The sequence below is a fragment of the Triticum dicoccoides genome, chromosome 7B (genome assembly GCF_002162155.2).
Source record: "Triticum dicoccoides isolate Atlit2015 ecotype Zavitan chromosome 7B, WEW_v2.0, whole genome shotgun sequence".
In the NCBI taxonomy this organism is placed as follows: domain Eukaryota; kingdom Viridiplantae; phylum Streptophyta; class Magnoliopsida; order Poales; family Poaceae; genus Triticum; species Triticum dicoccoides.
This window is the reverse complement of record NC_041393.1, coordinates 155,187,714-155,244,102: the sequence shown is the minus strand read 5'-3', so window position 1 is coordinate 155,244,102 and position 56,389 is coordinate 155,187,714. Positions and strand designations below refer to the sequence as shown.

Below are 56,389 nucleotides of genomic sequence, written 5' to 3'. Positions count from 1 at the left end.
CTAAGAATCTGAAATCCTACCGAGTGGAGAGCAAACCTCCCACTCGGGGGCTTAGCTGCAGCCCAGTGCTCGCCTAAGTGCCTGAAATCCTACCGAGTGGAGAGCAGACCTCTCACTCGGGGACTTAGTTGCAGCCCAGTGCTCGCCTAAGAATCTGAAATCCTCCCGAGTGAAGAGCAGACCTCTCACTCGGGAGCTTAGCTGCAACCCAGTGCTCCCCTAAGAATCTGAAATCCTACCGAGTGAAGAGCAGACCTCCCACTCGGGGGGCTTAGCTGCAGCCCAGTGCTCCCCTAAGTATCTAAAATCCTACCGAGTGGAGGGCAAACCTCTCACTCGGGTACTTAGCTACAGCCCAGTACTCGCCTAAGTGAATTAGGATGCAAGCCGATGGCAATAAGCGCTTTGCTTCAACCTGCAAAGGATGCCTCAAACCAAACGCAAGCATATTCAGTGACGAACCCAAGTTCGGATAATACCTAACGGAACCGAAAGTGCTCAGGCGCTCAGCCTGTTAAGGTTTATCGGTTACAAAACCCACTTGGCATACCGAGGCAAATTTAAAGTATCAAGCTCAGAAGTTTTTACCCCTCCTGTGGAGGGCTGGAAGGTGCCACAAACTCGTCCAGATCAATTCCATCTGCAATCCGAGTGGCAGCAGCGATGAAGGTCTCCATGAAAGATCTGAAATCGTGCTTCTTGGTGTTGGCCACCCTGAGAGCCACCAGCTTGTCCTCTCGTGCATCCTTGCAGTGAACGCAGACCAGAGATAGAGCAACATCCGCGCCGCTCCTGGCCGAGGACTTCTTCCACTCTTGCACTCGACTTGGGACCTCGTTCAGTCGAGTCATCAGAGACTCGAGGTCGTTCTGGAGTGTCTCTCTGGGCCAAAGTGTTGTGTCGATGCGGGAAGTTGCGACCTTCAGCCTTGCGAGATAATCGATGACGGCAGCAACACGAGATTCAAGTCGGAGCACATTCATGGCGACTTCATCTTTCACAGGAGAGTTGATGGGGTCCAGGTTTACTTCCAGTCGACCAGTCTCCTCTTCAAAGTTCTGACAAAATTCTGCAAGCACAACCACCGAGTCAAGACAAACAGTCAGAGGTTACAATTGAAATATTTGTTTGACACAAAGGATTACCTTCAAGCATGAGGAACAACTTCTTGGCGAGTCCACCCAGATAAGCCTCCAGATCATTCTTCTTTCTCTCCAACTCGCTGGCCTTGTCATTCAGGGTGGTCTTGTCGCTTTTTAGTCGAGTGACCTCCTGGTTGGCAGCATCAAGAGCAGCTTTCAGATTGGTGTTTTCTTCTTCAGGCTTAGTCACTGAAGCCAGCTTCTCATCCGCTAGCCTGGTCTTCTCTAAAGCAGTTTTTTTTGCATCTCAGCCAAGTCAAGCTCTTGTTTCTTCAGGGCGTCCCTCACTTTGCCTACAAAATTACAGTGAGATTAGATTCGGAAACAAGTGAGAGGCAAAGGCAGTCGTCAAAAGCCTCACCAAGCATACCTTTAGCTTCCTCCTTCGCCTTCGTCAAGTTCTCTTGGGCCAGTTTCAGATCGAGCTCGAGCTGAATGTGTTTGTTCTCCAACTCAGTATAACGAGCCGCAAGGTCACAGGATTTCTACGAAGAACCAATCGACAGATGTCAAAGACAATTCACTTCCGAGTGAGTAAGGAAAAATCATAGCGTTTCTAAGACTACGGCCGAATGCAAACATTCGACCATAGTCTCGGGGACTACACCCAGTGGGTGCACTCAGCGTGCCCCCACTAGTTTCATCAAGAGTCGACCAGTCGACCAACAAAAAAAAAGAGGCAATGTTCTTTAGACTATAGTCGACTGCCAGCAGTCGACCACAGTCTCGGGGACTACACCCAGTGGGTGCACTCAGCGTGCCCCCACTGGTCTATGAATATATTCGACCTTGTCGAGTAAAGAAAAACTCAAAAGCATAAAGACTATGGTCGACTGCCAGCAGTCCACCATAGCCTTGGGGACTACACCCAGTGGGTGCACTCAGCGTGCCCCCACTAATCCGGAATTTCAATCGACACACGCCCAGTGGGTGTAGGACAGACTCTAGGAATTTCAGAAAGAAGAACAGGCAGTGACCGACTGACCTGAACATTACTCTGGAGTGCCGAACTGGCGTCATAGGCTGCTTGGCTGGCTTCTCGAATTGCCTTCACTTGCTCCATCATGACCCTCGCTTGGCGTATCGCCTCTTTAGCAGCACTAGCTTGGTCTTCTGGAATGGGGTAGGTGGAGAAAAGCGAGGGTTCAGCAGCACTCAACGACGAAGGGTGAGCACTCGTCAATGGCACCGCGAAGGTTACGGTGGGTCGAGTGACGTTGTCTCCCTCCACGACCAACGTCTCGGGTGCAGGCACATCTCGAGTCGCCTTGCCAGCAGGCGTTTTCTTGCTCCTCCTTTGCCTCGGTGGTTCTTCGTCGTCGTCAGGAAGGTCAATAATGATGTTAGATGAAGCTGTAGAAAGAATCAAAATTAGAGACAATAAGTCAGTCGACTGAAAACGGCGTCACAAGAATCATACCTGGTTGCGAGGTAACAACATCCTCCATCTCGTGGTCTTCAGCCTTGGCCGAAGTTTCAGAAGTAGCAGCGCTGCAGTTCCAAAAGCCAGTCGATTGGCCCATGAGTCAACCAAGAACAAGTTCATGAAATAGGGAAAGCTCAAAACTACCATTACCCTGAGATAGTGGGGATCACCATCTTCATCTTCGGCAAGACCTTTGCGGGCTTCAATGGTACCACTCGAGATTGCTTCGGAGCCTTCTAAGTCGGCGCCAGAGAAGTGGTCCGAGGGCGCTTGGTCGACTGGGAAGCGGTCGCGACCCTCTTACCCCGCTCAGTCGCTGGATCATGGGCAAGCTTCGAGCGTCTTTCTGAGCGGGGAGGTGCAACTTCCTCCTCCTCCTCCTCTTCTTCCTCCTCACCAGAGTCGTCACCCTCGTCGTCGTCATCAGCATCCGAATCCCACTCCTCCGGGCTTTCTCCCCCGCTTCCTTCCCCCTCCTCAGTCGGCGTCTGCGCCCCATTGGGCATCGAGTACAATTCAGTGGTGGCCTGTCAGACAAGGAACAAAGCAAGATAAAGATCAACCGACCAATTCGCAACAAAGAAGAATGGATGAAACAAATTTACGCTCAGAGATAAGCGGCCATACCTTGTCCGGCGTATAGGTACAGTCGAGTGGCGGGATCCTCCTCGCCCCTCGAGGGTTGTCCTTGTTCCCTGTGATGGCGGCCACCCACCTCTCCAGCGTGGCGTCGTCGACTGCCTCTGGATGGACCCGAGTGGTGTCTTCAGTATCGCAGTACAGCCACATCGGGTGGCCTCGGTACTGGAGCGGTTGGATACGCCGCCTAAGGAAGACTTCCAGAAGATCCATGCCCGTCACTCCGTCCCGAACGAGTTGGACCACGCGCTCCACCAACATTTTTACCTTGGATTTCTCCTCAGGAAGCACCTTCAGAGAAGACGGTTTGTCCACTCGGACCATGGAGAACGGAGGGAGACCAGTCGACTGCCCCGGCATCGACTCGTCTTGGCAGTAGAACCAAGTCGACTGCCACCCTCTGACCGACTCAGGAAGGGTCATGGCCGGGAAAGTGCTCTTATTCCTCAACTGGATCCCAAGACCCCCGCACATCTGTATAACATTGGTCCTCTCATCACCCGGGCTTGCCTTTCTTACTGTCTGCGACTGACAGGTGAATATGTGCTTGAAGAGACCCCAGTGCAGTCGACAACCCAGGAAGTTCTCGCACATGGACACAAAGGCAGCAAGATAGGCGATGGAATTGGGATTGAAATGGTGGAGTTGTGCCCCAAAGAAATTCAGAAACCCACGGAAGAACACACTCGGCGGCAGAGAAAAACCACGATCTACGTGAGTGGCTAAGAGAACGCACTCACCCTCCTGCGGCTGCGGTTGACACTCGGACCCCGGGAGCCTCGCTGACCCGTGGGGGATCAGTCCCTCATCGGCCAGGTCGTCGAGGTCCTTCTCAGTGATGGTCGAGCGGATCCAATCCCCTTGGACCCAACCCTTCGGCAGGCGGGACCTCGATGAAGATCCGCCCCGACTGGATGGTCTCCCCTTCGCTTGCCCCGTCGCCGTCGCCTTCTTTGCACGCTCTAGAGCCGCCGTCTTCTTCTTCACCATTATCGCCAACGAAGCGCTCGAGAGGTGGATAAGGCGGAGGTAGGAGCAGGCGCCGTGGGTGGAGGCAGAGAGGGAAGAGAGGAGAATGGGGAGGCATTGTTCAAAAACTCACCCCCGACGCTTTATCTAAGGGCGCTTCCGAGTGGCTGACGAGTGGGTCCGAGCAGATCTGTCACATCCCGAAACAGTCACACACGTACGATACATGGCGAAAAAGGCGGCATAGAAATCGAGGCGTCCATGCCTTATCCCGCCCGATTGCTGCGGATCGCCCCACTTCACGCGCTTCCCAAATTTCAGATCCCGCAAAATCCGCTAACAGCAGATCAATTTGTCAGACGATATCCTTCCCGCGACCCGTCGCTCGGAAGTTCACCAAAGTTCAAAAGTTCACTCGACAAATGATAAGAATGGATCAAGGCGACTGAAGTAAAAGTCGACGCCAACGCTGAAAGAAGAATCGCCGATCCAAGATACGACATAATCAAAGTACAGTAAACAAGTCGGAGAAAATCGTCAACTCCTTCCTCACTCGAACCTCGATCCATTCGGGGGCTAATGACGAGGTTATGTACCTAGGGTAGGGTCATGGACCTATCTAGGATACCATGCCCAAGGACATCATCATACGAAGCTACCTTCCAGTCGACCAAGAGAAGTTCCACTCGACCAAGGGAGACTCCACTCGACTGGCTAGAAGACACTCGACCATGAAGATGCACTCGACCATCAGAAGTTCAGGATCTACTCTGCATCCAAACGGTCTGTAATTGAATAGTCTTAATGGTCATGATGACACTTTATGTGTGGCGTTACCAGTAACGCCCAGCCTTAATGTACTTTAACCCTCCTCTACGTGGGCTGGCTGGGGTCCTGGCGTCCTCTATATAAGCCACCCCCCTCCACTGGTAGAAGGGTTCGCACCCCTGTAACTCATATACACAGAGATCAGTCGATCGCCTCCGGGCTCCGAGACGTAGGGCTGTTACTTCCTCAGAGAAGGGCCTGAACTCGCTAAACACTCGTGTGTACAACTACTCCATAGCTAGGACCTTGCCTTCTCATACTTACCCCCCATTCTACTATCAGACTTAGAACCACGACAATTGGCGCCCACCGTGGGGCAGGTGTCTTAGCGACTTTTTTGGAGAAGTTGCAATTTGTCCGATCGCCTTCATCATGGTTTCCGGTGGAGCTCAGGTCGAGGGCCACGAGATCCGTCTCGGTGCGCTCACTTTCATCGCCGACGACTCCGCTTGGCTCTAGGAGGCACCACTCGACATCGACGCGCTCCCCGTCCGCGGGGCGACGCACTTTCGGGCGTGTGTCCGCGGCGTCTTGCTGCGACAACCGTCGACCCCGTACCGGTCGACTCCTGTGATGGGTGAGACACGCAGTGGCTCGCCAATCGGCCACCACCCAAGTCGCGGCGATCGAGCCCGACGAATCTCTCTACGGCATGTTCGACTGGCTCCGTAGAGACTGCATCCGAGTGCGATAGCAGTGATCCGGCGGCGGAAGTCCTGATGGTCAACGGGCCTCGTAGTCCTCCCGGTTTCCCCCGCGGCGACGGGGTGGACGACGAGGACGACCCTGCTCAAGCCCATGAAGAGTACCAACCCGAGCCGCTCACTTCCCAGCAGAGGGAAGAACTTCGCCGCCGGAACATGGATGCTCTGCATACTTGTAACGCCCTCGATGCGACTATATCTCCCACGTGTCGAGGCACGACTTAGAGGCATAATCGCATTGAAGGCATATGTCGCAAGTGAGGTAATCTTCACACAACCCATGTAATATAATAAGGAAAAGGATACATAGTTGGCTTACAATCGTCACTTCACACAATTACATGAATAAAGCATTACATCAACCAAATACAATCAGGGCCCGCCTACGGAACCAAAATAAAAGAAGAACTCCAAATGCGACAAAGGTCCCCGATCGACCCCAACTGGGCTCCACTACTGATCAACTAGAACGAAACAACACAAAGGGCAAGATCTTCATCGAGCTCCTCCTTGAGCTTGGTTGCGTCATTTGCACAGACGCATCAGCACCTGCAAGCTGGTTTTGGAAGTATCTGTGAGCCACAGGGACTCAGCAATCTCGCACCCGCGAGATCAAGACTATTTAAGCTTATGGGTAAGGTAAAGGTATGAGGTGGAGCTGCAGCAAGCGACTAGCATATATGGTGGCTAACATACGCAAATGAGAGCGAGAAGAGAAGGCAAAGCACGATCGATAAAGGTATGATCAAGAAGTGATCCTGGACTACCTACGTCAAGCATAACTCCAACAACCGTGTTCACTTTCCGGACTCCGCCGGAAAGAGACCATCACGGTTACACACGCGGTTGATGTATTTTAATTAAGGTCAACTTCAGGTTTTCTACAACCGGACGTTAACAAATTCCCATCTGCCCATAACCGCGGGCACGGCTTTCGAAAGATAATACCCTGCAGGGGTGTCCCAACTTAGCCCATGACAAGCTCTCACGGTCAACGAAGGAATAGACCTCCACCCGAGACACTCCGATCAGACTCGGTATCTCGGTACAACAAGACATTTCGACAGGGTAAAACTAAACCAGCAACACCGCCCGAATGTGCCAACAAATCCCGATAGGAGCTGCACATATCTCTTTCTCAGGGCACACTCAGATGAGACTAGCTACGAGTAAAACCAACCCTCAAGTTTCCCCGAGGTGGCCCCGCATGCAGCTCAGTTCGGACCAACACTCAGAGGAGCACTGGCCCGGGGGGGGGGGGGTTAGAATAAAGATGACCCTTGAGTCTGCAGAACCCAAGGGAAGGTGGTAGGTTGTTAGTGCAAATGGTAAAACCAATGTTGGGCATTGCTGGAGGAGCTTTACTTAAGGCGAACTGTCAAGGGGTTCCCATTATAGCCCAACCGTGTAAGGAACGCAAAATCCGGGAACATAACACCGATATGACGGAAACTAGGGCGGCGAGAGTGGAACAAAACACCAGGCATAAGGCCGAGCCTTCCACCCTTTACCAAGTATATAGATGCATTAATTAAATAAGATATATTGTGATATCCCAACAAGTAAACATGTTCCAACAAGGAACAACATCTCCATGTTCCAACAAGGAACAAACTTCAATCTTCACCTGCAACTAACAACGCTATAAGAGGGGCTGAGCAAAGCGGTAACATAGCCAATCAACGGTTTGCTAGGACATGGTGGGTTAGAGGTTTGACATGGCAATTTGGGAGGCTGACAAGCAAATGGTAGGCATCGTAGCATTGGCATAGCAAGAGCGAGCAAACTAGCATAGCAAAGATAGTGGTGATTTCGAGGGTATGATCATCTTGCCTGAAATCCCGCAAGGAAGAAGAACGAATCCAAGAAGAAGACAAACGGCCGTAGACGAACGAATCCTCACAACTCCGGAACGAAACCGAAGCTAACGAGAGAAGCAACCCGGAAAGAAACAAACAACATAGTAAACAAACATCACATAAACATGGCATGATGCGCAAACAAGTATGATGCATGTCCGGTTTAATGAGGCATGGCATGGCAAAGTGCACAAACAATCCTACAAATTAAATGGAGCTCAATATGCAACGGGTTGCATATTAACAAAACACCACATCAATTATTTAGTTTAATCTCGATTATGAACACAACAATGTTAAATGTTGTTAAACATGTCAAGGGGTGTAACAAAAGTAAACTAAATAGTTAGGCAAGTTTAAATGAGGCCGGATATAACAAACAAGAAATCCGGAAAATCCCCATATGCAAATTATGAATTTGCTATTGTTCTGCCCTAAAACATATTTTAAAGTTGTTAAACAGGAAAATAAAATGGACCATGTTAATCTAGGCATTTTCCACCCCATTTACATATAAAGAACATTTAAAACCGAGCTACGGTTATTTAGTTATGAATAAAATCATTTTAGCATGGCATTTATGCAAATTAATGTAAACAACATTTTAAACATTTTAAACATGGATGCAAAAGGCAAAATATGAAACTAGATGAAATTCTAAGCATTTTACATATATAATCTGTTTTAATCCGATGCATGGTTAATTAAATATTGATGCATGAACATTAAGGGGGTTTTCTGCAAAACTGGCAGTCTCTAGAAAAATAACTAAATTCGCAGAACTGAAAAAAAAGGTACACGGGCCGAATCTGGCTGGCCCGAATGTGCACAGGAGAGGGATCTGGAGGGGGCTGCTCACCCTGGGCCTTGGCCCGGTTCGGTGGAGGCAGCAAGCCGGCAGGGCAAGCGGGCCGGCTGGATCTGTGAAGGGAGGCTGGTGCTGGGCCTCGGTCAACTGACGAAGAGGAGGCAGCCCAAGGGCGCGGAGGCGCGGTCAACAGCGGGCGAGCGAAGCGGGCGAGCTGCTCTGCTCGTTCTGAAGAACAGAAACAGCAGCTCACCCATGGCGATGCAGAAGACGGCGGCGGCGGGACTGGGACGAGCACTCCGGTGAGGGCGCGGAGGCCGGCAGGCGCGGATCTGGGCGGCGGGAGCCCTTCTCCGATGATGGTGGCGCCGGCTGGTGCTCTTGTTCGAGGCAAGGACAGAGAGAGATGAATTCAGAGGGAGGAGGAAGAATGAGGGAAGGAGGCGGGGCATGGCGCTGGACCTGTGGCCGCCGGCGGCGATGCTTGCAGGGAGGTCCGGCGACCTGGGGAAACGGATTCGGGCGGCGAGGAGCTCCTGTGCAGCACGGGAGTCCGCCTCCTGGTGGCTTGCACGGGCTGCAGGAGGGAGGCGCGGGGTCGCGAGGCCAAGGCAGGGGAACGGCGAGGCGGAGGGCGCCGGGAACGGGGCAGATTTGGCGAGGGGAGGCGGATCAGAGGCAAACCGGCGGCGTCCGGATCCTCTTGGCAGCCTTGCCGTTCGTCCATGGAGGTCCCCTATCCAAAGGAAACGAGCAGAGGGATGAGCAGAGGGAAAGGAAAACAGAGAGGGAAAAGAAGGGGAAGGGAAACGGGGGAAAAGAGACGGCGGCGAGGGGCTCTGGCCTGGTGCAGTGCCACGCGGGAAGGAGGGCGCCGGATCCACCGGACCGGGTCGAGGCAAGGGGCGCCATGGATGTGGTCGGAGGCTACAAGGTGGAGGCCGAGAGGAATTTTTGGATTGGGGGCTCGGGCATCTGGAACGAGGAGGAGGGAGAGCGCTGGTTGGGTGGAGAAGGATCGGGAGGGGATCCCGAGAGGGTTTGGTCGGGTGGCGGCGGAGGGAACGGGAGGATGGGACAAGGCGCCTAGGATCTAGGGTTGGATATATATATAGGTAGGGGATGGTAGGGACTAATCCGGTCCGTCCGATTATAATCGGGCGGTCGTAAATAAATAGGTTAGATAGCCCGAATAATAAAACGAAGATATTTTGTAGATGTTTGGGGATGATCCGGACACAGCGGTAATGACTGTCCGAGTCGGGTCCGGGACAGCTTTCGGGCGCTTGCGTGAGGGGTTCGATGCACTGTGCAGAGAGGGTTTCAGACCGCGCGATCGCATCGGGCAACTCCGGAAGCGAAGAGGGGAAGGAGGATGGACTAGGTGGGCTGTGCAGACGGTCTCGAGCTGAGAGAAGAGAAGAGAGGGAGGCCCGGCGACTGTTTCCGGAGACCGAAAACGTCCGACGTTAGACCGGCTACTATTGCCGCTATATTTATCCGTTGGGACGTCAAACGGACTCCGAATGCGATGAAACTTGGCAGGCGGTCTACTGACAACAAAACGACACCGCATGCCAACTTTCAACCCATTCCGAGAACATTTTCCGGCCACTAATAAAATAATATTTCGGACGTGCCGCGGGCGCGTGCAAGTGTGGTTGGGCTCAAAACGGACAACGGAAGGAACGAGGAGACCGGGACGGATGCAAGTTTTGAAAACATGATGATGCAATGCACATGATGACATGATGAAATGCAACACGCGAGCCAATGACAAGACAACAACAACGAATAACTGAACGACACCTGGCACATCGGTCTCGGGGCGTTACAACACTCCACCACTATGAGAGGATCTCGTCCCGAGATCTAGGATGGCACCGGAGAGAAACGGAAGAGGAAGAGAAGAGGTAAACCTAAGTTGCTTCTTCGACCAATGAGTGAAACCAAAGAACCTTGAGAGGTTGAGCAATTTAAAAGAAAGAGCACAACTGAGAAGAACGAGATTGCAAACAATCCGTTAGAAAAAAAAGGAACAAGGAACATTACGAGAACTTGAAGGTTGCAAAGACATGAATCAAGAGTTTAATGGACAAGATAGAATTCGAAACCACTCCGGTTAAAACAAGATGAGAGGGGAAGAATTCGGGCAGTACTCCGGTTGAACATGGAAGGAATAGAACATGAACTTGAGAAGATGGGATGTTACTTGATCAAATCAACAACACACTGCCTCCGGAACTATTGAAAGAATGACACAATGGGTAAGAAGGATTTCAGACAGCTCTCCAGTTGAGGAAGGAGGGAAAACTTGATAAGATTAGAGAACTCGAATGAAAACACGACACTCCGGTTAAATGGATAAGCAAGAAAAGAACACGATCCTCACGAATCGAGATGGTGAGTGAAAAGAGCAACGTCACAATGCCTCCGAAAGAAATAATAGAAGATATATCATTGGAATAACAGAATGGAGAAGAAAATGCCAACTTCTGCCACAAATGAGTTTGGAAAGCATCCTTGCAAAGAAGAATTGAACGGAGTTGTTGGAAAATCAACAACGAAAAGCACAAGCTTGTAGTGGGCTTATGGAAAACATCTCAAAATTATGAGGTGACAACCGGCCACTAACGGAAACAATTGCTTGCTTGAGATCAACGAAGAGATGAAAACTTCTTCCACCAAGATGATAAAGAGATAACTTGGATCATTGGCAAGCACCACAAATAGCAACATTCCCAATGGAAGGCTTTTAGGTGAAATATGACACAAGATAACTCCAACAACGAGGTTGATGGATTTAAAAATAACTCATTCTTAACAACATGTGAATCATGGAACATGAACTCAAATTATCAAGAATGACATAATACCACCTCCAAAATATGGTAGAAATAATTGCACTCCGGATTACCATATGAAGAAAGCTTGAGCTCCTTAGGAAAGAATCTCGATGAAAACTTCGAGAAAGAAATAAATCCTTGATGAACCATCATGTAGAACCTCCATGAAGAACTCCGGTAAACAAAAGGAATGAAAAGAAAGAGAAATTGAAAACACAAGGTGAATCCTTGCAATGATTTAGATGGATCTCCGTGATAATTAGAGCTTGGAACTCCGGGAAAAAGAGAAGATGAAACAAATGAAACCGAGAATTTTAAGGCCTCCGGAATAAAGAATTAATCACTTGGATGAACAAGAATAAGAATTATGTTATGCTTATCCTTCACCAATTAAATTGACGACAATCAACGGATTTGGCATACTACTTATTCTCGTAGAAAGGATTAAAAGAGATATAGCGTAAACTTGAGAAGGTCTTCAACGAACCACCGGTAGGATTGGAACAACAAATGAATTGATATGATGAACAAGGAAGAGAGATCTTGAAAGAACCACCGTAAGAATTGAAAATGATCGAAGTAGGGGTGCATCACCGGTAAGAATTAGCAAATGAACGAAGGTGCTTGAGACAAACTAGATACCTGAGAACAAAGAGATCAAGAACTGATTAGAGGATATTCAATAGATGCACCGGCAAGATAGGAGAATGATAACTGACGGCTGAGAATGAATAAACCTGAATTGATGGACTCCGGATGACAAACTGAGAAGACTCTTGAATATCTCCTGATGGGTGAAAAAGATTCTCACAATCGAAAACAATTATGAGAGGATGGCAACAAGCTAGCACCATGAATCTTGAAGAGAATAGAGCAAGATTAAAGAGAAACTCTTCTTCGGTCTTCAAATGATGAGAATGACAACGAGAAACACCACCAAGAATTATTGAGGCACACCGGAAGAATCAAAAGCGAAGAGGTTAAGCCAACTATGAAAAGAATTTGAAAGATCTTGGAGAAAAGCATTTGACTAATGATAACTCATTCTTACATCAAACTTGGAGAAGAATTTAGGATAGCTCTGGGAAAATAGAAGAGTCAGGTAAGATCCTGGGAAAAGACCTGTGGGTTAGGGCCCACTCAAAAGAACACCGTTGAAAAGATTTAAAAGAGATGTTGCACCGGTTGAATTAAATGACTTGAAGGAGATACCAATCTCGAAAGAGCTTGAACGAATGCAGAGTGGAAACACGAATCTTCGAGATATCTTGAGCACTCCGGAACAATTTAATAGCGAGAGATGGATGATTAAGAGGTGCACCGGCATAAGAAAAGCAATGGAAAAAAAAGAAAAGGAGTATGCTTAATACCAAAGCTTGAATTAAATCCACCGGAGAAGAAAAGAACGAGGAATGACGAACTTGAAGCTCCATTAGAATCTTCATGAGAATCACCGGATAAGAACATTGACGGAAAGAATGGAGAAACTTCCCATCAATAAAATGGATACTTGAAGAAGAAATCTTAGTCCTTGAAGAAAACAAAAGGGAGGGAGGGTGGGAAAAACAAAGGCAACTTGGAGACGGATGAAACAAACACGTTGAGAAGAAGGGATAAATGATCTTGCAAATGTTGACGTGAATGGATCCACTTGAGGAGAGACACACCGGTTAAAAAAAAGGATTGACAAGACAGACTCGATGATCAAGAAGGATTAGTATTCACATAGGAATATGAGAACACCATTTGGAAAAGGTATGGAATCAACATTTGACTTCGAAGCAACTCGAATACCACAACTCAAAACAAAACAAAGGATTGACTTGCAAAATAAGCCAGAACAAACATATGATAGAGATTTCGTCCGAAGTTTTCGTGGTGGGGCCTACACGGGCTCGATCGTACAGCACCATCATGTACAAGGCAGTGCACATGACATACGAAGTGTCCCCGAGTCGGCATAGCCAAGGACTCTTTAAGACACAACGAGACCACTGTAAAACCAACCGTGAATAGGCGGACCACTAGACGTCGAACCCCAATTTCATATCATACATCCATCGGAAAGATATCCTAAGAGCTACTTGAATTCCCACCTATGAAACTCCCGAAATTTTCCGGTTATGCAATCAGGTGTTGGGGATACAGGGGAAGCATAATATCTCACCCAAAACTAACAAATCCTACATCCAGCTGTATCCATCCTCCAACACATAACCAAGAAACCTTCGGAAATCATCTACCTCAACCTTCGAAAAGCATCCGTTATACAAGTCATGGCAATACTCCCGTACTCACCTCAGTACTGGGTTATCGGGGTTATCTCACCAACGAACTGCATAAAAGAGATTTTCGATGTCGGCGTACTAAACTCAGGTATTCCAGAACTGCAACGATAAAATTATGACGACAACACCTCAGAGCTCAACTCCCCGGGACACTTCCACTAAACCCCTGACAGGAGGCACCAAGACAATGTTCTCATCATAAAACCATCGGAACGATTCCAAGATACCCGCGTGATCCTAAATTTTTTTTAGTGAAATATGAGAAGAGAAGAGTCAAAACTCTACGTCAGGATGCCTTACCAGAGAGATGAAGAGACTGGGGAGTAAAAAGAATTCCTAACTCTCCGATATATATAATCCTAAATGACTCAAAACATTTTTTCTAGACACAACTCGGCCGCTAAAAACGATCAAGCAGTGGGGCTCCTAAGGTCGGGGAAGGCTCTGATTACCAACTTGTAACGCCCTCGATGCGACTATATCTCCCACGTGTCGAGGCACGACTTAGAGGCATAATCGCATTGAAGGCATATGTCGCAAGTGAGGTAATCTTCACACAACCCATGTAATATAATAAGGAAAAGGATACATAGTTGGCTTACAATCGTCACTTCACACAATTACATGAATAAAGCATTACATCAACCAAATACAATCAGGGCCCGACTACGGAACCAAAATAAAAGAAGAACCCCAAATGCGACAAAGGTCCCCGATCGACCCCAACTGGGCTCCACTACTGATCAACTAGAACGAAACAACACAAAGGGCAAGATCTTCATCGAGCTCCTCCTTGAGCTTGGTTGCGTCATTTGCACAGACTCATCAGCACCTGCAAGCTGGTTTTGGAAGTATCTGTGAGCCACAGGGACTCAGCAATCTCGCACCCGCGAGATCAAGACTATTTAAGCTTATGGGTAAGGTAAAGGTATGAGGTGGAGCTGCAGCAAGCGACTAGCATATATGGTGGCTAACATACGCAAATGAGAGCGAGAAGAGAAGGCAAAGCATGGTCGATAAAGGTATGATCAAGAAGTGATCCTGGACTACCTACGTCAAGCATAACTCCAACAACCATGTTCACTTTCCGGACTCCGCCGGAAAGAGACCATCACGGTTACACACGCGGTTGATGTATTTTAATTAAGGTCAACTTCGGGTTTTCTACAACCGGACGTTAACAAATTCCCATCTGCCCATAACCGCGGGCACGGCTTTCGAAAGATAATACCCTGCAGGGGTGTCCCAACTTAGCCCATGACAAGCTCTCACGGTCAACGAAGGAATAGACCTCCACCCGAGACACTCCGATCAGACTCGGTATCTCGGTACAACAAGACATTTCGACAGGGTAAAACTAAACCAGCAACACCGCCCGAATGTGCCGACAAATCCCGATAGGAGCTGCACATATCTCTTTCTCAGGGCACACTCAGATGAGACTAGCTACGAGTAAAACCAACCCTCAAGTTTCCCCGAGGTGGCCCCGCAGGCAGCTCAGTTCGGACCAACACTCAGAGGAGCACTGGCCCGGGAGGGGGGGGGTTAGAATAAAGATGACCCTTGAGTCTGCAGAACCCAAGGGAAGGTGGTAGGTTGTTAGTGCAAATGGTAAAACCAATGTTGGGCATTGCTGGAGGAGCTTTACTTAAGGCGAACTGTCAAGGGGTTCCCATTATAGCTCAACCGTGTAAGGAACGCAAAATCCGGGAACATAACACCGATATGACGGAAACTAGGGCGGCGAGAGTGGAACAAAACACCAGGCATAAGGCCGAGTCTTCCACCCTTTACCAAGTATATAGATGCATTAATTAAATAAGATATATTGTGATATCCCAACAAGTAAACATGTTCCAACAAGGAACAACATCTCCATGTTCCAACAAGGAACAAACTTCAATCTTCACCTGCAACTAACAACGCTATAAGAGGGGCTGAGCAAAGCGGTAACATAGCCAATCAACGGTTTGCTAGGACATGGTGGGTTAGAGGTTTGACATGGCAATTTGGGAGGCTGACAAGCAAATGGTAGGCATCGTAGCATTGGCATAGCAAGAGCGAGCAAACTAGCATAGCAAAGATAGTGGTGATTTCGAGGGTATGATCATCTTGCCTGAAATCCCGCAAGGAAGAAGAACGAATCCAAGAAGAAGACAAACGGCCGTAGACGAACGAATCCTCACAACTCCGGAACGAAACCGAAGCTAACAAGAGAAGAAACCCGGAAAGAAACAAACAACATAGTAAACAAACATCACATAAACAAACATCACATAAACATAAACATGGCATCAATTATTTAGTTTAATCTCGGTTATGAACACAACAATGTTAAATGTTGTTAAACATGTCAAGGGGTGTAACAAAAGTAAACTAAATAGTTAGGCAAGTTTAAATGAGGCCGGATATAACAAACAAGAAATCCGGAAAATCCCCATATGCAAATTATGAATTTGCTACTGTTCTGCCCTAAAACATATTTTAAAGTTGTTAAACAGGAAAATAATATGGACCATGTTAATCTAGGCATTTTTCCACCCCATTTACATATAAAGAACATTTAAAACCGAGCTACGGTTAATTAGTTATGAATAAAATCATTTTAGCATGGCATTTATGCAAATTAATGTAAACAACATTTTAAACATTTTAAATATGGATGCAAAAGGCAAAATATGAAACTAGATGAAATTCTAAGCATTTTACATATATAATCTGTTTTAATCCGATGCATGGTTAATTAAATATTGATGCATGAACATTAAGGGGGTTTTCTGCAAAACTGGCAGTCTCTAGAAAAATAACTAAATTCGCAGAACTGGAAAAAAAAGGTACACGGGCCGAATCTGGCTGGCCCGAATGTGCACAGGAGAGGGATCTGGAGGGGGCTGCTCACCCTGGGCCTTGGCCCGGTTCGGTGGAGGCAGCAAGCCGGCAGGGCAAGCGGGCCGGCTGGATCTGTGAAGGGAGGTTGGTGCTGGGCCTCGGTCAACTGACGAAGAGGAGGCGGCCCAAGGGCGCGGAGGCGCGGTCAACAGCGGGCGAGCGAAGCGGGCGAGCTGCTCTGCTCGTTCTGAAGAACAGAAACAGCAGCTCACCCATGGCGATGCAGAAGACGGCGGCGGCGGGATTGGGACGAGCACTCCGGTGAGGGCGTGGAGGCCGGCAGGCGCGGATCTGGGCGGCGGGAGCCCTTCTCCGATGATGGTGGCGCCGGCTGGTGCTCTTGTTCGAGGCAAGGACAGAGAGAGATGAATTCAGAGGGAGGAGGAAGAATGAGGGAAGGAGGCGGGGCATGGCACTGGACCTGTGGCCGCCGGCGGCGATGCTTGTAGGGAGGTCCGGCGACCTGGGGAAACGGATTCGGGCGGCGAGGAGCTCCTGTGCAGCACGGGAGTCCGCCTCCTGGTGGCTTGCACGGGCTGCAGGAGGGAGGCGCGGGGTCGCGAGGCCAAGGCAGGGGAACGGCGAGGCGGAGGGCGCCGGGAACAGGGCAGATTTGGCGAGGGGAGGCGGATCAGAGGCAAACCGGCGGCGTCCGGATCCTCTTGGCAGCCTTGCCGTTCGTCCATGGAGGTCCCCTGTCCAAAGGAAACGAGCAGAGGGATGAGCAGAGGGAGAGGAAAACAGAGAGGGAAAAGAAGGGGAAGGGAAACGGGGGAAAAGAGACGGCGGCGAGGGGCTCTGGCCTGGTGCAGTGCCACGCGGGAAGGAGGGCGCCGGATCCACCGGACCGGGTCGAGGCAAGGGGCGCCATGGATGTGGTCGGAGGCTACAAGGTGGAGGCCGAGAGGAATTTTTGGATTGGGGGCTCGGGCATCTGGAACGAGGAGGAGGGAGAGCGCTGGTTGGGTGGAGAAGGATCGGGAGGGGATCCCGAGAGGGTTTGGTCGGGTGGCGGCGGAGGGAACGGGAGGATGGGACAAGGCGCCTAGGATCTAGGGTTGGATATATATATAGGTAGGGGATGGTAGGGACTAATCCGGTCCGTCCGATTATAATCGGGCGGTTGTAAATAAATAGGTTAGATAGCCCGAATAATAAAACGAAGATATTTTGTAGATGTTTGGGGATGATCCGGACACAGCGGTAACGACTGTCCGAGTCGGGTCCGGGACAGCTTTCGGGCGCTCGCATGAGGGGTTCGATGCACTGTGCAGAGAGGGTTTCGGACCGCGCGATCGCATCGGGCAACTCCGGAAGCGAAGAGGGGAAGGAGGATGGACTAGGTGGGCTGTGCAGACGGTCTCGAGCTGAGAGAAGAGAAGAGAGGGAGGCCCGGCGACTGTTTCCGGAGACCGAAAACGTCCGACGTTAGACCGGCTACTATTGCCGCTATATTTATCCGTTGGGACGTCAAACGGACTCCGAATGCGATGAAACTTGGCAGGCGGTCTACTGACAACAAAACGACACCGCATGCCAACTTTCAACCCATTCCGAGAACATTTTCCGGCCACTAATAAAATAATATTTCGGACGTGCCGCGGGCGCGTGCAAGTGTGGTTGGGCTCAAAACGGACAACGGAAGGAACGAGGAGACCGGGACGGATGCAAGTTTTGAAAACATGATGATGCAATGCACATGATGACATGATGAAATGCAACACGCGAGCCAATGACAAGACAACAACAACGAATAACTGAACGACACCTGGCACATCGGTCTCGGGGCATTACAATACTCTCATTGCAGGAGAAACACCCGAGGCTCGCGCCCTGGAAGAGGCGCGTTTAGCCAACCTGGCTGAGCGCACTCGACTGGAGAACCTTCAGCGAGCACTCGACGAGCGTGCGCGTCAGCGAGCGACTAACTCCAATCGACTTCAGCTCTTTCCGCAACCAACTCAGGTATATCGAACCCCAATTCAGAATTTGGCAGCTGCAACCCGCATAGCGGAGTCGATTCAGCCCTCTCAGTCAGAGGCTGGAAGAGGCCTGATGCAGATCAGAGATTTGCTCCGGGCGGCAGGAGATCAGAATTCAGCCATGTCACAGTCACGTAACAGGATTCACAGTCGATCTGTCGCTGCGAAAATGGTTCAGTCGGCTCACAGTCCAAAGTCTTCTCCGAGGCGCATGGGACGTGAAGGCCGGCGGGACCACTATGATGACCGATTTGATCGCGATGACCGGCGTCGAGTGCCCACTCCTCCTCCGAGAAGTGGGTCTAACGCCCATCGACAGCAAGATGACAGACCCCAGCTTAGTGTCGGGCGGAGAGCTCCAATCGACCCCAGAGAGCCAGGCTTTGACACGAGATCCGTCATCGTGCAAGGTTTGGTCGACCGAAACAGAGCTCATAGAGGTGGTCATGATAGAGATATGCCCACAAGCAGCTGAGTCCACGTTTCAGGTCCAGAATGTTTTAGCAGAGCGATCAGAACCGCAGTGATACCCCCCAACTTCAGGTTGGCAACTGGGGCGAATAAGTTCACCGGAGAGTCTAAGCCTGAAACTTGGCTCGAAGACTACCGAGTGGCTGTTCAGATTGGTGGCGGTAATGATGAAGTGGCCATGAAACATTTGCCATTTATGCTAGGAGGTTCAGCCAGGGCATGGTTGAATCAGTTAGCTCCCAGCAGCATTTACACCTGGGAAGATCTTTCTCGAGTGTTCGTTAGGACGTTTGAGGGAACTTGCAAGCGACCTGCTGGACTGACTGAGCTACAAGTTTGTGTACAAAAGTCGAGTGAAACACTGAGGGATTACATCCAGAGGTGGATCACTTTGCATCACACTATAGAGAATGTGTCGGACCATCAAGCGGTCTGCGCCTTCAAAGAGGGCGTCAAGAACAGAGAGTTGAGCCTAAAGTTTGGTCGACCCGGAGACATGACCCTGAGTCGGATGATGGAAATAGCCACCAAGTACGCCAATGGCGAAGAAGAGGACCGACTCCGGAGCGGCAAGTACAAGCCGAGTCAGTCGGATAAAGGAAACTCCAGTCGGAAGCAAAAGCGGAAGGCCGAGCCAGCAGCTCCTGGAGAGGCTCTGGCCGTAACACAGGGCAAATTTAAAGGGAAACCCAAAGGATCTTGGAACCCCAAGAAAATAAAAGATAAGGAGGGTAATGATGTGATGGACCTGCCGTTTCATATTCACACAAAGAAAGACGAAGAGGGTAACTTCATCTACCCAAAGCATACCACTCGCCAGTGCCGGCTCTTAATCCAACAGTTCCAAGGGAAACAGCCGAAGGACAAAGAGAAGGAGTCGGACAAGGCTGAGGACAAGCAGGACAGTGATGGAGAGTACCCTCATGTCAACTCCACTCTGATGATTTTTGCTGATGTAGAGAGCAAAAGTCGACTGAAAGTGGTCAACCGTGAAGTCAACATGGTCGCATCGGCAACACCAAACTATCTGAGATGGTCGCAAACTCCCATTACTTTTGACCAGTCGGACCATCCTACTCATATTGCCACCCCTGGGAGGCAAGCACTGGTGGTCGACCCGGTCGTCGAAGGCACTCGACTGACGAAGGTATTGATGGACGGCGGCAGCGGGTTGAACATTCTGTATGCTGAGACGCTCAAGGGAATGGGCATTACGATGTCCAGGCTCAGTTCCAGCAACATGAGTTTTCACGGAGTCATCCCAGGAAAGAAGGCTGAGTCACTCGGCCAAATAGCTCTGGATGTGGTGTTCGGCGACTCGAAGCATTTTCGCAAAGAGAAGCTGACATTTGAAGTCGTGGATTTCCAGAGCGCCTACCACGCTATCTTGGGCAGACCAGCCTACGCCCGCTTCATGGCTCGACCATGTTATGTGTACCTCAAGTTAAAGATGCCTGGCCCCAAAGGCGTGATCACCGTCACTGGTAACCGGAAGAAAGCAGAAGAGTGTTTCCAGAAAGGCTCAAAGATTGCGGATGACCAGATAACAGTGATAGAGCTAGAAGAGTACAAGAAGAATGCAGATCCGAGTGATTTACTGCGGGCCAAGAAACCCGCCACAGGATCAACATTTCAGTCGTCCGGTGAGACGAAGCCAGTTCACATCCACCCGACCGACCCCAATGCAGCTCTGACCCATATTTCCACTACACTCGACTCTAAATAGGAAGAAGCGCTCATCCAGTTCCTCCGTGAGAACTGGGACATCTTCGCATGGAAGCCAGCTGACATGCCAGGTGTTCCCAGGGGACTGGCTGAGCATCGCCTTAGAGTCGATTCGAAGGCAAAACCTGTTAAAGAACATCTTCGACGGTCCGCCGTTCAGAAGAAAAAGGCCATTGGCGAAGAGGTGGCTCGACTCCTTGCAGCGGAGTTCATCCGAGAAATATACCACTCCGAGTGGCTCGCCAATGTCGTTATGGTTCCCAAAAAGGGCAATTCCCTTCGTAAGTGCATTGATTTCAAACATATCAATTGGGCCTGCCCGAAAGATCATTTTCCTCTCCCTCGCATCGACCAAATTGTCGACTCGATCGCGGGGTGCGAGAGATTGTCTTTTCTAGACGCTTATTCCGGGTATCATCAGATCCGTCTGTATGGGCCCGACGAAATCAAGACAGCTTTCATCACCCTATTCGGGTGCTTCTACTATATCACCATGCCATTCGGCCTCAAGAATGCCGGAGCCATGTTCATGAGAATGATTCAAAAGTGTTTACTCACTCAAATCAGTCGGAATGTGGAAGCATACATGGATGATATCGTGGTCAAGTCACGAAAGGGTTCCGACCTGTTGACTGACTTAGCTAAAACATTTGCCAATCTCAGGAGGTATGATATCAAGCTCAGTCCTTCAAAGTGCACATTCGGAGTACCTGGCGGGAAGTTACTCGGTTTTCTCGTTTCCGAACGAGGAATCGATGCTAACCCAGAAAAAGTTGGCACCATACTCTGAATGAAACGCCCTGTGCGTGTGCACGATGTCCAGAAGCTTACTGGATGCTTGGCCGCGTTAAGTCGATTCATCTCTCGCCTCGGTGAAAAGGCATTGCCCCTTTACCGACTGATGAAGAAGGCAGACAAGTTCGAGTGGACTCCAGAAGCTGATGCAGCGTTTGCCGAGTTAAAAACTCTGCTCTCCACCCAGCCGGTGCTTGCTGCTCCAATCAGAAAAGAGCCTCTGTTGCTTTATATTGCAGCCACAGGACAAGTCGTCAGTACAGTACTTACGGTCGAGCGGGAAGAAGAAGGGAAAGCCTTCAAAGTTCAGCGCCCAGTGTATTATCTCTCTAAAGTTTTGACCCCATCGAAGCAAAGATATCCTCATTATCAGAAGCTCGTATATGGGATCTACATGACCATGAAGAAGGTTGCTCATTATTTCTCTGATCATGACATTACAGTCGTCAGCAACGCACCATTGTCAGAGATTCTGCACAACAGAGATGCAACTGGTCGAGTGGCTAAATGGGCGATTGAACTCCTTCCCCTTGATATCAAATTTGAGGCAAAGAAAGCCATTAAGTCCCAGGCTATAGCAGATTTCCTTGCCAAGTGGATTGAACAGCAGCAGCCGACTCAAGTTCACTCGGAGCATTGGACCATGTTCTTTGATGGCTCTAAGATGTTAAATGGTTCTGGTGCTGGGGTAGTTTTGGTTTCTCCCTGAGGAGATAAGCTCAGATATGTGCTCCAGATCCACTTTGATTCCTCCAACAATGAAGCAGAATATGAAGCACTGTTGTATGGGTTGCGCATGGCCATTTCACTCGGCGTCCGTCGCCTTATGGTTTACGGCGACTCAGATTTGGTGGTCAATCAGGTGATGAAGGAATGGGACGTGAGAAGCCCAGCCATGACTGGATACTGCAATGCGGTGAGGAAGCTTGAAAAGAAATTCGAAGGGTTAGAACTCCATCACGTTCCCCGACTGAAAAATCAAGCGGCCGATGACTTGGCGAAGATAGGTTCCAAGAGGGAAGCCATTCCGAGTGGCGTGTTTCTGGAACATGTCTACACACCATCGGTTCAAGAGGATCCTTTCACTGAAGAAGCCCCGCAGCCTAAAAGCGCCACAGATCCGACTGAAGTCGAGGTCCCAGCGGTGGTTGACTTGATCATGGAAGTTTTGGTCATCACTCCCGATTGGACAGTGCCGTACATCGCCTATATTTTGAGGAAGGAACCCCCGAGAATGAAGAAGAAGCTCAAGAGATCGTCCGCCGGTCCAAAGCCTTCACCGTCATGAGAGGTCAATTATACAGAGAAAGTGTGGCTGGAGTCAGCCAGAAATGTATAACACCAGAGGAAGGTCGAATGATTCTCAACGACATCCACTCGGGGACCTGTGGCCATCATGCGTCTTCTCGGACCATCGTGGCCAAAGCATACCGAGCTGGTTTTTATTGGCCCAGAGCGAATGAAATGGCGAAAGAGATAGTCGACAAGTGTGAGGGATGTCAATTTTACTCCAATATGTCACACAAGCCCGCGTCAGCTTTGAAGACTATACCACTCGTTTGGCCCTTTGCTGTATGGGGTTTGGATATGGTTGGCCCGTTGAGAACAGGAAGAAGCGGTTTCACACATGTGCTGGTAGCAGTCGACAAGTTTACCAAGTGGATTGAGGCCAAACCCATCAAGAACCTCGATGCTGGTACCGCTGTCAGCTTCATCCGAGAACTGATATTCAGATATGGAGTCCCACACAGCATCATCACTGATAACGGGTCAAACTTCGATTCAGAAGAATTCAGAGCTTTCTGCACGTCTCAAGGCACGCGAGTCGACTATGCTTCAGTCGCCCATCCGAGGACGAATGGACAGGCAGAACGAGCCAACGGTTTGATTCTCAAAGGGTTGAAGCCCCGTTTGATGCGTGATCTCAAGCATGCGGCTGGTGCATGGGTTGACGAACTTCCCTCGGTGCTTTGGGGGTTAAGGACCACACCTAACCGGTCGACTGGAAGAACTCCATTCTTCTTGGTCTACGGAGCTAAAGCAGTCTTGCCGAGTGATCTTCTCCACAACGCTCCCCGAGTCGAGCTCTACACCGAAGCTGAAGCAGAACAAGCGCGGCAGGACGCAGTCGACCTTTTAGAGGAAGAAAGAGAGATGTCTCTGATCAGGTCGACCATTTATCAACAAGACTTGCGTCGCTTCCACGCCAAAAACGTGAAGAGTTGAGCCTTCCAGGAAGGAGATTTAGTTCTCCGAGTGGACCAGCAAAAACCACACAAGCTTGCTCCTTCTTGGGAAGGTCCCTTCATTGTCACCAAGGTTCTCCACAATGGAGCATACCGTCTTTACAATGTCGAACATCAGATTGACGAGCCCCGAGCTTGGAACGCGGAGCTTCTCCGCCCCTTTTACACTTAAGTATTCACTCGGATGAGTTGTAATAAAAGTACTCCTGTAGTTTATTTATCAAAGACAAGAGCTTTATAGTTTTCCCAGTGATTGTTATTACTTTTGTCCATAGAAAACAATCCCCCAGTGGGTGGCTTAGCTGCGAATCCGATTCGCCTAAGTCTGTAAAAACAAATCCTAACCGAGTGACGAGTCAGTCTCCCACACGAAGGCTTAGCCGCGAAATACGTTTCGCCTAAGATAAATAAAATCCTACCGAGTGGTAAGCCAGCCTTGCACTCGGAGGCTTAGCTGCAGTACAAGTACTCGCCTAAGATAAATAAAATCCTACCGAGTGGTAAGCCAGCCTTCCATTCGGAGGCTTAGCTGCAGTCCGAGCACTCGCCTAAGATAAATAAAATCCTACTGAGTGGTAAGCCAGCCTTCCACTCAGGGGCTTAGCTGCAGTCCAAGAACTCGCCTAAGTACAACATGCGTTCTGCAAGGAGGACGAGGAGCAGGTCGACTGCTACCCTCTCCTTCCGAGCTACGCCACCAATTCAAAAATCCTACCGAGTGGAGAGTAGACCTCCCAGTCGGGGGCTTAGCTGCAGCCCAGTGCTTGCCTAAGTGTCTGAAATCCTACCGAGTGGAGAGCAGACCTCCCACTCGGGGGCTTAGCTGCAACCCAGTGCTTGCCTAAGTGTCTGAAATCCTACCGAGTGGAGAGCAGACCTCCCACTCGGGGGCTTAGCTGCAGCCCAGTGCTCGCCTAAGTGCCTGAAATCCTACCGAGTGGAGAGCAGACCTCCCACTCGGGGGCTTAGTTGCAGCCCAATGTTCGCCTAAGTGTCTGAAATCCTACCGAGTGGAGAGCAGACCTCCCACTCGGGGGCTTAGCTGCAGCCCAGTGCTCGCCTAAGTGCCTGAAATCCTACCGAGTGGAGAGCAGACCTCTCACTCGGGGACTTAGTTGCAGCCCAGTGCTCGCCTAAGAATCTGAAATCCTCCCGAGTGAAGAGCAGACCTCTCACTCGGGAGCTTAGCTGCAACCCAGTGCTCCCCTAAGAATCTGAAATCCTACCGAGTGAAGAGCAGACCTCCCACTCGGGGGGCTTAGCTGCAGCCCAGTGCTCCCCTAAGTATCTAAAATCCTACCGAGTGGAGGGCAAACCTCTCACTCGGGTACTTAGCTACAGCCCAGTACTCGCCTAAGTGAATTAGGATGCAAGCCGATGGCAATAAGCGCTTTGCTTCAACCTGCAAAGGATGCCTCAAACCAAACGCAAGCATATTCAGTGACGAACCCAAGTTCGGATAATACCTAACGGAACCGAAAGTGCTCAGGCGCTCAGCCTGTTAAGGTTTATCGGTTACAAAACCCACTCGGCATACCGAGGCAAATTTAAAGTATCAAGCTCAGAAGTTTTTACCCCTCCTGTGGAGGGCTAGAAGGTGCCACAAACTCGTCCAGATCAATTCCATCTGCAATCCGAGTGGCAGCAGCGATGAAGGTCTCCATGAAAGATCTGAAATCGTGCTTCTTGGTGTTGGCCACCCTGAGAGCCACCAGCTTGTCCTCTCGTGCATCCTTGCAGTGAACGCGGACCAGAGATAGAGCAACATCCGCGCCGCTCCTGGCCGAGGACTTCTTCCACTCTTGCACTCGACTTGGGACCTCGTTCAGTCGAGTCATCAGAGACTCGAGGTCGTTCTGGAGTGTCTCTCTGGGCCAAAGTGTTGTGTCGATGCGGGAAGTTGCGACCTTCAGCCTTGCGAGATAATCGATGACGACAGCAACACGAGATTCAAGTCATAGCACATTCATGGCGACTTCATCTTTCACAGGAGAGTTGATGGGGTCCAGGTTTACTTCCAGTCGACCAGTCTCCTCTTCAAAGTTCTGACAAAATTCTGCAAGCACAACCACCGAGTCAAGACAAACAGTCAGAGGTTACAATTGAAATATTTGTTTGACACAAAGGATTACCTTCAAGCATGAGGAACAACTTCTTGGCGAGTCCACCCAGATAAGCCTCCAGATCATTCTTCTTTCTCTCCAACTCGCTGGCCTTGTCATTCAGGGTGGTCTTGTCGCTTTTTAGTCGAGTGACCTCCTGGTTGGCAGCATCAAGAGCAGCTTTTAGATTGGTGTTTTCTTCTTCAAGCTTAGTCACTGAAGCCAGCTTCTCATCCGCTAGCCTGGTCTTCTCTAAAGCAGTTTTTTTTGCATCTCAGCCAAGTCAAGCTCTTGTTTCTTCAGGGCGTCCCTCACTTTGCCTACAAAATTACAGTGAGATTAGATTCGGAAACAAGTGAGAGGCAAAGGCAGTCGTCAAAAGCCTCACCAAGCATACCTTTAGCTTCCTCCTTCGCCTTCGTCAAGTTCTCTTGGGCCAGTTTCAGATCGAGCTCGAGCTGAATGTGTTTGTTCTCCAACTCAGTATAACGAGCCGCAAGGTCACAGGATTTCTACGAAGAACCAATCGACAGATGTCAAAGACAATTCACTTCCGAGTGAGTAAGGAAAAATCATAGCGTTTCTAAGACTACGGCCGAATGCAAACATTCGACCATAGTCTCGGGGACTACACCCAGTGGGTGCACTCAGCGTGCCCCCACTAGTTTCATCAAGAGTCGACCAGTCGACCAACAAAAAAAAAGAGGCAATGTTCTTTAGACTATAGTCGACTGCCAGCAGTCGACCACAGTCTCGGGGACTACACCCAGTGGGTGCACTCAGCGTGCCCCCACTGGTCTATGAATATATTCGACCTTGTCGAGTAAAGAAAAACTCAAAAGCATAAAGACTATGGTCGACTGCCAGCAGTCCACCATAGCCTTGGGGACTACACCCAGTGGGTGCACTCAGCGTGCCCCCACTAATCCGGAATTTCAATCGACACACGCCCAGTGGGTGTAGGACAGACTCTAGGAATTTCAAAAAGAAGAACAGGCAGTGACTGACTGACCTGAACATTACTCTGGAGTGCCGAACTGGCGTCATAGGCTGCTTGGCTGGCTTCTCGAATTGCCTTCACTTGCTCCATCATGACCCCCGCTTGGCGTATCGCCTCTTTAGCAGCACTAGCTTGGTCTTCTGGAATGGGGTAGGTGGAGAAAAGCGAGGGTTGAGCAGCACTCGACGATGAAGGGCGAGCACTCGTCAACGGCACCGCGAAGGTTACGGTGGGTCGAGTGATGTTGTCTCCCTCCACGATCAACGTCTCGGGTGCAGGCACATCTCGAGTCGCCTTGCCAGCAGGCATTTTCTTGCTCCTCCTTTGCCTCGGTGGTTCTTCGTCGTCGTCAGGAAGGTCAATAACAATGTTAGATGAAGCTGCAGAAAGAATCAAAATTAGAGACAATAAGTCAGTCGACTGAAAACGGCGTCACAAGAATCATACCTGGTTGCGAGGTAACAGCATCCTCCATCTCGTGGTCTTCAGCCTTGGCCGAAGTTTCAGAAGTAGCAGTGCTGCAGTTCCAAAAGCCAGTCGATTGGCCCATGAGTCGACCAAGAACAAGTTCATGAAACAGGGAAAGCTCAAAACTACCATTACCCTGAGATAGTGGGGATCACCATCTTCATCTTCGGCAAGACCTTTGCGGGCTTCGATGGTACCACTCGAGATTTCTTCGGAGCCTTCTCAGTCGGCGCCAGAGAAGTGGTCCGAGGGTGCTTGGTCGACTGGGAAGCGGTCGCGGCCCTCTTACCCCGCTCAGTCGCTGGATCATGGGCAAGCTTCGAGCGTCTTTCCGAGCGGGGAGGTGCAACTTCCTCCTCCTCCTCCTCTTCTTCCTCCTCACCAGAGTCGTCAACCTCGTCGTCGCCGTCAGCATCCGAATCCCACTCCTCCGGGCTTTCTCCCCCGCTTCCTTCCCCCTCCTCAGTCGGCATCTGCGCACCATTGGGCATCGAGTACAATTCAGTGGTGGCCTGTCAGACAAGCAACAAAGCAAGACAAAGATCAACCGACCAATTCGCAACAAAGAAGAATGGATGAAACAAATTTACGCTCGGAGATAAGCGGCCATACCTTGTCCGGCGTATAGGTACAGTCGAGTGGCGGGATCCTCCTCGCCCCTCGAGGGTTGTCCTTGTTCCCTGTGATGGCGGCCACCCACCTCTCCAGCGTGGCGTCGTCGACTGCCTCTGGATGGACCCGAGTGGTGTCTTCAGTATCGCAGTACAGCCACATCGGGTGGCCTCGGTACTGGAGCGGTTGGATACGCCGCCTAAGGAAGACTTCCAGAAGATCCATGCCCGTCACTCCGTCCCGAACGAGTTGGACCACGCGCTCCACCAACATTTTTACCTCGGCTTTCTCCTCAGGAAGCACCTTCAGAGAAGACGGTTTGTCCACTCGGACCATGGAGAACGGAGGGAGACCAATCGACTGCCCCTGCATCGACTCGTCTTGGCAGTAGAACCAAGTCGACTGCCACCCTCTGACCGACTCAGGAAGGGTCATGGCCGGGAAAGTGCTCTTATTCCTCAACTGGATCCCAAGACCCCCGCACATCTGTATAACCTTGGTCCTCTCATCACCCGGGCTTGCCTTTCTTACTGTCTGCGACCGACAGGTGAATATGTGCTTGAAGAGACCCCAGTGCAGTCGACAACCCAGGAAGTTCTCGCACATGGACACAAAGGCAGCAAGATAGGCGATGGAATTGGGATTGAAATGGTGGAGTTGCGCCCCAAAGAAATTCAGAAACCACGGAAGAACACACTCGGCGGCAGAGAAAAACCACGATCTACGTGAGTGGCTAAGAGAACGCACTCACCCTCCTGCGGCTGCAGTTGACACTCGGACCCCGGGAGCCTCGCTGACCCGTGGGGGATCAGTCCCTCATCGGCCAGGTCGTCGAGGTCCTTCTCAGTGATGGTCGAGCGGATCCAATCCCCTTGGACCCAACCCTTCGGCAGGCGGGACCTCGACGAAGATCCGCCCCGACTGGATGGTCTCCCCTTCGCTTGCCCCGTCGCCGTCGCCTTCTTTGCACGCTCTAGAGCCGCCGTCTTCTTCTTCACCATTATCGCCGGCGAAGCGCTCGAGAGGTGGATAAGGCGGAGGTAGGAGCAGGCGCCGTGGGCGGAGGCAGAGAGGGAAGAGAGGAGAATGGGGAGGCACTGTTCAAAAACTCACCCCCAACGCTTTATATAAGGGCGCTTCCGAGTGGCTGACGAGTGGGTCCGAGCAGATCTGTCACATCCCGAAACAGTCACACACGTACGATACATGGCGAAAAAGGCGGCGCAGAAATCGAGGCGTCCATGCCTTATCCCGCCCGATTGCTGCGGATCGCCCCACTTCGCGCGCTTCCCAAATTTCAGATCCCGCAAAATCTGCTAACAGCAGATCAATTTGTCAGACGATATCCTTCCCGCGATCCGTCGCTCGGAAGTTCACCAAAGTTCAAAAGTTCACTCGATAAATGATAAGAATGGATCAAGGCGACTGAAGTAAAAGTCGACGCCAACGCTGAAGGAAGAATCGCCGATCCAAGATACGACATAATCAAAGTACAATAAACAAGTCGGAGAAAATCGTCAACTCCTTCCTCACTCGAACCTCGATCCATTTGGGTGCTAATGACGAGGTTATGTACCTAGGGTAGGGTCATGGACCTATCTAGGATACCATGCCCAAGGACATCATCATACGAAGCTACCTTCCTGTCGACCAAGAGAAGTTCCACTCGACCAAGGGAGACTCCACTCGACTGGCTAGAAGACACTCGACCATGAAGATGCACTCGACCATCAGAAGTTCAGGATCTACTCTGCATCCAAACGGTGTGTAATTGAATAGTCTTAATGGTCATGATGACACTTTATGTGTGGCGTTACCAGTAACGCCCAGCCTTAATGTACTTTAACCCTCCTCTACGTGGGCTGGCTGGGGTCCTGGCGTCCTCTATATAAGCCACCCCCCTCCACTGGTAGAAGGGTTCGCACCCCTGTAACTCATATACACAGAGATCAGTCGACCGCCTCCGGGCTCCGAGACGTAGGGCTGTTACTTCCTCAGAGAAGGGCCTGAACTCGCTAAACACTCGTGTGTACAACTACTCCATAGCTAGGACCTTGCCTTCTCATACTTACCCCTCATTCTACTGTCAGACTTAGAACCACGACAGCCGCCTCTGCTGATCTCCTCTTCCCTCTTGGCCGCTGCTACTCTTGCAGCCGTCGTTTCCACTCATCCCCAAACCTCATCCCTCCTGATCCCTTCCCTCTTATGACCGAGGGTGAATCATTGATGTGCTGCCAGCTTGAGCGAGATGCCGCCGATGCGCAAGGAAGATGCGAAGGGGCAACACTACACTCGCAACCCTATTGAGGCGGCGGCGGATGCCCCTTGATGAAGACGTCCTTGAAGGTAATGGGCAGGCGACGACAACGGCGCGGTCAAGACCTGTTCTGTCCTGATTCCAGTTTGATGTCCTGGCTATCGATGCATTTGACAGCTGGCCGCAGGGAGAAGGTCAAGGCTAAGGTATATCGCGAAACTCTGCCCTACACACCTAATTCCATTTCACTTCATGATGATGCCGCTAACGCCCATTCTGAATTTAACCACAACCAGGCACTAGGATTATCCCTTCAGTTCTATCAATTTTTGCAGTCGTTGTCTTCGCGTTGTGTTCGTTGGCCGGTGACCAGTATGGTAAGCTTCCACGTTTCCCTTCCCCTTTCATTTCATATGTATGATTTTTTGATACAAGGTACTGTGGTTGAACTCCTACTTCACAGTACTAATTTACACGTCAGTCATGTAACTATTTGTATATACTGTGCGGATTCAGTTTCGCATATGGGGATTCTAATGTGGATATTTGATCTTCAGTTCAAGTAATTGAGTTCCTGGTTGTATTGCCATCTCTACACATATCCAATTTCTAAGCAGCAGAGGTACACGGTCCAGTCAACCAGAAGTCATAGATTTTCTGCCTGTCTGCATTAGTCTGTACTGTACTCATGTGCCTGTTTTCTTCCTGCCCCCTGTCTCCTCTGTGGCTTTCTGAATCCTGCTGGCATGTATATGCTTATTTGGCCTTCTGGAAGATGTCTCTTGATTCATGTAAGTATTTTTTGATCAGGCTTACCTGTTAATTTTTCAGATGGCTCTTGATTCATTTTAGATTTCACACATGCTCTAGCTACTCATTAGTCCAAGCTAATTGGTATTTCATATACTGATCCATGTTGAATGCGGCGTATAGATGAAACCAAACAAGAGGCTCAAAACTATATTCAATTTGTTACAACATTTTTTATGTCTAATATTTTCGCCAGCTTATGCAACTTTAGTTTTATGTTTCATAATTTTGAAAAATATTGCAGAAACTTGAGATGGTTGGTGTGGATTATGAGCACACACGCACACCTTGCCGCTGGTTGGTGTGGATTCGTGAGGCAGGTGTGAGAAAGGTCGACAAAGTGGTGGCTGGGAGGACCACGGTGAGCACCCCCTGCCCCCTCCCACAAATTTTTTTATGTGCCACAAATTTCTCATGGATGGCTGCGTGATTGTTAATTATGCTTAATTTTGGGTTCACACGAATAATGCTCACGGAGAAAATTTGTTCCTTCAGTTGTTCACATGGCTAAAGAAAATAAATGTGAATGTATTATTTTATTAATGTACGTACAAGATATATTCGTTTGTCTGAAGAAAATAACACGTGAAGACTTTTTTTATTAATGTATAGCATACGTCGACTTTATTGATTTGTGCCTATCAAGTGTTAAGATTTTATCCATTTTTCTTTTATGAAAGGAAGCTATTTTCTGTACTGTAGCAATATATTCCAAGGTTCCTTTATTATTGTAATTGTACAGAATATGTCGACTTTGCTGATTTGTGCCTATCAAATGTTACAATTTTATTTATTTTTCTTTTAGGAAAGGACGTTATTTTCTATACTGTTTACTCATACAGAAAGAATCTTAAATTCAATATCCCATGTAGAATGTATGACCATGCCAACTATGCCTATGCTTTGCATTGAAGGAATCAATATGGACAAATAATGTTGACAAGTGGAAGTGACAAGATTTACAGTTTTGAATATTCTTAGTAGTTGTATACGTAGTTGTATATTTTGCAAAAAATACATGTAGTTTGTATACTTTCATTCGTCATGATAATTGTGTGTGTGTGTGTGTGTGTGTGTGTGTGTGTGTGTCATCATATGCTTTTTCCATGCCAAGTTATGCTATTGCTATATGTCTTACCACTCGGCTTGCTTGTATACACAATTATTAATGGCATTAGGCTTAATTTAAATGTAGTTTGTGCATGCCAGTCCAATTTTTATGTATTTGAAGTATGAGTTTATAACTTGGTCTTCATGAGAAATATGATGTGATTGCAGCGGGGGAGCTGAAGTACTCTGAGGCAACCTTTCACGGGAGGAGTTGATCTGGAGGTAGATGCTAGCCATGGAGGTCATCATAACACTTACTACATAAGTTACTTTTCTTTGACTTGATTTAGCGAATTCCAAAAGTTTGTGCTAATTTCACATCATGATATATTCTTGACATCGCCCAATCCTTAAACAATACAAATACCTTTTAGATTATTACCCACATTGTTTTAGAAGATTACCCTCACCGACGTTGTGATGTTAATACGGCTACATGTAGGTGATGATTTTAGATATGAACTGGTCTCCTTGTACTTCAACAGTAAGTTTTATTCTATTGCATTCTATTTTTGCTTCTGCAAGTTTTTCGGAGCTGCTGATATATGTCAGTGCATGATATGATAATGCATTTTTTAGTAAGCATGCTTGTGTGTAACTATTTTGTGAAATATAAATTAACTCTATGGCATACTTGTGATTGTGTGGTCAAATTAAATGGTCAACTAAAATATTTCTAAGTGTGCTGCATTGAGCAATTTGTTTGGCATACGTGGACCATTTGGATAATGCAAAGCTTACCTTTATACACATGTAATATATATTTGCACAAAGAAACTATCATAGTATTGAACTTTAGCCTCAATAATCACGGAGGATTATAATTCAAGCTCTTTTTTTGCGAATGAATTCAGGCTTTATATCTGAAGAAATACTCTTCTTAAAGCTTTGGAAGCAATGGTTGTTCAATTGGTATATGTACTCCCTCCGTTTCTTTTTACTCCGCATATAAGATTTGGTCAAAGTCAAACTCCACAAAGTTTGACCAAATTTACATAAAAAATTATGAACATCTACAGTACTAAAACTATATAGTATGAAAATATGTTTCATGGTGCATCTGAATATATTGATTTTATATTGTGAATGTTTATATTTTTTAATATAAAGTTAGTCAAACTCTATAATGCTTGACTTTGACCAAACCTTATATGCGGACTAAAAAGAAACGGAGGGAGTATTGTTTTGTCGCTCAATATATTTGTATGGTGTAGAGGACCGAAACTACTAAATTTTGATGAATTTATCAGTTTATACAACCACCAATCGATAAACTACAGTAAAATAAGGAAATGTGTGCCTTATGCTCAGAAGGTCAAACAACCAACCAAGTACAGTCAACAAGAGAAACCAAGATTGCACAAGGTGACCTATGTGCTTATGATTTTAGTGCTTAGAGAGGTCGTTCACCGCTGATAGTGTGTCACCTTCAGAGTTCTCTGTGTTTTCGCTAAAACTTGTAGCATATAAGAACACACCTATGGTCAGGCTTTGGTGATTTATCTTCATTGTATATATTTAAATAATTTCCTTGTATGCTACCGGAAAAATAGATGTGCATGGCAACGTACGTGTGTTCGGGCGTCAACATATTAATAGAGAACAATTTTTTTTGGGGCAAGATGTGATTTATGGGGAAAATACCACCTATTTATTTGTTTGAGAATCAGTTACTAACTTAATAATTGATTGATGATGATAATAATAATAATATCTTTCTACATATATGGTATGGGGCCTAATAATGTTAAAATTTTGTATCACACGCAAAATTGCTGTGTCACTGCCTGGTTGGACTCCATTAACATATTCCTACAAAAAAATACTAATTAAGTTACGTGTTATATCATAATTCATATACTAACTTTGCTAGAGTAAAATACTTGTAATATAATTCCTTCTATCACTAACATTGTAGTGCCAAAGTAGATGGGCGCAGCAACGCGCGCCTTCAATAATCTAGTCATATCATCATAACTCATGCATTACTATGGTTTTTTGCGGGTGCATTACTATGTTTGTTATGAACTTAATACCTAGAGAGGCAAGCATAGAAGCTCTCTCGAAGTGGAGTAATAGTAGTAGATGCAGGAGGAGTCGGTCTACTTGTCACAGACGTGATGCCTATGTACATGATCATTGTCATGAATAACATCATAACTATGCGTTTTTCTATCAATTCCCCAACAGTAATTTATCAACCCACCGTATGCTATTGTTTCGAGAGAGAAGCCTCTAGTGAAAGTTATGGCCTCCGGCTCTACTTTAATCATATTACTAAAACAAAAATACCTTGCTGCAATTTTACTCTTTTATTTTGTTTTGCAATTTATCTATCTACATATACAAGATTTGATCCTTGCAAGTAACGAGTTCAAAGGGATTGACAACCCTCTTATCACTAGGATTTTCGTGGTTCTCCTTTTGGTTCGATAAACCTTGGTTCTCACCGAGGGAAATACTTATCAGCTGCTATATTGCTTCACCCTTCCTCTTCGGGGAAAATCCCAACACAGCTCACAAGTAGCAACGAGCTATCGAGAGACTTTCTGGATACCCCGTGCGCATGAGCCCCTGGACCCCATGCGCATGGGCGTGTACCATGCCCATGGGGGTACTTTAGCCCGTGCGCACGGGCCTGCCCGCGAGCTGGACGGGGAATGCCCGTTTTGCCCTCCACTTCGTCCCTCTCGTGCAACCACCTATATATTTCGTACCTAGGTCATTTGTTAGGGTTAGCAAAGTATATTTGAGATCTAGGGAGCTTTGCTCCTATCAACCCCTCTCCCATGAAGATTAAGACCTCCTAGGAGAAGATCGACAGTGGATATCAAGACCCCTTCTAGGGAAGATCCATCTCGGATTCAAGACCTCATCTCCTTCATAGGATTTGGAATGAACTTTACCATGTATCCTTGTTCCCTTTGTTGTTCATGTACCTTTGTGGATCTTGTGTGGACGTGAGTCTGGTGGATGTGTGATTGGACTTGTTCTTAAGTGTTCCTCTTATGATTTCTCCCCGTTCTTCCCCATGTTCTTTGTTTTCTTTGTGGACTCCTCTCCAATTCGTGAAAGATCACCAATTAGGGTTCCACCCTACAACAAAACATCATGACATTTCAAACACACCCATGCAACACAAAATGTGTGTGCAACAAATCTCGCCTGGCTGCAACAAAATAGCCGAGAAGGATCATCATATGTATTCAGCATGTAACCCAATACTTGTAGCCCCATGGGAAACACAAATGAGCTTGCAAGATGTTGAAGAAACATATGGGCCATCAAAAGGCCAATCATCAACCGGGTAATCTTGGAAATCCCGAGAAAATCACTCCGATATTGCCACTAATGACTAATGAATGAGAGAGAATCTGTAAATTTGCACATAAGAAAATAAATAAATTAGAGACATTGGTATTACCCTTTTAAGAAGAAAGAAAGCAAAAGCATAAAAGAATAATGAAAAAAATTTGCACATAATTTAAAAATAAATTTGTGTTCATTACAATATGCAAGAATAAGCATATAATAGTGAAAATTTCATTTTTTTAAAGAAGGGTTGATTTAGCATTGGTATTACTCTATAAAAGAGATAAAATAAAATATAAAAGAACAATAAACAATAAATAAAGTTTTCTAAGGAAGATTGAATTAGTGGCATCGGTATTACTCATTAAGAAAAAAATGCACACAACTTTGCACTTAAATTAGTGGCTTCAGCCTGTTAAGGAATCGTCTGAGTTAAAACAACGATTAGTCAAAAATATTCAGCCCGAAAAAGGTGCACGAATCTTGGAGCAGCAATGAATGGACACAAAAATCGACTGACTCAAATTCAAAAATTAGGCAACTTACATATAGCTAAAGTGCAAAAAAAAAAAAACCCTCGAATGGAGCCAAATTAAATCAGTCAAAGGAAAATTAACAATACTATAATAAATTGATGGTACATACTACACACATAGTTCACAAATATTGAAGGAATAAACATTATTTGGTGTATTATTACAACTTGGTTGCTCAACAGATAAAACTTGTGGGATGTTTTAACAGTATTGTCTGTGAATAATTTCTAGGACAGTTCACCGATGGTCTGGTCTTGTAGATAGCATGCTGAGGATGCCTGCAGGTGCAGGCTGGACCTAGTATGCACGATGATCCCAAACACCTCGCCCATGTCCAGCGTCTCCGGGCCTGCCCCACCGGGAATCGCCCAGTCAAAGTGATACAGCAGGTTGGCCAACACGAGCTCGAGCATGGTGGTCGCGAACAGGGCTCCAGGGCACTGCCTACGGCCAGCTCCAAACGGGATGTACTCCATGTGCGGCCCTTGCGAGCTGTACTCCACGCTCATGCCCTCGAACCTCTCCGGCCTGAACTCCGCGGCGTCCGCTCCCCAGTGCGCCGTGTCCCTCCCCACTGCGAAGGCGTTTATCATGACGGCGGTGCCCTTGGGTATGTCGTAGCCCATGACCCGGCAATTCTCCTGGCTCGCCCGGTGGATCAGCGGCGCGGAGGGGTGCAGCCTCAGCGTTTCCTTGATGACCATCCGAAGATAGTGCAGGCCGACGAGGTCGGCGCTCGTGATGTTGGAGCTGCGGCGATGCCCGAGCATCTGTCGGACTTCAAGTTTCGCCCTTGCCATTGCCTGCGGGTTGCGGACGAGCTCTGCCATGGCCCATTCTAGCGTGGCAGCCGTGGTGTCCGTAGCAGCTGAAAATATATCCTGAAACAATATATTCTGTGAGCACCAATCAACGCTATCTAGAGAAGGTTGCAAATTAGTGAAGCAGAATCGCTTACAAAGATGACGGCGCTGATGATCTCGGACGTGAGAGGGAAACTGAGGGTGTCTTCCTTGCCCAGCCTGAGGAGCACGTCCAGCAGGTCCTCGTTGTCTCTAGCGGTAGCAGCATTCGGTACTTTGGTCTCCTTTCGATCTTGGATGATGTCTCCTAGGATGCTCTGCATCCGGGAGTGGAGCCTCCTCATGGCGCGGCCGGAGCTGCTCAGCCACCGCACCAGCCGGGACGACGGGAAAAGGTCCACCAAGCTGAACCCTCCCCCGAGAATCGCCATTACGTCGAGCTCCCGGAGGTACGCCTCCTGCTGCCGAGACTTGCCGCCGAACACCGCCCTCGCGATGACGCTGTTGGTCAGCCTGGCCAGCCCCTTGCCGACATCGATGACGGCGGAGCCGGAGGACGGCGAGGCAGAGGACGGCGAGGCAGAGGACGCGGCGACGACCGACTCCACGAGGTGCGCGATCTCGGCCTGCATGATGGACTGGATGCGCCGCACCTGCATCGCGCTGAGCAGCTCGACGACGCAGATCTTTCGCATCTGGCGCCAGTGCTCGCCGTAGGGCGCGAAGATGATGCCCTCGCTGGCGCTGCCGACGACGTCCAGCGTGGGGCCGCTGGTACGGGTCGCGAAGGTGAGGTCGTTGGTCTTGAGCACGAGCATCGCCGCCTCGGGGGTGGACACGATGACGTTGGGCACCTCGCCGAGCCTCAGCAGCATGAGCGGGCTGTGCCGGCGCGACAGGCGGAACAGCGCGCGGTGCGGCGGCAGCTTCGTGGCGACCAGGTGGTGGAGGCTGCCGATGACGGGGAGGTTCCATGGACCCGGAGGAAGCCTGGCTCCTGTGCCCTTACCGCCCAGAACCTGCCTCAGAATAAACGTCAGGAGAATCGTGGCTAAGGCCATCAAGCAGAGTTGGTCCATGTCCATGGCGACAATGGCCGTGGGCCAAATCAGGTGCTCTCTCCAACTACGTGCTGAACTAGTATATTTATAGTGCGCTCTAGACTGTAGATGGAGCTGCTGCACTGCAGACAAGTCATGCATGCATGCATGCATGCAAGAAAACAGATATAGCAAGCACACATGGCTTCCTTCCTGCCATCTTCGGACGTCCAGATCATGTAGAAATAACCACAAACGTACTGGGGCTAAACAATCCAACATGTGCATGCATTTTCGTCCTACCATCAGACTTGTAACCGTCTGAATAGTCTCTACTATCTAGTCAAAAAATAGCGACTGGTGAGCGAAATCAGCTGGTCTCCAATCCAACTACGTGTTGGAGACTGGTATACTGTGGTTATGGTGTATGCAAACAAGTCATGCAAGAAAACGAAACTAGCACGTACTACATCTCTTTTCCACCTTCGTAAGTCTAGATCATCAAGAAAAAATGACGACAATCGTGTGGGAGGTGGGAGCTAAATAATCCAACATGTTACATGCGCATGCATTTTCGTCCTACCAACACAGACTAGTTTTTTTTTTTGGAGGGGTACCAACACAGACTAGTAACCGTCCGAATAGTCTTTACTCTCTACCGCGTCCAATGTCTATAGCGACTGGTGGGCCAAATCAGCTGGTCTTCGGTCGAACAGAGTTGCTGCACTGAAGAATCTCTTTTTTTTTTGCGGGGGTTGAACAGAGTTGCTGCACTGAAGAATCTCTCTCTCAAAAAAAGTTGCTACTGAAGACAAATCCTTTCATTGTGCGGGGGCTGAACACAAATCTTCCTAGCCGTGGCCTCGTGGGCTGGATGTGTGGTCGTGGTACAGATGTTTCCTTCTTTTCTTTTCTTTTTTGACTGAAAGACGAGCCTCCCCTTCAATTTCTATTAAAGAAACCATTTGTTTCTCAAAAAAAAATTGGTTCAAGCCATGATACAAACTACTAACATATATAATAAAAAGGGTTTGGATCACAAGCAAGCAGAGCCAAAAGATAAGCAAACCTACAGCAAGGAATGCCAACACCAAGCATAAGCACACCACAGTTGCACCCAGACTCCAGACTAAGTATAAACTTTGGGTTACATAAGAACAATAATACTAACAACCAACATAGCTAAAAAGAACAGTAATACTAACAACTAACAGAGCAGCAAACCTGAAATCCTAACCAACGATCCACAAAACGCCACGTTTCCATCCCTGCAACGCACGATACAATTTACTTGCTACTTGGTTGAGAAGCCATCCTCTGTCTCAACCCTTTAAGGGTGTGTTTAGTTGAGGAACCAAGTGAAACGGAATGGAATGGTTCCATTCCATGGTAATGGGTCCATTTCATTCCTGTGTTTGGTACCAACAAAAATGCGAAACGGGTTGGTTCCGTTCTTGCGTTTGGTTGGATAGATGGAATGAAAAAGGGAACCCCATAAAATCTGAAATTTTGGCAGCATTTCATTTATATTTTGAAGACAAAACAACATAACAATATATCCATACATGCATACATGCCAAGTTCACTGCCATACATGAGTTCACAATACCAAATCATCCAACAACAAGTGCCTTCACTGCTCGTTCGCTGCTAGCAGGAAAACCAGACGTACCATCCCTTCACTGCTAGCAGCAGAACCAGACACAACAGCCGCACCGGTCGTTCCTTGCGCTCCGGCCGTCCCGCTGCAACTCGGCTCGCCGCTGCAAGTGGCCACCCCTGCTAGTTCGCCGCCGCGCCGCCAGTTGCCGCCCCGCTGAAGGTGGCCGCCCCTGCCAGTCCCCTGCCCCGCTGCAAGTCCCCACCCTCTGCTAGGTCGCCGCGGAGATCCTGATGCGCGCCATGACGGAGGAGAGACGACGGGGACGAGAGGGATTCGGTGCCGGAGAGGGGTAAAGGGGGCAGATCGAGATGTGGGGGCGACGCGGGAGGGTTGGCGGCGCTCAGAGAGGGAGTCGCGAGAGGATAGGGCTAGGTGCGTGCGAGGGGCTCGTCCCTTGTCGTCCGCCCGAATTGGAGGTATCCCTCGGTTCCGCATATAGTGCGAATATTCCGTTTTCTGGGATTGGTGGGTTCCGGTCCGTTCGACTAACTAAACATGGGAATGGGCTATAGGAACCGGACGGACCCATGACGTTCCACCTGATGACAGCAACTGAACACACCCTAAGGGTCTAAAAGCAAGACCCAATCCTGACATTAACATGAACCCCCACATGACCCATATTAACACTAGATAACCTGTTGCGCCCTTAGCGTGCAGCCAAGAAGCAAAGCAATTCATGAACATCACGGTTTATGAACCATCCGCAAAGGGCATGTGGTGGGTGGAAAAAGAGGATATCATATAAAAGAAAGTTGTTTCAGGTTACTAGAGTGCACGAGCTAGGTCACTGAGGGAGTCCTGGACTAAGGGGTCCTCGGGCGTCCGGGCTATGTGATATGGGCCGGACTAATGGGCCGTGAAGATATGACATTAATGACCTTTCCCTGTGTCCGGATGGGACTCTCCTTTGCGTGGATGGCAAGCTTGGCGTTCGGATCATGCACCTTCCTTTCTTTGTAAATCGACTCTGTACAAGCCTAGATCCCTCCAGTGTCTATATAAACCGAAGGGGTTAGCCCGTAGGGAAAGAACGATCATACAGGCTAGACATCTAGGGTTTAGCCATTACGATCTTGAGGTAGATCAATTCTTGTAACCCCTATACTCATCAAAGCCAATCAAGCAGGAAGTAGGGTATTACCTCCATTAAGAAGGCCCGAACCTGGGTAAACATCGTGTCCCCTGCCTCCTTGTTACCTTCGATCCTTAGACGCACAGTTCGGGACCCCCTACCCGAGATCTACCGGTTTTGACATCAACATTGGTGCTTTCATTGAGAGTTCCACTGTGCCGTCGCTAGAAGGCTCGATGGCTCCATCGATCATCTACAACAACACCGCCTTGAGGGACACCTTTCTCCCCGGCCAAATCTCTGTATTCGGTGGCTTTGCACTGCGCGCCAACTCGATTGGCCATCTAGATCTAGCAGATCGACAACTATGCCCCTGGTCATCAGATCAGCTTTGGGAATCTGAACTATGTTGCTGATATATGAGGAGACTTGATCTTCCAAGGGTTCGCGGCCCCAATCACCGCTCCAGCCTTAGATCCAGAGCACACCACCAGGTCTGAAGACGGGAGTTTAAAGCCCGCCGGACTCTCTCCGGCTATAGAGCCTAGCACCGGAGAACCGGAGGTGATCGCATCATCGACAGGTCTAGAATCACCTCAGGCTCCCCCTATCCTCATGGAGCTGGACTCCCCTCCGGGCACTAACTCCGAACTCTTGAGATCTGCATCACACGAGCTTGGCTAGGGAACTTCTGTCCCGCCCCACTCCACGGACTCTCGCTCCCCTGCCCAAACCTCACCCTTAAACGAGGCCCTAGACTTAATGCGATCTCTTGCCATAGAAGAAGGACCGCTCCCAAACTACGCCCAACCCAAGCTAGGGGATGAGAGCGGGGAATTTTACGTCCTACCCACCACCCACTTCATAGCCACTGTCGAGGATTTAACCGACATGCTCGACTACGCCTCCGAAGACATCGACAGTATGGACGACGATGCGAAGAGGAGCAAAGCCAGAACCCGCCGTTTACTGGATGTTGGATAGCCACTTCCACATATGACATGTACATGGTGGACACGCCCAAAGAGAACGATGGCGATGGTGGGAAGGGTCCCGTTGAGGACAAACCTTCCGAGGCACCACCAAAGCGTCGGCGTCAGCGACGCCGCTCGAAATCGCGTCATGAAAAAGACAGCAATATCGGCACCAGAGACAATAACACTCAGGATAACGCCAAAGACCAAGAAGCCCCTATCGAGCCAACATCCAAACAGGATGATTGGGAGGATGGGCAAGTTAACCCTGACGATCCCGTCCGCAATGAAGACTTGGAGGATAGTAACTATCTACCGATCTCAGAGGATGAGAGCCTCGGCGATGAAGAATTCATCGTGCCAGAGGAACCCCTCGAACAAGAGCGCTTTAAGCGCCGGCTAATAGCCACTGCAAGAAGCCTGAAAAATAAGCAGCAACAGCTTCAAGCCGATCAAGATCTGCACAGATGGACTAATGTCCTGGCAGCCGAGGAATACGACCTCGAACGCCCAACTAAGAGTTACCCAAAGTGCAAGCTGCTACCTCAATTCGACGATGAGGCCCCAGAGCCTATAACGCCAACGCGTAACGCTACCGATGGACCTGACCGACCACCACGTGGGCAGGACAGAGCGGCAACTCAAGCAGAACACCAACCTGCACCACCTCGCCCTAGAGGCAGAGAGACAGCAGCTGCAGGATACACGTATGACCTGTGACAGGACCTGGACAATAGATCCGTTCATACCAGATCAATATATGGATCAAAGGGGCATGCACCAGTGCGAGAAGACGGCTATCAAGCTTGGCGCGACAAGCACAACCTCACTCGGGCCGAAAACCACATATAGACTTCATCCGAACTGCGTTGTGACGTCGCCCGATATAGAGGCGCCGCACACCCCCTATGCTTCACCGATGAAGTGATGGAGCACCGGTTCCCGGAAGGGTTTAAACCCGTGAACATTGAATCATATGATGGCACAACTGATCCCGCGGTATGGCTTGAAGATTTTCTTCTCCACATCCACATGGCTCGCGGTGATGACTTACATGCCATCAAGTACCTCCCCCTAAAACTTAAGGGACCAGCACGGCACTGGCTGAATAGCCTCCCAGAAAAATCTATTGGTAGATGGGAATACTTGGAGGACGCCTTCAGAGACAACTTTCAAGGTACCTATGTTCGACCTCCAGACGCTGATGACCTTAGTCACATAGTTCAACAGCCCCACGAATCATCCTGGAAGCTCTGGACCAGGTTCTTAGTCAAAAAGAACCAGATCGTGGATTGTCCGGACGCCGAGGCCCTCTTGGCCTTCAAACACAGCGTCTGAGATGAATGGCTAGCCAGACACCTCGGCCAAGAGAAACCGAAGTCCATGGCATCCCTTACCGCACTGATGACCCGCTTTTACATGGGAGAAGATAGCTGGCTAGCTCGTAGAAGCAATAGCACCAGAGACCCAGGCACCTCTGAAGCCAGGGACGGCAATGGCAAGCCACGACATGACAAGCATAAGCATCAAAACAATAACGAAGACACGACAGTCAACGCGGGATTCAAGGGCTCCAAATCCGGTCAACGGAAGAAGCCATTCAAAGGAAACAAAGATGGTCCATCCAGCTTGGATAGAATACTTGATCGGCCTTGCCAGATTCATGGCACCCCCGATAAACCTTCCAATCACTCCAATAGAAATTGTTGGGTCTTTAAAAGTCCGGCAAGATCAACACCGAACACAAGGGGAAAAGGCCACCTAGCGAGGACGACGAAGAAGAGCCTCACCCACTGAACACAGGGGGACAAAACAAATCCCCCCCTGAGGTCAAAACGGTGAATATGATTTATGTCACCCACATCCCCAAGCAGGAGCGCAAGCGCGCATTAAGGGACATGTACGCCGTAGAGCCGGTCGCCCCAAAATTCAACCCATGGTCGGCTTGTCCTATCACCTTCGATCGAAAGGACCACCCGACCAATATCCTTCATGGAGGTTCGGTAGCTTTGGTCCTTGACCCAATCATTGACGGATTCCACCTCACGCGAGTCCTCATGGACGGCGGCAGTAGCCTTAACCTGCTTTACCAGGACACTGTGCACAAAATGGGCATTGATCTGTCACGAATCGAGCCCAGTAAAACTACCTTTAAAGGAGTAATACCCGATGTAGAAGCCCGTTGCTCGAGCTCAATAACACTGGTGGTCGTCTTCGGCTCGCCCGACAACTTTCGCAGTGAGGACTTGATCTTCGACATCGTCCCCTTCCAAAGTGGATATCACGCACTACTCGAACGGACCACTTTTGCTCGATTCAACGCGGTCCCGCACTATGCTTATTTAAAGCTCAAGATGCCCGGTCCACGCGGCATCATAATAGTAAATGGAAGCACGGAACACTCCCTCCGCACGGAGGAGCACACTGTGGCTATCGTGACTAAAGTACAGAGCGGCTCCCTCAAGCCGCACACCTCATCGTCCATTAAGCCGTCGGACTTTGTTAAAAGAGTCCAGTCAGTCCTGCAGGACGATGGCTTGGTACTTCCAGAGCTGGACTAGCAGTTTCGCCTTCGTCGATCGCCGCACACACCCACGGAATTCATACCACGCATGCATCATTATGCACTCAAAATACCCTGGGCATCAACGAAGGCACAATACGGACATGTCTACAGTACGGTTCGACCCTGTATAACCTTCCACCTTTTTTCTTCGATTACTTTTTCTCTCTTACCACAGGCGCATTGGAACCTATATACCCTACAGACTTACAAGGACTCTCTTCGAGCCCGGTTTCGTGTGGATAACCAAAGACCATTCCTTTCAAGGAACCCCTCCCCACAAGGCGAAAGTGGCGCAGATGTGTGGCAGGATATCCAAAGGACTCTTCGAACCATACCATATTTAAAACGGACTTGTAATGAGCTTTTCTCCGTGTTACTAGACCCCTCGCATGTAAAATGACTTTGGTGCTTATGGTACCTGATACGTCTCCAACGTATCAATAATTTTTGATTGTTCCATGCTATTATATTACCCCTTTTGGATGTTTATGGGCTTTATTTTACACATTTATATCATTTTTGGGACTAACCTACTAACCGGAGGCCCAACCTGTATTGCTGTTTTTTTGCCTATTTTAGTATTTCGAAGAAAAGGAATATCAAACGGAGTCTGTCGTGGAATTGTCATGGCAGATGTCCTAATGTAAGGACTTAATCACGAGGATAACGCATCTATGTGGTAGCTTGAAGGGGTTGAGCGGAATCGAGAGACACAACACACAAGACGAGGATTTAGACAGCTTCGGGCCCCGGGAAACATCATCAGGTAATAGTCCTACATGCTGTTTGTGGCTAGGTCTCATTATGACCATGAGGGAGTCGCTGTAAGCCGACTCTCCTCCTTGTGTCTAGCCCTAGATATTGTTTCTTGTTGCTTGCCCTTCTTTGGGGAGCCCTGCCCCTCCTTATATAAGTTAGAGGGGCGGGTTACATGTGGAGTCCTAGTAGGACTAGGACTAGTCTATCTTTTCTTACAAGTTGAATACAAGTCCAGGTCTTGCTTCCTCGTAAAGGAAATATTCGTCATCCCTTTCCTCTTAAGCCGGCCCACCTTTATATGAACCGGCATACTGGGCCTTGGGCCTTGTCGTCCGTCTGAAGCACCCGCAGGGTCACCCATGAGTCTTCAGGCTCGTGAGTCGTCACACTAGTGAGCCGCCGGACACGTGAGTCGCCAATCCTCTGGCGGTTACCAAAGAAATATCAAGTCCGGCCGGGTCATATATCCGGTCGGGTCATACCGTGGGGTATATCCCCGACATTAGCCCCCAGTTTAATCTGGATTTATCCATGTTAAACTAACCCTGCAAAATAACTCAAGAACAATTTGACAGGTTGTGCTCCGGGTTAGATATTTGTAAGCCGGCACCTGATCATCTTTAAATCCTTGTCATTTCCTTCTTGATACATGCCCATGAACTCATAGCAAATCTCTTTTAGTAGATATATTCAAATTTTGCCAATGCAAAAAATCCAGATACTTCCTTTGAAAAATCCGGGTCAATAGGCCAGCTTTAGAGTCAATTTGCTGACATTGATCTCTTGTTGAGAAATATTGTAAGAGATGATCCACTTGAGTCGGCTTTCAATGCTATGACTTGACAAAAATATTGGTCTTCAAATATTCAACTTATATTCAGCCGGCTTGAAGATATAAAACTTACCGGTTTATGATTACCAGAATTGCCGGGTTATAAATAGATGATGCCGAGTCATAATTGTCGCCAACGCCGATTTATTATTTTGCAGATACCGGGTCAATCTGATTTACTCAAAACTGAAATTTTGAAGATATTTCTCCCTTATATCCATATTACCTGTAGCCCCCAAGGGTCGGTTTAATCAACATGAATAAGCCGGGACTTATCACCATGGCTTTAAATAAAATCCAGTTGTGTAGCCCCCATGAGTCGGCTATAGTCATAGTAGTGTAGCCAGGTCATGCTAGAATTGTCTTCAGCAAAGAGCAATATGCATTAGCCCCCAAGTGTCGGGTCCTTATGTAATAATGAGCAGGACTTTGTAAATATGATGATGTAAATTTGAGCAGTAACATGTAGCCCCGAAGGGCCGGCTTAGTAAGATATTACTGAGCTGGGATTTTGTATACAATTCATTGATAATAACATCATATGATGTAATCTCCACCATGGGGCTTGAACCCATGTCCACAAGGTTAAGAGCTTTGTGCTTTACCAACTGAGCAATGGATCCTTCAATGTAATGGACTGACGCTTGTGTACCTTGAATTTTTTGACAGGAGCAATTAGTAGCCCCCAAGGGCCGGCTCATTACGATGTGATGAGTCGGGTCTTCAATGAGGTGAGCAAAAATGACTTTGCATTAGCCCCCAAGTATCATGGTGCATGCTTGCAGCGACATGAGACTTGCATATTTGATGTAACCTCAATTTGAATAATGTAGCCCCCAAGTGCCGGGTCGTAAGCCTGCAACGACTTGGGACTATTCCTTCCATTGTAGAATAAATCATATCCATTGATAAAAATAATAGCCGTTGCGCCTAAAACGACTTTGAAAACCTCAATCATAACACTAGTTATTGATAATCACAATAGAAATCCAGCCATGTTGGATATTCAAGATTTGAATAATATAATCCGGTATGAAAACCTCAATCATTCAATATCATCATGAAAATCCAGCCAGTTTTGGCTATTAAAGATTTGAATACCTCATCGGTTGACAAATAAATCCGGAGTTTAAATACCTGGCGGCTCTTGGCCGATGATGACTTAATGCGCATTCATTGTAAGCCAGAATTTTTGTAACCCGGTGGCCTATAGCCCTTGAGAAAATCAATAATTGATAACCCTTTTGAAACACCAATTTCAATGATGAGCTTGGACTGAAGCATTTATATAAGTCATAATTCTGCAAATCCTGCACAGAGTTTAAACAACATATGCCCTGGTGACTTAACGTCAAGAGCCTGGGCGGGTAACCACCCAAATGTAGTCTTATCCTGCACACAAGTTGATTACAAGATCCCTATGATCCTTTGAATGATACCGCCGGTTTATGTGACCCGGACAGTGAAGTTGACTCTGTAAGAGCCAGCACATATGATATTTGTGACAACTCAAATACTTGCGATTGTATAAAAACAGATAAAATTTTTGAGGCTTCTGATTCGAATACGATCAGTAAACCGTTCCAAAGGGGTTAAGCTAAGATTCGAATACGATCATATAGCCCCCAGTGGCGTTGGCGTTGCCGATCAAAGTGGGTATCGACAACTATGTTCTCTTTGGTTCGAATACGACCTATGTTTGAACAGGAAGCCCCCAAATGACCTTAAAAATTGTTTAACGACACTGATTCGAATATGATCCACGTCGATTCCCAAAGGGGTTGAGCTATGATTCGGATACGATCAAGAAGCCCCCAAGTAGGTTCAGCAGTTTGCTAATCAAAAGGGTATTGAAAGCTATGTTCTCTTTGGTTCGAATACGACCAATGTTTGAACAGGAAGCCCCCAAGTGACCATATAAGTTTTGGCATTGCGCCGATCAAGAGGGTACTGATAGCTATGCCCGGTGAGCAGGAAGCCCCCAAGTGACCATAATAAGATAAACCGTAAGGCAGGATACCCATGTTGTGAATCGTGCATCATGGCAGCAAGTTCCCTTTGGTAACCATTAATTTGTCTGAGATCTCGAACTTGCGAGAGATTAATTCTTTTTGAACCAGAAATTCTTAAACCGGATATTGAAATCCTCAAAGCTTCGTAAGAGACAAATTTACCTTGATACGGATGTTGAACCGGTTTTGAGAGCTTCGAAGCTTTGCGGGAGAGAGATGTCTCTTGAACTGTATTTTTAAACCGGAATCTTCATTTTGAACCAGAATTTTTTCTGACGGCTTTACAATATTCGCCAATAAAGCAGTAACCTCCAGGGCCGGGTTATCTTCCCTTCAATGACCCGGAGTTCTTAATTCTTTGAAAACTGGCTAAATTTGCCAAGCCATACCATTGTAGACCCCCGAGTCTCAAGATGACTCGAAGAGTTGGCTTGAGATTCTCCATATTTGACCATAGCAGAAGGTGTATATCATTGGCGTTGATAACGCGATGTGAATCCACAGAAGGTTGAGGTGATTGTGGCGGGTTATAAATGATCCTGTATGAACCGTGTCAGCAACTCGGCCAATGGTTCCTTCCAACTGGTTGTTTGAAGTTAACCAAACCGCAGTGGCGGTGACTTGTGCGCTTGCCCATTGAGCATCCAGTGCAGACGGCGGCTGATAATACGTGATACTTTGCCTCCAATTTGTCGGAATAAAACTGGGCTTCCCAAGTAGTGACTTGCTCATACTCAATAAATAACTCATGCAGAAAGGTGCGGCCCGATGTGTTGATGTAGACCAGGCCACGAGAGACGGACGGTAAAGATGACCGCAACATCTGAGGCGGCACAGACAGATAAATCGGCCATGGCGTTGTAAGCTGGTGCGAACGGGCAAGTTGTCCTCTTTGTTGTAAGCCGGCGTGGCCGCGAGAGACGGCCACGGTGTTGTAAGCCGGTGCGGGAGTCCGTTGAGTAACGACGACCACCTGTGCCAAAAGATGTTGGCGTGCCTCCATCTCTGCAGTATAATATCACTTTTTGTCATAAATAATTGCCCTACATAAACAATATTGCAGACCAAGGCAAAGATAAACTGTTCTTCGACAAAAAACATGTGCTAATAAGACAAACTTGGATGAATATCACCTGATTTGTTTGGATGATGGGTGATTCGTTTATCGCTACAGAGGTGGCTCAGGCAGACCAGCGACTCAATATAGTTCCGGCGGCTCAGGCAAAACGGCGACTTAATATAACCCCGACGGCTCAAAGCGGCAAGGGCGGCTCAACGTGACTCCGGCGGGTGGATGTAGATTAAGCTGCATGGGCGGCGATTTGCGCACACCTGTTCCATCAGTAAGCGGGTGCAGACGCCGGTGCGTGATGGTGCTGACGTATACTTCATAGGCACAACATGGCACCACCTTTGCTGCACATGAAAATATACAGACCAAAGTAATTGTTCTTTGTTGAAAACAATATGTTTAATAAAATAAACTGGATGAATTTCACCCGATATGTCAGGCCAGTGATTATCCACCGCGGAGTTGATGATCACTATGGTGAAGCTGAAATCAATTTACGGGTGAGCCGGCCACGGATGTAGATAGATGAGTCGGCCGAGGCATTGTAAACCGGTGCGGACGAGCAAGTTGTCCTCCGCGTTGTAAGCCGGTGCGAATGCGTGAACCAGCCACAAGGACGGATGGGCGAATTGTCCGTGGCATTGTAAGCCGGCACGGACGAAAGAGTCGGCCGCAGCATTGGAAATGGCAAGTGCGCGGGCGAGTCGGCCGCGGGCGCGAGCGAGTCGGCCGCGGGTGCGGACGACGAGTCCGTTGCGTGTATTGATATAGCGGAGTCGGCGACTTGCACACGTATCCATCCAGAACATGGCGCAAACGTGCTTAGCGCAAAAATAATGTTGGCGCGTGCTCTTTGGTGACACCTTTGTAATAAATAATGGTCCTGGTATTTTTATCGGGTGAACATCTTGACTGTAGCCTTAACCTCGCCTGGAGTAGTAGTAGTCGGCTCACAGTGATGCCACGGTGGCGACAATGACACGCCCCCTTTGCTTTTCTCCTTTCTTCATAGCAGAACATTCGTGCTAACAGTAGTATTTAATACTCCACAACAGAGGCGGTCGCGAGGCGACTCACACCGACTTGGCGAAGGCAGCTCGAGACTGGGAAGGCCTGGGCGGCGGTTCATAGGCTGCCCTCAGCCGGGGCGGCTCACGGCAGAGGCCGACGGGTTGTGGCGTTTGGTGGCGACTCACGATGCTGGGCAGAAGTGAGGGCCAGGGCGATGACGGAGGTACGCACCGGATTGTAGCAAACGAAGCTGGGCTGAGGCTGCTACAGCTCTGTGGAAGATGAGAGGCAAGGCGGCCGGCGGCTTGTGGCGCAGACTGCTGGCACTGGAGGCGGCCGGCGGCTCAAAGCCAGGCCGGAAGAGGCGAAGGAGAATGGGGCCAGGCCGGCTCCGCGTCAGGGCCAGCCCGTGGCAGCTCGAGATGAAAACTGAAACCACACCACAACGCTCCGACGACGCTTGCTTCAGACGGAGTCGAGTCAAAGGCAGAGTTTTAGTCCGAGACTTCCTCCGGGTCGTGGTATCCTCTGTGGTTTTTTTGGATTAAACAAATTGCAACCGGCCGCCGGCTTCCGTCCATAGATGGGATCAAAGAATCCAAACCGTACTAGGATTAGTACTACTAGTCAGATGAGATTGCTTTGAGATTTGATCACGTGAACTACTACTTGAAGTACTCCATGCTTGTGGAAGTAGCAGAAACAGCAGATGCCTCGGGACTTGATGCACGTATATGTGACCATACGTACGAACGCCCGGATGGCTATGCGTCCACGTTTGTGGCATTGGTAACCTGGTGATTTGATGGATTGGCACAGCAGCGAAGATCGATTTTCTCTTTGTCTCGATGTATTGCAAACCGCGGCGGCGGGTGTGCAAACGCAACCCTAATTTCTTTGACCTCAATTTTGTGCACGCCGGCTCCAAAGTTAATCATGTTTCAGATCATAAAATAACGAACTTGTTGGCTCTTCCTCATCCAACGAAATCGCAAGCTTCTCGAACCCTAAGAGAGATCCCTGCAAGAACTCACCACCACCGTGCGCAGGCCCCATGGTGGGTGCCAACTGTCGTGGAATTGTCACGGCAGATGTCCTAATGTAAGGACTTAATCGCGAGGCTAACGCATCTATGTGGTAGCTTGAAGGGGTTGAGCAGAATCAAGAGACGCAACACACAAGACGAGGATTTAGACAGCTTCGGGCCCCAGGAAACATCATCCGGTAATAGCCCTACATGCTGTTTCTGGCTAGGTCTCATTATGATCATGAGGGAGTCGCTGTAAGCCGGCTCTCCTCCTTGTGTCTAGCCCTAGATATTGTTTCTTGTTGCTTGCCCTTCTTTGGGGAGCCCTACCCCTCCTTATATAAGTTAGAGGGGCGGGTTACATGTGGAGTCCTAGTAGGACTAGGACTAGTCTATCTTTTCTTACAAGTTGAATACAAGTCCGGGTCTTGCTTCCTCGTAAAGGAAATATTCGTCATCCCTTTCCTCTTAAGCCGGCCCACCTTTATATGAACCGGCATACTGGGCCTTGGGCCTTGTCGTCCGTCTGAAGCACCCGCAGGGTCACCCATGAGTCTTCAGGCTCGTGAGTCGTCACACTAGTGAGCCGCCGGACACGTGAGTCGCCAATCCTCTCGCGGTTACCAAAGAAATATCAAGTCCGGCCGGGTCATATATCCGGCCGGGTCATACCGCGGGGTATATCCCCGACAGAGTCCAAACGGAATGAAACCTTCAGGAGCGTGATTTTTGGAACAAACGTGATCCAAAGGACTTGGAGTGCAAGCCAAGAAGCAGCCGAGGCGGCCACGAGGGTGGAGCGCGCACCCACCCCCTGGGCGTCTCCTATCTCGTGAGCCCCTCGGTCGGCCACCGACGTACTTCTTCCTCCAATATATACCCACGTATCCCGAAAACATCCAGGGAGCCAATGAAAAACAATTTCCACCACCGTAACCTTCTGTATCCGCAAGATCCCATCTTGGAGCCTTCGCCGGCGCTCCGCCGGAGGGGGAATCGACCACGGAGGGCTCTACATCAACACCATAGCCCTTCCGATGAGTTGTGAGTAGTTTACCATAGACCTTCGGGTCCATAGTTATTAGCTAGATGGCTTCTTCTCTCTTTTTGGATCTCAATACCATGTTCTCCCCCTCTCTTGTGGAGATCTATTCGATGTAACTCTTTCTGCGGTGTGTTTGTCGAGATCCAATGAATTGTGGGTTTATGATCAAGTTTATCTATGAGAAATATTTGAATCTCCTCTGAATTCTTTTATGTATGATTGAGTTATCTTTGCTAGTCTCTTCGAATTATCAGTTTGGTTTGGCCTACTAGATTGATCTTTCTTGCAATGAGAGAAGTGCTTAGATTTGGGTTCAATCTTGCGGTGTCCTTTCCCAGTGATAGCAGGAGCAGCAAGGCACGTATTGTATTGTTGCCATCGAGGATAAAAAGATGGGGTTTATATCAGCATGAGTTTATCCCTCTACATCATGTCATCTTTCTTAATGCGTTACTCTATTCTTATGAACTTAATACTCTAGATGCATGCTGGATAGCGGTCGATGTGTGGAGTAATAGTAGTAGATGCAGGCAGGAGTCGGTATACTTGTCGCGGACGTGATGCCTATATACATGATCATGCCTAGATAATCTCATAATTATTTGCTTTTCTATCAATTGCTCGACAATAATTTGTTCACCCACCGTAATACTTATGCTATCTTGAGAGAAGCCACTAGTGAAACCTATGGCTCCCGGGTCTATCTTTTATCATATAAGCTTTCAATCTACTTTTATTTGCATCTTTACTTTTCCAATCTATATCATAAAATACCAAAAATATATTTATCTTATCATACTATCTTTATCAGATCTCACTTTCGCAAGTGGTCGTGAAGGGATTGATAACCCCTTTATTGCGTTGGTTGCGAGTTCTTTGTTTGTTTGTGTAGGTGCGTGGGACTTTTGAGGAGCCTCCTACTGGATTGATACCTTGGTTCTCAAAAACCGAGGGAAATACTTACGCTACTATTGCTGCATCATCCTTTCCTGTTCAAGGAAAACCAACGCAAGCTCAAAAGACGTAGCAAGAAGGATTTCTGGCGCCGTTGCCGTGGAGGTCTTCACTCAAGTCAAGACATACCAAGTACCCATCACAAACTCATCTCCCTCGCATTTACATTATTTGCCATTTGCGTCTCGTTTTCCTCTCCCCCACTTCACCCTTGCCATTTTATTCGCCCTTCTTCTGTTCGTCTTTTTGCTTTGATGTCTTACTTGGCTCGTTTGGTAGGAATAGTTGTTTATTTATTGCTAAACAGAGAACCTAAGATCTATGGATCCCCATCCGCTTGCTAATATTTTTAAGAGATCCAATTATGATGAACCAATTGCTAGTGAGTTTTGTGCACTAGATTATCTTTATGAAGCTTTGCTCAAAATTTGTGAATCTGAAAATTATGATGAAGAAATTTATGAAGAGATTCACGATAACTCCTTGAATAAAAAGCATGATTGCAATGATTTTCCTATAAATTCTCTTGATGTTAGTTGTGCTAATAATATGCAAAACCCTAAGCTTGGGATGCTAGTTTTGCTATGTCTACTACTTGTTTCAATGATCATGATTGGGGTGATTCTTCTTATAACCTTGAAAATTTATTTAAGCCCCATGAAGAATATGAGACTGATAATAGTGTTTGCAATAATATTAAAAGTGGGTTCGTAAGAGTGTCAACTTTAGATCCCACATATTTGGAGTATGTTCAATCTTATGATATTTTCGATAAAAGTGGGTTCGGAAAGGTCATGACTTTAGTTAATGTTAATCCCACTATCTTGGAAGAGTGTCAACTTTGCATGCATGTGGATCATGTTGAGAATATGTTTTGTGATAGCTATTTTGTTGAATTTGCCTATGATCCTACATGTAATTATTATGAGAGAGGAAAATATGGTCGTAGAAATTTTTATCTTATTAAATTACCTCTCGTCATGTTGAGATTGCTATCGTCTCTTTCTTCTTCCTTGCATATGCTAGTTTTTGTTTGCCTTGCAAATTTGTTTGCTTATAATTTGCCTATGCATAGGAAGTATGTTAGACTTAGATGTGTTTGTCACGTATTTCATGATGCTCTCTTTGTGCTTCAATTCTTGTCTTTCATGTGAGCATCATTAAAATTATCAATTCCTAGCTAGGGGCGTTAAACGATAGCGCTTGTTGGGAGGCAACCCAATATTTTTCCTTGATGTTATTCAATAAATTTTGCATCTACCTTCTGTTTAGATGTGTTTTTATGTTTTAATTAGTGTTTGTGCCAAGCAGAACCTATAGGATAACCTACGGTGATAGTTAATTTGATTCTGCTAAAAAACAGAAACTTTGCGCGCATGAATTTAGTTTTGTTAAATCATAGAAACGTGTTTTTGCGTTGATTATTTTTTCTGTAGATCAATAGACAAATTGTCCAGGGCTTCCTATTTTGGTAGGATGTTTAGAGTTCCAGAAGTTTGTGTTAGTTACAGATTACACACACTATTCTGTTTTTGACAGATTCTGTTTTTCGTGTGTTGTTTGCTTATTTTGATGCATCTATGGCTAGTATTAAGTGGTATAAACCATAGAGAACTTGGAATACAGTAGGTTTAACACCAATATAAATAAATAATGAGTTCATTACAGTACCTTATGTGGTGGTTTTGCTTTCTTTCACTAACGGAGCTTATGAGATTTCCTGTTGAGTTTTGTGTTGTGAAGTTTTCAAGTTTTGGGTAAAGATTTGATGGACTATGGAATAAGGAGTGGCAAAAGCCTAAGCTTGGGGATGCCCATGGCACCCTAAGATATTCAAGAATAGCCAAAAGCCTAAGCTTGGGGATGCCCCCGGAAGGCATCCCCTCTTTCGTCTTCGTTCATTGGTAACTTTACTTGGAGCTATATTTTTATTCACCACATGATATGTGTTTTGCTTGGAGCGTCGTGTATGATATTAGTATTTGCTTTTTAGTTTACCACAATCATCCTTTCTGTACACACCTTTTGGGAGAAGCCCACTTTATTAGAATTTATGAGAATACTCTATGTGCTTCACTTATATCTTTTGAGCTAGATAGTTTTTGCTCTAAGTGCTTCACTTATATCTTTTAGAGCACAACGGTGGCTTAATTTTGTAGAAATTGCTAGTCTCTCATGCTTCACTTATATTATTTTGAGAGTCTCTTAGAATAGCATGGTATTTTCTATGGTTATTAATTTGGTCCTAGAATGATGAGCATCCAAGTTGGGTATAATAAAAACTATCATAGAAAGTGCATTAAACACTAGGATCAATTTGATGCTTGATAATTGTTTTGAGATATAAAGGTGGTAATGTTAGAGTCATGCTAGTGGGTAATTATGAAATTGAGAAATACTTGTGTTGAAGTTGGCAAGTCCCGTAGCATGCACGTATGGTAAAAGTTGTGTCACAAATTTGTTGCATGAGGTGCTCTTTTGATTGTCTTCCTTATGAGTGGCAGTCGGGGACGAGCGATGGTCTTTTCCTACCAATCTATCCCTCTAGGGGCATGCGTAGTAGTACTTTTCTTCGAGGGCTAAGTAGACTTTTGCAATAAGTATATGAGTTCTTTATGACTAATGTGAGTCCATGGATATACGCACACTCATCCTTCCACTTAGCTAGCCTCTATTATATCACGCAATTTTCGCCGGTATCATGCACCCATTATTTACCTTCCTTAAAATAGCCACCATACCTACCTATTATGGCATTTCCATAGCCATTCCGAGATAAATTGCCATGCAACTTTCCACCATTCCGTTATTATGACACACTCCAACATTATCATATTGCTCTTTGCATGATCATGTAGTTGACATCGTATTTGTGGCAAATCCACCTTCATAATTTTCATACATGCCGCTCTTGATTCATTGCATATCCCGGTACACCACCGAAGGCATTCATATAGAGTCATATCTTGTTCTAGCTTTGAGTTGTAATTCTTGAGTTGTAAATCAATAAAAGTGTGATGATCTTCATTATTAGAGCATTTGTCCCAGTGAGGAAAGGATGATGAAGACTATGATTCCCCCACAAGTCAGGATGAGACTTCGGACTTTACAAAAAAAAAGAGAAAAAAAAGAGAAAGGCCAAAAATAAAAAAAGAAAAGCCAACGAAAAAAGAGAAAAAAGATAAAAAAGAGAAAAAAAGGAAAAAAATGAGAGAAAAAGAGAGAAGCACTACAAAAAAAAGACATATCCGTGACATTTTGGGCCGAACGAAAAAAAATTCTGTCATACATATGACACTTCTATGATGACAAAACCCGGTGTCATCATAGATGTGATGGGCTCCTACTTCTATGACAAAAAATCATGACAGAAAATGGGCTTTTTGTCCTGGGCGGGCCGGAGACGTAGCTGCATGACATTCTTGGGGCCGTCCATGACAGAAAAAACCGTGGTAGAAGCGAGGGCGAGGAAAATTTCTGGGAGTTCCCGGTTACGGTGGGTGGTCGGGGCCGAGCGATGCGCGTTTCTCTCGTACACGTACGCGCGTGTGTGCGAGGCGTTGACTCTAACTGAACCCGAGCGAGGCGTTGGGCTCTAACTGAACCCAAGCGATTGCACTGCAGGCTACACATTACTGAACCCGAGTAATCGATCGATGGCTGTTAACTGAACCCGATCGAGCGATTCCTTCGCTACTGCTGCTAACTGAAGCCGATCGATGCTGCCTC

General features: G+C 47.9%; 1 protein-coding gene across 1 annotated transcript; it reads right to left on the bottom strand.

Annotated features, from left to right (window-relative positions):
• Window positions 1–35,981: 35,981 nt before the first annotated feature.
• On the bottom strand, window positions 35,982–37,728 carry LOC119341382 (zealexin A1 synthase-like). The gene is made up of 2 exons (XM_037613258.1): window positions 36,786–37,728; window positions 35,982–36,708 (listed from the first exon to the last, which is right to left on the bottom strand). The coding sequence occupies exons 1-2, from the start codon at window positions 37,713–37,715 to the stop codon at window positions 36,055–36,057; spliced, it is 1,584 nt and encodes a 527-aa protein (XP_037469155.1). The 5' UTR covers window positions 37,716–37,728; the 3' UTR covers window positions 35,982–36,054.
• Window positions 37,729–56,389: the final 18,661 nt, after the last annotated feature.

Bases quoted from the DNA above. Each gene is read 5' to 3' on its own strand.
- LOC119341382 (XM_037613258.1), bottom strand. From the start codon at position 37,715: ATGGACATGGACCAACTCTGCTTGATGGCCTTAGCCACGATTCTCCTG. The intron at 36,709-36,785 runs GTAAGCGATTCT...ATATTGTTTCAG, and splicing joins TCATCAGCGCCGTCATCTTT to GATATATTTTCAGCTGCTAC.